We start from the raw sequence: 72,089 nt of genomic DNA on the forward strand, positions 1-72,089 counted from the left end.
CTGGCATGGGGTACGTTGGACCAGCCCACTGCGCTTCCGCTTACAGGGGACGCAACACAGGTACATGACCGAGGTCTTCCCCACTGCCTGAGGTAACATGGTTGCGTCCACTATCCACAACACTACAAGCACCAGCAGTATATGTACACATGGAGAGGTTTGTGCTGTGCATTGTGAGGTCTGTCCAGCACATCACCGCTACACTAGTGTGCATTATTATTGGTGGGTAACTTGCGTCCTTCACACTTGTTTGGTTGCCACATCTCGCAACATTCAGCTATTGTGTGGCTGAGGGGCCATGCCGTTTTTGGAAGGTTTGCTGTCCTGTTGTGCTCTGCCTCGGTGGTAGTAGGGGGGGTGGTCCGGGGGGAGGTTCTGAGGGTGGTGGCAGTGGGTTTTATGGCCTTCTTGGGTGTGGGAGGTGCATGATCAGTAGCTCTATGACATGTGTTGGTCTTCAAATGTGATTCTGGGCTGGGCTTCCTTTCACACTGTAGGTAGTCGTCCTACTTTACACCAGTAAAAGGCAAATCTCACATTCCTACTGCTAAAGTAGCTTATTGCCTGTTTTTGGATCGCACCGCAGATTTGGCTGTGCGTTGAAAATATCGGGAAGTGGTGTTTTCGTGTTATTTTTGCATAGGAATGCCTACTCTGCATATTATTAGCGTTAGTTGTTGCTCTCATCTGTGGCGATTTTGTTTTGCGGAAGCTATTGCTGGAAAACTGGCAATATCAGCTGTTTTCACCAGGTTGAGAATGGAATGATAATTTAAAATCACTGAATAAACTAATAGGTTTAATGAACATTATTATTATAAATTAGCATTTAAAAATCCTTTGAAATTCACTGAAAAAACCATAGGATATTATAGTTAGAAATTAGCATTTAAAAAACCTTGGAAATTCACTGAAAAAAACATAGGTTTCAGGGACGTTATAGTTAGTTGGACATTTCATTCGTACAAAACCAAAGAAATTCGAACGTTATAGTTAGTAGAGCTAACTATAACTCGGGCCCCCACAATGCACTGCTGATGACATCACATATTACATCACTCATGACATGGTCAGTGACATCACTCATGACATCACTGATGACATCTCAAATGACATTACTGATGACATCACTGATGACATCATCCACATGATAATCTGATGCACCTCCTCACACCCTAATATAACCTTTGATACTCCCACTCTTAAATACAGACTACCATTTTCGAAACCATAGACAAGTCAATAGCAGTTACTATATACCCACTGACTAATTCCTAGCTATACACACACATTCATTCATTCACCCATAGTTACTCATACATGCAGTCGCTCATCAATACAGCACTATTATATGTACTCATACACCTATACAAACACTCATACACCGTCACTCATCCATAGAGTTATTGACACACCTAGCTAGTCATGTAAAGAATAAATAACACTGGAATTTACTCACCTATACAGTTATACATTCACCATCTAACCTATTCGAGCAGATATTAACATATATTTACTCTCTTATACAATCACTGACCCAAGCACACATTCATTTATACAGCCACTCTCACAATTACTCACATATAGTCATTTATAAACTCCAACACTAACATATACTGCCTTTCACATATGTAGTTACTCACACATATACCAATGAGACATACATTCACTCACCAACACACTGATACACACACTCACTCGCCTATGCAGCTATTTACACATGCACTATTGAACCCATACACCCAGTAAATTATCCACTCACACATGTAGGCAGAAAGTCACACACCGCCCACCCACCCACCCCCACACACAAACACTGAGGCACCCATACAGATACTCATGCAACTAATGAGTAACCCATATAGACAGTCATGTACCTAATCATCAACCCACGCAGCAGCTTACACAACAACTGAGAGACTGATACAGACATTCACACAGTTTAGTCACTAAACCATGCATTCAGTAAGACACATTTAATCACTAATTTATAGTCAGTCACACACCTATTTAATCCTCCACTCACACACTTATACACCAACTCATTCTTCAATACACCTTGGCATTAACATATATAAAATATATTTAAACTTTACAGAAATACACATTCACTGGATGATGTCATTGGTGATGTCATCAGTGATGTCATTTGAGAAGTCATGAGTGATGTCATCAGTGATGTCACTGACCATGTCATGAGTGATGTAATATGTGACATCACCAGCAGTGCATTGCAGGGGTGCGAGTTATAGTTAGCTCTACTAACTATAACTTTCGAATTTCTCTGGTTTTGTACGAGTGAAATGTCCAACTAACTATAACGTCCTTGAAACCTATGTTTTTTTCAGTGAAAAAAAAAAAAATAATAATATATATATATATGTATGTATATATATATATATATATATATATATATATATATATATATATATATATATATATATATATATATTTATATATATCCACAGCAAAAGTCTTCGAAGTGGAGCCCCCGACCCTTCAGGGCGGCCTCTTGAGGCGGGCACGGAGAGGCCCGTCAAACCATCTCGCAAATGAAACAAGAAAAGAGGCCCAATACTAGGGACTCAGACTTTTATTTGGAATCATGCGGCATTCTTACAGCTTCCCCTTCTCCGACATGTTTCGGCAAGTAAGCCTTGTTCCCGGAAGTCAACCACTAAGTGCGTCAATGCGCGCATTTCAAGGTTTTGACCACGTGACTGTCTATGGGCATACAAGTTCCATCATGCACTCCAAACATTATCACAATGCTGATTATATTTCGAAAGTTCTCATTCCCTTAGCGCAGCAAATGCCGGGCTCACTCCATGTTTGGCGGTGCAATAGATGTTCAAATAATGTAAAGTCACGTAAGTACGTATTACAGCCATGTTTGGTATTTTTCTGATTCCGTACAAAGCCTTAAGTCCCCAGCACGATCAGTGAGGACGTTCTCCCCACCGAATCCCTTCCAGCGCTGCACTGTGATTAGCTCATTAGCGTTACCTTCGTGGGTTTACAGTGTTGCGAGTGGGTCATATATATATATGCAGAGACGTTATTGACTACAAGTTCCCATTGCACCCATGATTGCTATTCAACTCGGCATCTAGGTTCCAATGTTGCTTAGTTCAGTTTCAAGTGTATTTTAGTGGCTCTGCCTCGAGCAGCTCCTGTGACAGCCAAGGAAGCAGCTCTATGGAGATTCATCTCCTGAATGCTTTTTCACGCAACATGCTAGTTTTATGTTTGAAGAGTCACATCTGTTGGGTGTGCACGATCCTATGAATATATGACTGTTTTAGTAGATGTCCCGAATATACCTGTGAATGATACATCCTTGGTGCAATTGTGGAATGCATGTAATACATTCACATTGTAGTGGTCAGATTGCACTATGCAGTCATTATATGATTGTCAATGCATTATGCATGGTTTAATAACCTGACACATTGGGTTTCCAGAGTATTGCCACCGATGTGAATGATTGTGCGCAATTGTGTTTACTAGATCAGGGTATGTATCGCTTTAACAGGGACTGGCATATGTTTTTTATGTCTATGCTAAAGACACAGTATAAATGTTTTTTAAAAATGTGGCACTGATCAGATTGAAAAAGGCTGCTGGGACAGCCAAAACACGTCTCTTGTTAGACGGGTCGGAAGAGACCCTATGGGACAATAAATGCCTAATTTCCATGCATTCTTCGTGTGTGTGCTCTCTTCCACGTGGAGTAAAAAATAATATATATATATATATATATATATATATATATATATATATATATATATATATATATATATATATATAAGTATGTATTTATATATATATATATATATATATATATATATATATATATATCCACCTCATTAAGTTTCGCTTAGAAAACCCAAGCCACTTGCAATGGCGGGCCACGGCGGGAAAGCGACTCCCAATATCCAGAAACAACAGTTACCGCATTTTCAAAAGAACGATGCCATGGCCACAAAACTTCATCTCAGCGTGCTCTTATTTCAACGGTCTTGTCACTCTACGCGTTTCGGAGAACACCTCCTTGTTCACGAGTAAGAGCGTTGTGTAAGACAACTTCATTTAACATAGTCATGTGACACCCAAATAATAAACAGTGAAAACAGATTCTCCGTATACATGGGTTTCTCAGAGCTAGGAAAACAGACGTTTCAAAACATAAATGTGCAACAGTTGCAAGTGCAAACAAGGGGGAGCTTGTCAAGGTGCTCAGATTGTTCGTATAATTTTAAAGCAACAGCATAAAAATGAATGCATCTCTGCCAATGGCCCTGTCTTTTTATAAGGGCGTAAGGAATTTAAACGTTTGCTCGAGCATGTTACATATGAGATATTCTCTCTTAATTATAATTGCAAGACTCAGTGTAAATTATTTTAACATGAGCAATCAAGGAATACGCATTTTAAACATTTTAAACTCAAAATGTCAGTTCTGCCCAAGTGGGCCAGCAATTTTTTAAAGCAAATTCATCAGTAAAAAGTGCACCGAAAGTAAATATTTGAATCAAATCAGTGATAGCAAATCACGCCCCAATGGGCATACACATCAAAATTATCTTGTTTACGGTGCTACAAAAAGTTTCATAAGAATATATGTGCTGGAATAGTCAAAAGACCGTGACTTCCTCACTCAGTAAATTTCTTCTCTTCCTCATTCGCATCCCCACTCAATGCACTTAACAAGAATTAATCAGGTCGTATCCCACTCTCTGTTTGAACCACATTAGAGACCTGTGAAACATAGTCAAAATAAGGTGCAATTATTAAGAGAAATTTTTTGTTGTTGTTTACATTTGCCAAATTTCAAGTTAAAAGGAATGAGCGTTAAAAACAATTAAAAACAATTAATCGTCTGGTCTATTGACAGTGGAGTTCTATGTTGATCAGAATTGCAATACAGAACATAAATCTAATGACTAACCCAAATGAACTGATAACTCTTCATCCCCATTATGCCCTGCTGGTTGCATTGTATGATATTTTATAATCATTCTGGACTCAAGTCGTCTCAGTTCTTGAATTCTATCACCCCCTCTCTCTCTCACGGGGATATTGTCAAGAACACAGAAGGACAATTAAGAATTGTTCTGATTATGGCAGGCTGTGAAATGTCTGGCAATAAGATATTGCTTGTCGTTGTTTTTGATAGCCCTCAGATGTTCCAGTACACATTTTTTTGCCTTGTGTATAGTACACCCTATATAGTATTTGTCACAGGGACATCTGAGGGCATAAACGACATACTCAGTATTGCATGTGTAATGTCTCAAGATTTTAAAGGGTTTCATTTGGTGCGACAATCTGACTTCTTTACAGTTAGTGCTGTATTTACAGGCTTTACACTTCCCACAAGTGTAAAACCCCTGTATTGTGCTTGTTTTTACATTAGTAGTCATCAAAGTTCTACAAACACTATCTTTAAGGGACCGGGATTTGCGATAGGTGATTTGAGGATACTCTTCTATACATTTGACTAGATCTTTGTCAAGTTTCAAGATTTCCCAGTATTTTTTAAGTGCAGTTTTGACCTCAAAAGATCTAGTATGGAAAGTCGTAATAAATCGTACGTTGGTGGTCTGTTCATTGGTTTGTGTTTCCTGTTCAGGTTTATTATTGAATAGCTCATTTCTTTTTCGTTTATCAACTTCATTGCATGCCTCATTGATGCAAGTTTTGCTATAACCTCTTATTTTAAAACGTACACAGATAACCAACTTTTCTTTTTCATACTCATTAGTTGTGCTGCAGTTACGTTTTGCCCTGAGGAGCTCTCCAAGAGGGATACTGTTGATCAAACTTTTTGGATGACAGCTATCAGCGTGTAGCAAACTATTTCCTGCAGTCACTTTTCTAAAGAGTACAGTGGAAAGTTTGTTATTGTCAATTTTGACATTAAGATCCAAAATTTCAATACTTTCAGCATGGATATGACTAGTGAAAGTAAGGTTTAAAGAATTCTCATTGAGTGACTCAACAAACTTACTGGCTTCTTCAATGCTACCTCCCCAGACGCAAAAAATGTCGTCTATATATCTCATCAGCTTTTTACATTGGTGTTAAACTGGTCCAGGCTGCTGACTACTTGCTCCTCCCACCAGCCCAGGTACAAACCTGCAAAGCTGGGGGCAAAGCAAGTACCCATAGCAGTCCCCAGGGTTTGACGATAAATTTGGCCATCAAAGAGAAAGAAATGTTGTGTCAAACAGGTTAAAATCATATCCAATATCATTTCAGTGTGAAATAGCAATGACAGTGACCTGTGTCTTAAAAAATACCTACACGCTTGGATACCTAGATCATGGGGGATGCTGGTGTATAAACTATTGACGTCCAAGCTCATAAGTAACCAGCCTGGCTGCCAATTGATTGTCTCAAGCTTCTGTAGAAAATGTCCTGAATCTTTTAAGTAAGATGGAAGAGATTGTACCAGAGGTTGTAGATAATGGTTGACGTACCTAGAAGTATTCTCCAAACAACTACCCCTGGAGGATACGATTGGTCTTCCGGGGGGATTTGTTTTATTTTATGCAGTTTGGGTAAAAGGTAGAGAGCAGGTATTTTGGGGTGCTTGCATTTGAGAAAATTAAACTCCTCTTGTTCCAATAAACCTCGATCCTTCCACTCATTCAAATTGTCCTGGTGACTTTTATTGGCTGCATCAGATTTGATTTTACTACTTTTTTCATATCTCGTCACATCTTGTACCTGATTCAATCCTTCCCTTAGGTATGCTTCTCTTGATAGTACTGCCACATTACCCCCTTTGTCGGATTTTTTTATCACTATATTGGTGTCATTTTTAAGCGTCAATATTGCATCTTTCTGTGATCTGGTTAGATTATTTTTAGCACAATTTCTCTTCTTAGATAGTTTCACAGACTCTTTGACCACACCTTTTTCAAACATGTCAATAGTTTCATTGGTTATTTGGGGTAAAAACATTGATTTAGGTCTTAAGCCACTATCGTGATTAAGGTCTAGTCTAATGTTCTCATTAATCAGGTTGAGGTTGGGATCTTGATTGGTCTCTGGGTCCCCAGCTAGATCATGCAACATATGGAGCATATTGATGTCTTCAATTTGTATTTTGCTCAACATTTCAGCGTTATTTACAACAGGCTGTTTTACTTTAGTTGCAAACCATTTTTTCAATTTAAGTTTACGAGTGAATTGAAACAGATCTATTCTGCTCTGTGTATAGTCAAAATTCGATGAGGGGCAAAAAGAGAGACCAAAAGCTAATACCTCAATTTCTGTATCACTGAGTTCCTGTGTCGATAAGTTCACCACAGTTTTAATGTCTCTCATTTTTGTTGTTTCTTTTGTCCCCTTGTTCTGGTTCCCACTGGACTTGTGATCTCCTCCCGTAATGAGCCGCTTGATCTTGCGTCTCCTCTGCCTCCTCTTCCACGACCTCTTGACCCGCTGGCATTTACTTTGCTCTGTATTTTCATTCTTCCTTGGGCCATCATGGAGAATTCTTTTAAAATTAGTTATTTTGGTCCCAGTCTATTTGGGCTCTTTGTCATCTCTGTAGTACTTGCTGTGCTTGTTGTAGCTATTTGTGGATCGTCGCTCGAGGATTCACAGACATTCGGAGTTACATCATGCGTGACTTCTTTAGTGTTAGGGATACTGCGTAGGTGGTCATATCTCTTGGTGTGCAAATACAGGGCAAGTGGAGACAAAGGACGATTGTAAGCACTCGGTCCTTTGTTTCATCTCAGCGAGGGCGCTCAAATCGCGCCAAAACGAATCTTTAAAATCAACAATGGCCATGTCGAGAAATGAGAAAAGGAATGAGGCAGCGAGTAAAATGATTGACAGACAGTCGGGTCTGTTGTCCGATGAGCAATCTGTAACTAACGACAAATGTGACAATGTAACTACAAACAAAAAAGGACTTTGGAATAAATTGTGGAAATTGCTCTAGCTCGAACAAAACAAATGGTGGGAAGCCACAATGCTTCGTAAATATGTAGAAGCGGGACATATACCAAGAGGCTTGAGGATTTTCATTACGCCCACCTTCAATGACCCGGATCCTGATTTAGTTGATGAATGGGTGACTAACAGCCATCAATGTTCCACGGTGATGTTACAGTTGTTAATTAAGTACGCAGAAAAAGAATGTGCGAGAATCAAAACTGAAATTGATGAAATCACAACCAAACTTAAATCGATTTGTGAAAAAGAGGAATTCGAGAATGATATGACTAAAATGGAACAAAAGCTTGAAAAAATTGAAAATGAAATTAAAGAGAAAAAACAAAGGAAATACTTGTGGGATCAGGTTGATTATGAAAGAGGGCAAGTATTAACATTTGCTAAGAGATATGACCACCTACGCAGTATCCCTAACACTAAAGAAGTCACGCATGATGTAACTCCGAATGTCTGTGAATCCTCGAGCGACGATCCACAAATAGCTACAACAAGCACAGCAAGTACTACAGAGATGACAAAGAGCCCAACTAGACTGGGACCAAAAGAACTAATTTTAAAAGAATTCTCCATGATGGCCCAAGGAAGAATGGCAATACAGAGCAAAGTAAATGCCAGCGGGTCAAGAGGACGTGGAAGAGGAGGCAGAGGAGACGCAAGATCAAGCGGCTCATTACGGGAGGAGATCACAAGTCCAGTGGGAACCAGAACAAGGGGACAAAAGAAACAACAAAAATGAGAGACATTAAAACTGTGGTGAACTTATCGACACGGGAACTCAGTGATACAGAAATTGAGGTATTAGCTTTTGGTCTCTCTTTTTGCCCCTCATCGAATTTTGACTATACACAGAGCAGAATAGATCTGTTTCAATTCACTCGTAAACTTAAATTGAAAAAATGGTTTGCAACTAAAGTAAAAGAGCCTGTTGTAAATAACGCTGAAATGTTGAGCAAAATACAAATTGAAGACATCAATATGCTCCATATGTTGCATGATCTAGCTGGGGACCCAGAGACCAATCAAGATCCCAACCTCAACCTGATTAATGAGAACATTAGACTAGAACTCAATCACGATAGTGGCTTAAGACCTAAATCAATGTTTTTACCCCAAATATCCAATGAAACTATTGACATGTTTGAAAAAGGTGTGGTCAAAGAGTTTGTGAAACTATCTAAGAAGAGAAATTGTGCTAAAAATAATCTAACCAGATCACAGAAAGATGCAATATTGACGCTTAAAAATGACACCAATATAGTGGTAAAAAAATCTGACAAAGGGGGTAATGTGGTAGTACTATCAAGAGAAGCATACCTAAGGGAAGGATTGAATCAGGTACAAGATGTGACGAGATATGAAAAAAGTAGTAAAATCAAATCTGATGCAGCCAATAAAAGTCACCAGGACAATTTGAATGAGTGGAAGGATCGAGGTTTATTGGAACAAGAGAAGTTTAATTTTCTCAAATGCAAGCACCCCAAAATACCTGCTCTCTACCTTTTACCCAAACTGCATAAAGATAAAACAAATCCCCCCGGAAGACCAATCGTATCCTCCAGGGGTAGTTGTTTGGAGAATACTTCTAGGTACGTCAACCATTATCTACAACCTCTGGTACAATCTCTTCCATCTTACTTAAAAGATTCAGGACATTTTCTACAGAAGCTTGAGACAATCAATTGGCAGCCAGGCTGGTTACTTATGAGCTTGGACGTCAATAGTTTATACACCAGCATCCCCCATGATCTAGGTATCCAAGCGTGTAGGTATTTTTTAAGACACAGATCACTGTCATTGCTGTTTCACACTGAAATGATATTGGATATGATTTTAACCTGTTTGACACAACATTTCTTTCTCTTTGATGGCCAAATTTATCGTCAAACCTTGGGGACTGCTATGGGTACTTGCTTCGCCCCCAGCTTTGCAGGTTTGACCTGGGCTGGTGGGAGGAGCAAGTAGTCAGCAACCTGGACCAGTTTAACACCAATGTAAAAAGCTGGATGAGATATATAGACGACATTTTTTGCGTCTGGGGAGGTAGCATTGAAGAAGCCAGTAAGTTTGTTGAGTCACTCAATGAGAATTCTTTAAACCTTACTTTCACTAGTCATATCCATGCTGAAAGTATTGAATCTTTGGAACTTAATGTCAAAATTGAGAATAACAAACTTTCCACTGTACTCTTTAGAAAAGTGACTGCAGGAAATAGTTTGCTACACGCTGATAGCTGTCATCCGAGAAGTTTGATCAACAGTATCCCTCTTGGAGAGCTCCTCAGGGCAAAACGTAACTGCAGCACAACTAATGAGTATGAAAAAGAAAAGTTGGTCATGTGTGAACGTTTTAACACAAGAGGTTATAGCAAAACTTGCATCAATGAGGCATGCAATGAAGTTGATAAACGAAAAAGAAATGAGCTATTCAATAATAAAACCTGAACAGGAAACACAAACCAATGAACAGACCACCAACGTATGATTTATTACGACTTTCCATACTAGATCTTTTGAGGTCAAAACTGCACTTAAAAAATACTGGGAAATCTTGAAACTTGACAAAGATCTAGTCAAATGTATAGAAGAGTATCCTCAAATCACCTATCACAAATCCAAGTCCCTTAAAGATAGTGTTTGTAGAACTTTGATGACTACTAATGTAAAAACAAGCACAATACAGGGGTTTTACACTTGTGGGAAGTGTAAAGCCTGTAAATACAGCACTAACTGTAAAGAAGTCAGATTGTCGCACCAAATGAAACCCTTTAAAATCTTGAGACATTACACATGCAATACTGAGTATGTCGTTTATGCCCTCAGATGTCCCTGTGACAAATACTATATAGGGAGTACTATACACAAGGCAAAAAAAGGTGTACTGGAACATCTGAGGGCTATCAAAAACAACGACAAGCAATATCCTATTGCCAGACATTTCACAGCCTGCCATAATCAGAACAATTCTAAATTGTCCTTCTGTGTTCTTGACAATATCCCTGTGAGAGAGAGAGGGGGTAATAGAATTCTAGAACTGAGACGACTTGAGTCCAGAATGATTATAAAATATCATACAATGCAACCAGCAGGGCATAATGGGGATGAAGGGTTATCAGTTCATTTGGGTTAGTCATTAGATTTATGTTCTGTATTGCAATTCTGATCAACATGGAACTCCACTGTCAATAGACCAGACGATTAATTGTTTTTAATTGTTTTTAACGCTCATTCCTTTTAACTTGAAATTTGGCAAATGTAAACAACAACAAAAAATTTCTCTTAATAATTGCACCTTATTTTGATTATGTTTCACAGGTCTCTAATGTGGTTCAAACAGAGAGTGGGATACGACCTGATTGATTCTTGTTAAGTGCATTGAGTGGGGATACGAATGAGGAAGAGAAGAAATTTACTGAGTGAGGAAGTCACGGTCTTTTGACTATTCCAGCACATATATTCTTTCGAAACTTTTTGTAGCACCGTATACAAGATAATTTTGATGTGTATGCCCACTGGGGCGTGATTTGCTATCACTGATTTGATTCAAATATTTACTTTCGGTGCACTTTTTACTGATGAATTTGCTTTAAAAAATTGTTGGCCCACTTGGCTAGAACTGACATTTTGAGTTTAAAATGTTTAAAATGCTTATTCCTTGATTGCTCATGTTAAAATAATTTACACTGAGTCTTGCAATTATAATTATGAGAGAATATCTCATATGTGAAATGCTCGAGCAAACGTTTAAATTCCTTACGCCCTTATAAAAAGACAGGGCCATTGGCAGAGATGCATTCATTTTTATGCTGTTGCTTTAAAATTATACGAACAATCTGAGCACCTTGACAAGCTCCCCCTTGTTTGCACTTGCAACTGTTGCACATTTATGTTTTGAAACGTCTGTTTTCCTAGCTCTGAGAAACCCATGTATACGGAGAATCTGTTTTCACTGTTTATTATTTGGGTGTCACATGACTATGTTAAATGAAGTTGTCTTACACAACGCTCTTACTCGTGAACAAGGAGGTGTTCTCCGAAACGCGTAGAGTGACAAGACCGTTGAAATAAAAGCACGCTGAGACGAAGTTTTGTGGCCATGGCATCGTTCTTGTGAAAATGCGGTAACGATTGTTTCTGGATATATATATATATATATATATGTAAATTTCTGGCGGATGCTCTATGCTGTGAATTAAACACGATCTTTCATTGACAGATGGACTCATAGCGGTTATTGTGTCCTGACGAGAGTGCAACAGTACTTTGGTACTTAGTGAAAATGGTGTATTAATCGGGCTGCTTCGGACCCGTAATTGCAGCGACGCAGGAAGTGTCCCGGTTTTCTGAAGAGGTGGAGTTGATATATATATATATATATATATCCCATGCTTGCAGTTTCAAAAGAATCCGTGTCCACGGAAAGCAGAAACCACGCAGATCCAAAGTCAGGCACAAAAGTTGTTAATTTATTTTAAAGCCGAGTCTTCACAAATATCTGACGCGTTTCGGGCATCCGCCCTTGCTCACAGACAATCAGTTAAATACAATGAGCCCATTTTATACATCAAGGCTTTCAATTGGCTGCATTTTTTTCACCATTTTTTTACACCATGTGACATTTAGAAAGTGAAGACACATTACTCAAACTTGAAAAGTCTGTTTTCCAAACAATTCATTTTAGACCACATTAAACATTCTGTGCAATTGAATAACAGGATAAAATCCAAAAACACTCAGGCGCAAATAGTATATATGTTCTAACATGATAATTATGGAAAACATATATGAATACACATCATTATTTGGTATAAAATACATCAAACTTCATAGTTAGCGATACAATAATATCCAATCTTAATTGACCGTGCAAATAACGCAATAAAGTGCAAATATTTTAGATCAAAATTCATTATATATACAAATAATGTGCAAATTACGCAATAATGTAAACACAAAAAATTGTGCAAATAATGCAAGATTGTCAATAATTCAATATATTTTTGGGATAAGTACCAAACCATGGAGATGAAGAAGCAAAAAATGTCTGAACGCATATAATGCAGTTAGCATGCTAAGATAATGATTATATTGTGCTGGAAAAACGCCTGAAAGTTGAGATATACAAAATGTTATAAAGCATTGTATGTGAACTCACCATTGTTAATTGTATGGTCTAAACAGACATATCAAAGAGTCTATGTCTAATAAATGAAGTGAAAAAAACACATTTATATATTCCTAAATCATGTAAATAAACATACTAGGAAAAGTAAAAATGTGAATATAAAGAAAAAATGGGATCAGAAAAGGAAATTCATAATATATATGCGTGGAAGCAGGCAGGGCAATACACTCCATAGGAATCTCACCATATACAATACATAATGCGAAGTTAAAGAAATACATGTAGATCCTCAGTTGTATTAAGCCCATTAGGGAATCTGCTGTCTAGTTTTAAAATAAATTCAGATTCTAATCTTCTAAGCATTTTATCACGGTCACCCCCTCTCTTGGTTTTAGGGACTGAGGCAATTACAAAATAGTTAAGGCATTGCAAATTGTTATTGTGACAAGCCTTGAAATGCCTCGCCACCGGATATGATGCATCATTGTTTACAATGGCACGTAAATGCTGAAGAATCCTAACATGTACTGGTTGCCGGGTGCTCCCGACATATCTAAGATCACAGGTACAAATTAGTACATAGACAGCGAATTCGGTTTTGCAAGTGAAGGATCCACGTATATCAAATGGATCTGGGCTGAATGGTGTGCAATATTGGTTGGTGTTTTTGCCAAATTTGCATGCTCTACATGTGGAGCAGCGCTTGAACCCCGGCCGGGATTTTAACCACTCTTCTTGTTTTCTGAGCTCGGGAAACTCATACTCATATATCACCAAAGGAAATAATTGGCACGCACTCCCAGTCTCTGGAATCAATATCCTCAATATTCTTTATTCAGCTTACAGCATTACAATCCTTAGAGGGACAAACCAACGCGTTTCGCTATCCGCCGATAGCGTGGTCACGGTCAATATGCCTAATTCAAATCCACCAATAAAAACAGTGTGATGCTAAGTCATGTGATCCATGATGTCAATCATCAGGCTTTCCTGTTCACAAAGACTTCTGGTCCTGGTAGTTTTTACATTTCTGCTAACCATGACTATAAATTGGTGTAACATTTGTGTTGACTATTCACTATCATAAACACAATTGTCAGTACACATAATGTATATATGAACACGTTATCGACAGGATCATACCCCAATTCACTCGGCCGCTGATAGTAGCGAGTTGCCACATCGAGAATAATTCTCTATTGGGGCTATGTTTACCAGTTCAGTTATATCAAAATGAACATTGATTTTAAGGGGGGGGATTTTTAACCTGTGAGGTTCAATATATAATATCATCTGGATCCTATACATTTCAATTTTCTTTTTTGATAATTATATGCCCGCCAGTGGGCTGTCATCACTCCTGTAACTAATCAACTGTCTACAAAAAAATAATAATATTTCATTTAGTCATGGTAACCAAAACACAGAGGGGTTAGGTTACTAGGTGATCATACATATCACATGTATTCCATTGTGATTGACATCATAGTGTGGGCCTCTTGATGCTTATTCTCAAAACCAAGAGCATCACCAAAAAACACCCTCCCAAGTTTATATACATCATAAATGAATATATAACTTTTCACTTTGATTTAACCCCCAAGGGGTGTAGGTCCTGAAATTCAGAATCTGACGTGATTCTCGACGTCTCAAATTTTTCTCACGGTCTCCACCTCTGTCATGCATAGGGATCGTCTCCAGGGCATAGAAACAAAGTAATTTCCAGTCACTCCCATGGTGGCTTTCCATATGCTTGGCAACAGCATTACTCCTGTCTTTGTTCACCGTGGCTCTTACATGTTCCAAAATTCATTTTTTTAGCTCACACTTAGTGCTGCCAATGTACTTGAGTGGGCACGGGCATTCGATGACATATACCACGAACTGGCTTTTACAAGTAATAAGATCTTTTATTTGCCACTTCTTGTTTCCATTTTGTAGTGAAACCTCTGTTACATTCTTGGCTATTTGGCAGACTTTGCACGAGTGGCACTTTTTGAAGCCTTTAGTTGTCAGCCATTGTGTTCCTTTCTTTTTCTTGCTGTCCTGATAATGACTGTGCACTAGTTTGTCGCGTAGATTTTTTGCACGACGAAAAGTGATGTTTGGATGTTTACCTACGAGTTCACCTACAACTGGGTCCAATTGTAGGAGCTTCCAATTTTTACGTAGGATATCACTTATTTGTTTCACTTCCTTTGAATGATCCAAAATGAGTCTAATTGGTGTTGGTTGATTTATCTCTGTGTTATCACCTTGATTTTTGGAGTTAATGATGGTCAGTCTCTTTTTTGCATTGGCACGTTTCCAGCATCTTTTGATAATTCCTTTCTTGTATCCTCGGTGTTTGAATCTTATTGCCGAGTCTTTGCTATGTTGTTCCCACTCATGTTGTTCTGAGCAGATGCGGCGTAGCCTTAAAAATTCTCCATATGGGATGTTATCCTTTACTGATGGTTGGTGGAAGCTGTCTGCATGAAGGGTTGAGTTGGTAGATGTTTCTTTTCTGTGTAGTGTGGTTTCAAGTTTGTTGTTGACAACATAGATTTCCGTGTCCAGAAAGACAACTCTGCTGTTACTGATGTTATATGTGAATTTGATATTCGCATCTGTGGAGTTTAAGATTTCAAAGTATTCCTCAAATTCTAGTGCTGTTCCATCCCACACTATCAGCAAGTCGTCAATGTACCTCAACCACTTCATAACTTTCTCCACATGTTTGTCGTTGTTCGGATGCCATGCCATCTGTTGCTCCCACCACCCCATGGTGAGACATGCATATCCCGGGCTAAAAGAGAAACCCATCGCACATCCCTTAATTTGGAGGTAGATTTCATCTCCAAAGAGAAACACGTTTTGATTTAAACACATCTGGATCATGTCGATCAACATCTGGTTGTGATATTTCAATTTGATATCTCTTTCTTTTAAGAAGTGTGCACATGCAGTTAGGCCAATGTCGTTATCAATGTTCGTATAGAGGGATGTCACATTCATCGTGATTAGCATATACGAAGCTTGCCAGGGTAGTTCCTGCAGGTGTTTCAAGAGATCTGTTGTGTCCTGGATATAAGAGTTGAGATTGAGTACAAAGGGCATCAGGAAGTGGTCGATATAACTGGCTACGGGTTCCAATAGTGATCCTTTGGCTGAAACTATCGGTCGACCCGGTGGCTTCTGAGGGTTCTTATGCACCTTAGGTAGGAAATATATTGTCGCAGTGGTTGGATGTTCCGTGATTAGAAATCTTTTCTCATCCTCATCAATTAGATTTTGTTCTTGCCATTGGAGGATTTTTTTGTCCAAATTCTCTTTGAAGATTTTCGTTGGATTTCTATCTAATTTTGTGTAATATTCCCTGTTGTTCAATTGGTGGTGTGCTTCCATTACGTAGTCTTCAATGTTCTGAACGACAATATTTCCACCCTTATCGGCCATTTTTATGATGATCGTTTTATCCTCCATCAATGTTTTTAGGGCAATTCGTTCTTCTTTCTTCAAGTTATCCTTATACTTGGCTCCTTTGATGTTGTAGATTTCCTGGACCACCGCTTCATGAAAAATGTCGATTTTGTTGCCTGGTGGTAATTGTGGGTAGAACCGTGATGAAGGTTTTTTCCCACTGAGGCCAGCGCCCAATTGTGGGCATGCTAAGGATTCGTCCATCATATTTGATTCCTCCATCACATCCAAATTGACTAGAGTCAAGAGTGCCGGCATATCTGTGGTTTTCAAGAGTGATTCGTTGGTATTCAATTCTCTTCTTTTTTGATTTTGTTTCTCAGAGAATTTAGACATCTCTTGGTTTTCCTTGAAAACTTTAGCCAATTTGATCTTTCTTACATATTTATACAGGTCAATTCTGGTCTGTGCAAGGTCCATTGATTGTATGGGGCAGAAATTAATGCCATGTTTTAGCAGGGATACAGTGTCATTTGTTAGGACGTGGTTTGATAAGTTCATTATCTCCAACTCTTCCTTATCAGCCGTTACATCCATCCAGTCTATTTCGAGGTCTTCTGTCTCATGCTCCTGGTTTTTGTTCCTGTTTCCTCGGAAACACTTTTTTCTTTTGCCTCTCCTTGTTGTTTTCTTGTTTCCGATGTTGGTGTCCGCTGCACCCATTTTCTTCCTCTGCCTCCTCCTCTTGCACCCTGAAATTGATGTTGGTTCTGTTCCCAGAACCTCTGTTGTAAGACCAGTCTCATATCCCCTAAAAAATTCCTTGTTGACTGTTCCTCACTTGAGTCGATGTCCACATCACTTGGTCCCGTCGATGTTAAAGATGTTAGACTTGCAGAGCTTTGTGCTCCCATATCGCCTAGGCGCTGATTTTTGAAGATATCAAATTTTCTGGCATATGTGAAGATGCGTCCCTGTGCATAGTCCTCTTTATCTCTCTGGAATTTCGACTGTTTCCTAGATTTGATTACTTCCTCATGTTTGTCAACATATTTCTCCAGGTCCTCCTTAAGTTTGACCATTTCAGCGTTCATTTCCATTGTGGACAATTCTTGTTCCAAGATCGATAGCTCTTCCTTAAGTTTTGTGAGCGATATTTCAATATGTTTTACCAAGATTGCTATCAAACCTAGAGATGAGTTTAGTAGAAAATCTCCCCATTCTTGTAATAACTCATTGCTGGCATCTTGTTGACTAGGCATGAGGGAAATGCGGAGTCCCCTCGGGACCCTTCGCACCTCTAGGTACTTGTTCAATGTCGTCACTTCCCACCACTTATTGATTTCCTTCTTGCTCAACTTTTCCCATAATTTGAGCTTACTACGAACGTCTGTCTTTTTTGGTTCTGAGTTTCGTTCTTTCAAATTGGTGTCCCTTGGTGATGCCTCCTGGTCAAAGAAAGAAGCCAGGTGCTCATTGCGTTTAGCATCACGTTTATCCATTTAAACAAATCCCTCGAGGAAATCGAAGCTGTTGGTGGTTTTATAGCTGTTCCACCGTATGTAATTTGTCTTTCGCAAACAACGGTGGTAAATTAGTTTGAGGATTGTCAGAGTTGTCCGTCAGATAAGAAATACTGCTATTGCGTTAGGTTTCCCCGCTACACTCATTCACTGAATTATATTGCGGTACTGTTACCAATGCAGTCTTCTTTCATTGAGACGGGGATAAACCAGTTATGTGGACTATTGTTAGTCCCAGAGTAAATTGTGAGTTCGTAAAAAACTGTTAGCCACATACAGCACAGAGGCTTACCTCCACCCTCCGATGTTGGTTCGCCGTCCTTCGCTGTCGCGGTTTCTTCAGTTTCCGCTCGACTTTCACACAGAGTTTCCCAACTGGCGGTCACCGGGTCCGGCAAATGTTCATATAACCACAACTTGGCTCCGTGTTGTCGACCCTTGGCGCTTCTATTTTCCGGTGCGGAACCTCGGCAGAGCCACGCCGATACAAATTCAACATATATCTCCAAAGGAAATAATTGGCACGCACTCCCAGTCTCTGGAATCAATATCCTCAATATTCTTTATTCAGCTTACAGCATTACAATCCTTAGAGGGACAAACCAACGCGTTTCGCTATCCGCCGATAGCTTGGTCACGGTCAATATGCCTAATTCAAATCCACCAATAAAAACAGTGTGATGCTAAGTCATGTGATCCATGATGTCAATCATCAGGCTTTCCTGTTCACAAAGACTTCTGGTCCTGGTAGTTTTTACATTTCTGCTAACCATGACTATAAATTGGTGTAACATTCGTGTTGACTATTCACTGTCATAAACACAATTGTCAGTACACATAATGTATATATGAACACGTTATCGACAGGATCATACCCCAATTCACTCGGCCATAATTATCAAAAAAGAAAATTGAAATGTATAGGATCCAGATGATATTATATATTGAACCTCACAGGTTAAAAATCCCCCCCCTTAAAATCAATGTTCATTTTGATATAACTGAACTGGTAAACATAGCCCCAATAGAGAATTATTCTCGATGTGGCAACTCGCTACTATCAGCGGCCGAGTGAATTGGGGTATGATCCTGTCGATAACGTGTTCATATATACATTATGTGTACTGACAATTGTGTTTATATATATATATACATATATATATACATATATATATTCACTGAAAAAAACATAGGTTTCAGGGGCGTTATAGTTAGCTGGACTTTTCACTCGTACAAAACTATTGAAATTCCCCTGTTATAGTTAGTTCAGCTAACTATAACTCGCGCGCCCGCAATGCACTGCTGATGACGTCACATATTACATCACTCATGACATGGTCAGTGACATCACTCATGACATCACTGATGACATCTCAAATGACATCACTGATGACATCATCCAGTGAATGTGTGTTTTTCTGAAAATTACATATGTTTTATATATGTATATCTCAAGGTCGATGAAAGAATAAATGGGTATATAAGTGTCTAAATGGATGATTTGTTTTTGAAAAATTGATTGTATAACTGACTGGTTAAGTGTATCTTAGTGAATACATGGCTTAGTGAGTAATGTTTAAATGTGAAAATATCTGTATCAGTCTCTCACTTTGTGTATAAGTGGCTGCATGGGTTGGTGAGTAGCTACATGAGTGTCTATATAGGTTATTAGTTAGTTTTTTGAGTATCAGTATGAGTGTCTGAGTGTCTGTATGGTTCGGTGGGGGGTATTACGTAGTGCATAGGTGCATGAATGAGTGACTCACTGTTTGTATGTGTTGAAGACAGCATGTGTGCAGGACTGTATGGGTGGATGAGTGTGTGCATGGGTGTGTTAGTGAGTAATAGACTGTCTCAATAGTGTCTTTATGAGTAACTACATATGTTTTAAACTAGTGTATGTGACTATTGGTGTATATAAGTGAGTATATGTGAGAGTGAGAGATTGAAAGAGTTCCTGTATGAATAAGTATGTATTTCTATAAGTGATTGTTTAAAAGACTAAGTATGTGTAAGTTTCTGTAGAAGTAAGTGTGGTGGTGTGTGTATAACTGTATATGCAAGTAAATGGATGTTTGATTCTTTATTAGCATGAGTGACTATGTGTGTGAGTAACTCTATGGATGAGTGGCATTGTGTAACAGGATGTATAGGTGTGTGAGTACATATGATGAGTGAGTACATGCATGAGTGACTGTATAGGACTGTTGGTGAATGAGTGGATGTGTATGTGGATCTTAGAATTACTGAATAGGTTGTTGTAACTGGTATTGGTATGTCCATTGTTTTGAACATTGTAGTTTCTATTTTTAAATGTGTGTATCAAAGGTTATATTAGGGGAAGAGGAGGTCTGCCACTCTATCACAAGGATGATGTCATCAGTGATGTCATGAGTGATGTCACTGACCATGTCATGAGTGATGTAATATGTGACGTCATCAGCAGTGCATTGCGGGCGCGCGAGTTATAGTTAGCTGAACTAAGTATAACGGGGGAATTTCAATGGTTTTGTACGAGTGAAAAGTCCAGCTAACTATAACGCCCCTGAAACCTTTGTTTTTTTCAGTGAATTTCTAAGGTTTTCTAAATGCTAATTCCTAACTATAACGTGCCTGAAACCTATGTTTTTTTCAGTGAATTTCAAAGGTTTTTTAAATGCTAATTTCTAACTATGCCTACAGAGATAGGACATGTGAAGAAAGAAGAAAAAACGCACAGAAAGAAAAAAAAGAAATGCAGAAAGAAGCAACAGAAGTCCTCAAAGAAGAAGAAAAGTGCAGGAAGAAGGATAACGTGCAGAAAGAACAAACAGAAGAGCAGAAAGAAGCCTTGTTGCAAAATCATCCTGTACCCTCAACTTTTTCAGACGGATACTGGTGGTAACTGAGTCTGACTAACCAGTCCTAGAGCCAGTGCTATGTTAAAAGACACTCAGAATACAGTGAAAACACCTACATACACTACGGAACACTATGCGTTGGGGTCCCCCTGTGATCAGCATGACCTCCTCTGTAAGCCCCTAGTATATAATAGGGCAGGGGATTAAAACTACCTCTTAAAACGCGCCACAGGGCGTGTTTGTACACGTCACCTCAGGCCCCGTCCTCTCACTTCCCCACTGTGTAAACACGCCCTGTGGCCGTTTTAAATTGGGAGATTAAGTCCCCTTGAATCCTGAGGGTCCCTAGGGTCCAACTAGACCACTAGGTACCTCCAGTAAGCGCCACAGAGCTGCGTTGCAGAGAGTTGTAAAAAGGGGCATGGCCTAGACCACCTCTCTGCAACGCAGCGGAATGGTGCTTACTGGAAGCACCTGGTGGGCTAGTTGGCCCCCAGGGTCCCTCAGGATTGAAGGGGAATTATTTCCCCAACTTAAAATGCGCCACAGGGCTTGTTTGCACACTTTAAATCAGGCCCCGTCCCCTCCCTTCACCACTGTGTAAACACGCCCTGTGGCCGTTTTTAGTTGGGAGATTAAGTTCATTTGAATCCTGAGGGTCCCTAGGGTCCAACTAGCCCACTAGGTACCTCCAGTATGCGCCACAGAGCTGCGTTGCAGAGAGGTGTAAAAAGTGGCACGGCCTGGACCACCTCTCTGCAACGCAGCTCAGTGGCGCTTACTGGAAGCGCCTGGTGGGCTAGTTAGCCCCCAGGGGCCTCAGGATTGAAGGGGAATTATTTCCCCAACTTAAAACGCGCCACAGGGCTTGTTTGCACATGTTAACTCAGGCCCCGTCCCCTCCCTTCACCACTGTGTAAACACGCCCTGTGGCCGTTTTTAGTTGGGAGATTAAGTTCATTTGAATCCTGAGGGTCCCTAGGGTCCAACTAGCCCACTAGGTACCTCCAGTATGCACCACAGAGCTGCGTTGCAGAGAGGTGTAAAAAGTGGCACGGCCTGGACCACCTCTCTGCAACGCAGCTCATTGGCGCTTACTGGAAGCACCTGGTGGGCTAGTTAGCCCCCAGGGGCCCTCAGGAGTGAAGGGGAATTATTTCCCCAACTTAAAACGCGCTATAGGGCGTGTTTGCACACGTCACCTCAGGCCCCGTCCCCTTCCTTCCCCACTGTGTAAACATGCCCTGTGGCCGTTTTTTAAGTTGGGAGATTAAGTCCCCTTGAATCCTGAGGAACCCTAGGGGCAAAATAGCCCACTAGGTACGTCCAGTAAGCGCCATTGCAGAGAGGTGTAAAAAGGGGCACGGCCTGCACCACCTCTCTGCAACGCAGAGCAGTGGCACTTACTGGAAGCACCTGGTGGGCTAGTTGGCCCCCAGGGTCCCTCAGGATTGAAAGGAAATTATTTCCCCAACTTAAAACGCGCCACAGGGCGTGTTTGCACACGTCACCTCAGGCCCCGTCCCCTCCCTTCACCACTGTGTAAACGCGCCCTGTGGCTGTTCTAAGTTGAGAGATTAAGTCCCCTTGAATCCTAAGGGTCCCTAGGGTCAAACTAGCCCACTAGGTACCTCCAGTATGCGCCACAGAGCTGCGTTGCAGAGAGGTGTAAAAAGTGGCACGGCCTGGACCACCTCTCTGCAACGCAGCTCAGTGGCGCTTACTGGAAGCACCTGGTGGGCTAGTTGGCCCCCAGGGTCCCTCAGGATTGAAAGGGAATTATTTCCCCAACTTAAAACGCGCCACAGGGCGTGTTTGCACACGTCACCTCAGGCCCCGTCCCCTCCCTTCACCACTGTGTAAACGCGCCCTGTGGCCATTCTAAGTTGAGAGATTAAGTCTCCTTGAATGCTAAGGGTCCCTAGGGTCAAACTAGCCCACTAGGTACCTCCAGTAAGCGCCACAGAGCTGCGTTGCATAGAGGTGTAAATAGGGGCGTGGCCTCAGAACACCTGTCTGCAATGCAGCTCCCTGGCGCACACTGGAGATACCTGTTGGGCTAGTTGGCCCTCAGGGACCCTCAGTATTGAAGGGGAATTAATTCCCCAACTTACAACTGCCCAGGGGGTGCATTTGCAGAGTGCTGCAAGGAGGGGGCGTGGCCTCAGCGCGATGCCAGTCTTTTATTTATTTTATTTTTTTAAGAAGGAGGACTGTGTGGCCCCCCTTCTTTTTCTAATTTACTGGCCCTGGGGACCCCACCCCCCAGGGCCTGCACCCTAATTGTTTTTGTTGAAAAAAATAAATTTGGCCCTCCCAAGGCCTTAATCGGCACCGGGGACCCCAACCCCCGTGTCATGGCCTTTTTAAAAAAAAAAAATCTTTAGGAGGGGGCTGCGTTGCCCCCCTCCTCAGGCCACCTATGGCTCCGGGGACCCCATCCCCCGGGGCCGACCTTTTTTTTAATTATTTTAAAAATATATATATTTATAGAAACACCTAGGACATGCTGGACAAACCGTATGTACCTATCACCATGACGATTTGCGTGATATTCATTTAAAGGCGACTATGCATAGAATTAATCCACATGGAATGTATTTACACCGCTAGTGAAGCTCTGACGTGTCTGACGCCCTACCGTGCCTAGTCCCGGCGCCCCCGCTGGTGGGTACTCTCCAAGTTGACACCCTTGTCTTTTATTTATACAATCATGGGTAGCTATTGACAGGCACATTTAATATACACGCACACCAAGCCATTCAAATGGGATTCAACAAAAATTCGACCAAACTATGCAAGAAACCCCCCTCACAGTTAATAAAAAACACATCCACCGCCGGATGTGTAATACTTTTTATTTTTCTCTCTGGAAAGGAGACGAACCTCACTTGAGAGTCATAGCGTGCTCCTGGCTGAGCCCAATGCTGTGTTACACCCACCAGTGCCCACCGATTGCTTCACACCTCTGTGTTGTATTCCAAAAGCTAGTGCATATGCTATGACACTCTCTAGCCCATGTGCACTGTAACACCACCCCGTGAATATGTCATGCCACACTTGCCTTCGCACGGGTTATATTGCCCCATCTAACGTGCCTTCCTCGATGTGTATGTTATAACGCACAGCGCTATGCCATACATATTACAATCTGGGATCCATATCTTTGTCACAGTGCATATGCAACGTTACACTCCCCAGCACATATTTTATATTACAACTTTAGAGACTAGTTATGTTACACAGCACTGCCCTGTGCATATTACACTCCAAGGCGCATATCGCATAGCACGCGCTAGTGCCTGTGCTATCTCGCGCTCTCCAATGAATCTGTCATTGCGCACAATGTATTGCATATTATATTTCACGCCCCGGTTCATCTTATATCACACTTTTTGGTGCATAGTTTATACCATATACTACATCTAGTTTTCATTTTCAATCGTGCTCTCAGGACTATGTTCTATATAACACTGCGTCCACCTACCCTTTTCACGGGCATTACATTTTGCGATGGGGGTGGAGGGTCAGGGGGTGTTTCTGCCAAGTGAACCCGGAGTCACAGTCACAAACGTCCTCTTCTTCCTGAATAAAAGTGAGATTATGCTGCATACTTGTTCATATTTTAAGTAGTTCGCACAGACACACATTTTAAAAACAATAAAGTTCCTAATACCCACCTTCTCTGAACAGTTAGGTTGCTGCCCCAACCACCTCCTCCCTATCCTCTGTTGTCTGAATCCATGGACTAGCCTCCTCCCTCCTGCCATGCATGGTCTGATGTGCTGCCACTGCCCTCCATTTAGCATGATGTACCAGTCCACTACTCCTGCCCTCCATTGCCCAATTCTATGGACCATCATTGACCTCCTGCTTAGCCTCTGTGCTTAGCTTGCTGCCCCTATTCTCCTTCTCCCTGCCCTCCGATGTCTTTGTGCATGCCCCTGCTCCATCCTTTTTGCCCACTATGTTCCATGGACCTGCCACTCCTATCTACTCTGAGTGTTCTGTTGAGCTGCCACTCCCCTCCCACCTGCCTAGCATTGTCAGATGACTGTAACCTGTCCCTGCCACCTCCACCCTGCATGTCCACATGCCATGCCCCTATCCCCTTCCTCCTGTCCTCCATGGTCCATTTTACTGCCACACCCTTCTGCCCTCCCTGATCTGTTGTGCTGCAACTGCTCCTCCTGCCTGCCCCGCTCGGTCTGTTGTGAGGCCCCTTCCCCTGAACTCTCTTGTCTGTGCCCAGGTCCTGACCCTCCCTTCTATCCTCCATGGTCCTTTGTGCATGCCTCTGCACCCTCCTTCTTGCCCATCATAGCCATTGTGCTGCCACTAACCCTCCTGCTTGCCATGCATGGTCTTCTGTGCTGCCATGGCCCCTCCCTCCTTCCCTGTGTGGTCAGCTAGCTGACCATGACCCCCTCCCACCTTCCCTCCATGGTCTGTGTGCATGCCACCATAGTCTCATTGTTGCTCTCCATGGTGTGTCTTGTTTCTAGTGCCCATCTTGCTGCTCCTGCCCTGCCACCTTGCCCCCAGCCCTCTGTTTCCATGTGCAGACCCCCTATTCCCTCCCTCCTGGCTTGTCTGTTCCATTGTAATGCCCCTGATCCGTCCCTCCTGCTCTTTATGGTCTGTTATGCTGCAGCTTTCTCTCCTGTCTGTCCATTATGGTCAACTAGCTACCATTGCCTCTTTCCCATCTGTTCTCTGTTGTCCATGTGCATGGTCCTGTCCCCTCCCTATTGCTTTCTATGGATTGTTGTGCTGCACTCCCGTCCCGCATGCGCTGTGTGGTGTATTGTGCTGCTGCAAACCCTGATGCCTGCCCTGTAGGGTCAGTTTGGTGCACCTCTCCATGTCCCTCCTGTCCTCTGTTATCCGAGTCCATGTCCCTACCCCAATTCCTCCTGCCTACCATGATTCAATGTACCATACTTGCGAACATTTTGAACTTGGTAAGAGGGAGATTTTGAAAAAAAACTGGAGTATTGATTTTCCCCTTTGAGTTACATTGAAAAAGAGGAGATTATAGACAGGAGACAGATCAAATAAAGCCCATTTGAGCTTAAAAACATTGGACGTTTCCTGGCTGAAACGGGTCTGTTGGCATGTATGGTTGTACTACCACTGCCTCTTCCTTCTGCCCACAATAGTCTATTATATTGCCACAGCCTCTATTGCCAGTCCTGTATTGTTGGTTTGTGGCCCCTGCCCCCCTTTCCACTGCCCTCCATAGTCTGTTGTGCTGCCACTGCCATTCCTGCCTGCCCAGTGTGGTCAAATTGTTGCCTCTGCACTCTCCTACCTGCCTTCAATTTTCAGAGTCCTTGCCCCTGGCCTCTGCCTCTCAACAGTATCCCAATGAACAACTAGATTTCTAACATTCTATATTTATTACAAAAGTGTGGAACGCCTGACGTCATCTTGATGTAATCAAAACTGTAATACCTAGAGTATTTCCTTTAGAAATTACATATATGAGAGGGTCTTATTTGCATCAAAATTATGGTTAGTGCTCTAAAAAACTAAAATGAGGACATATTTTCTGAGTTTTCAAATAGAGACAAAGAACTTTTAAATTATTTGTAATCTTTATGTTTTTTTATCCAGTTGACCACTTGATTAAATGTTGCACCTTGGCGAGAGGATGTGGTGTTACTTCCAGAGCTGCAGACTTTGCAACTGGGGAACCAGGTTGGAGTTTCTGCTTCAGCTCAACATTCTGTGATTGTGGTCAAATCACTTAATCTCCCCATGTCTACAACCAAAATGAATTTGATCTTGTGTGATGTAACCAATGCTCATGTAAAGCATTTCAATACCTGACAAGTCTGCACTATATAAAACTGCAAATACACAAAAAATAAGTGTTTTGCACACTTCTGTCATTGGGCTACATGTGGGCTACATCTGGGTGATATTTGTGCTGCATTTAGGCTCTTTTGTGTCTGGTGGCCATCTTGGGAAATTTATTTGTTATGAAGTTTCCTAATTTCCTCATTTACTGCAGCCTCCTCAGTAGGAAATGCTTTCAGTTTTTTACTTTGATTCCATCAAGAAGGTATTCAGATATGTCACACATTTGCCATAAATTCTGAATGTTAGCACTCTAGTTGCTCATTAGATCACTGTAGTAAAGCTACTGCTCACGGAAGTCTGCTGCTGGTATTAAAAGTGCATGTTTCAGTCTGCATATCAGAATTTTGTAATTAAATAGAAGAGGATTTGAGAAGTCACTCAAAATGTGCCCTAATTTTTCTTTCTTCAGCACTAATCATAATTTCTATGGCAAAATGAACCCCCTCATTGTGTTCCTTTTTAAATTAAATGTTTTAAGTGTTACCAGTTTATTCCAATCAAGATGGTTTCAGGTGTGCCATACTTTTGTCATAAGTAAGACAGTAAGCACTCTAGTTGTTCTTAAGAACACTCTGGGACATTCTGTCATTAGGCTATACTTGGGCTACCTCTGGGTGATATTTGGGCTACATTTGGGCTCTTTTGTCTCTGGTGGCCATCTTGGGAGATTTATTTGTTATGAAGTTTCCTAATTTCCTCATTTACTGCAGTCTCCTCAGTGGGAATACTTTCAGTTTTTTATTTTGGTTCCATCAAGAAGGCATTCAGATGTGTCACAGATTTGCCATAAATTCTGAATGTTAGCAGTCTAGTTGCTCATTAGATCACTGTAGTAAAACTACTGCTCACCAGAGAAGTCTGCTGCTGGTATTCAAAGTGCATGTTTCAGGCTGCATGTCAGAATTTGTTTATGAAATAGAAGAGGATTTGAGACGTCAAAATGTGCCCTAATTTTTCTTTCTGCAGAACTAATCATAATTTCTATGGAAAAATGAACCCCCTCATTTTGTTCCTTTGTAAATTAAATGTTTTAAGTGTTACCACTTTATTCCAATCAAGATGGCTTCAGGTGTGCCATACTTTTGTCATAAGTAAGACTGTTAGCGCTCTAGTTGTTCGTTAGAACACTCTGGGACATTCTGTCATTGGGCTATACTTGGACTTCATCTGGCTGATATTTGGGCTACATTTGGGCTCTTTTGTCTCTGGTGGCCATCTTGGGAGATTTATTTGTTATGAAGTTTCCTAATTTCCTCATTTACTGCAGTCTCCTCAGTGGGAAATACTTTCAGTTTTTTACTTGGTTCCATCAAGAAGGCATTCAGATGTGTCACACATTTGCCATAAATTCTGAATGTTAGCACTCTAGTTGCTCATTAGATCACTGTAGTAAAGCTACTGCTCACCAGGGAAGTCTGCTGCTGGTATTCAAAGTGCATGTTTCAGTCTGCATGTCAGAATTTGTTTAAGAAATAGAAGAGGATTTGAGAAGTCAAAATGTGCCCTAATTTTTCTTTCTGCAGCACTAATCATAATTTTTATGGCAAAATGAATCCCCTCATTGTGTTCCCTTGTAAATTAAATGTTTTAAGTGTTACCACTTTATTCCATTCAAGTTGGCTTCAGGTGTGCCATACTTTTGTCATAAGTAAGACTGTTAGCGCTCTAGTTGTTCGTTAGAACACTCTGGGACAATCTGTCATTGGGCTATACTTGGGCTACATCTGGGTGATATTTGGGCTACATTTGGGCTCTTTTGTCTCTGGTGGCCATTTTGGGAGACTTATTTGTTATGATGTTTCCTAATTTCCTCATTTACTACAGTCTCCTCAGTAGGAAATACTTTCAGTTTTTTACTTTGATTCCATCAAGAAGGCACTCAGATGTGTCACAAATTTGCCATAAATTCAGAATGTTAGCCCTCTAGTTGCTTATTAGATCACTGTAGTAAAGCTACTGCTCACCACGGAAGTCTGCTGCTGGTATTGAAAGTGCATGTTTCAGTCTGCATGTCAGAATTTTTTAATGAAATAGAAGAGGATTTGAGAAGTCACTCAAAATGTGCCCTAATTTTTCTTTTTGCAGCACTAATCATACTTTCTATGGCAAAATGAACCCTCTCATTTTGTTCCTTTTTAAATTAAATGTTTTAAGAATTACCACTTTATTCCAACCAAGATGGCTTCAGGTGTGCCATACGTTTGTCATAAGTAGGACTGTTAGCTCTAGTTGTTCTTTAGAACACTCTGGGAAGCTGCAGTAGAACACAAAGGAATCAACTGACAGTCTCTGCCCTTGTTGGATGTACATGTTTTACTGAGAATGTCAGACTTCATTCTCACATGACTGAGAGAGATAATGTGAATTTACAGAAAATATGCTCTTAGTTTAGCTTATAGATCACCTTCCAAACCTCTGTGGGAAAAGCATGAGAAAATAGTTTTCTCTCAAACATGATTCATGATATCCCAGCAGAAGGCTTTTTCACATGGTAAAATCACCTTAGAACACACCACAATTCCTAAAATGAGTATGGTACCATCAACAAATGATTTATAATGTAACTAAAGTCTTAAAACCTTCTATTAACTGCAATGCTTTTTAATGAGGTGCTATCATGTATATTGGTTCCAAGATGGTTGCCAACACTTCTTGGATGAAGTGCTGACAGCCAATCAGATCTCACGATGAGATGTGGGGTTAGGCTCCGCCCAGATATATATGTGATTTTACTTTTGATTTTCTCAGGAACTACTGAACGGATTTACACCATTTAAGCAAAAGGCACATGCCTGACCTGAGGACTACCTCTTTGCCAAATTTCAAGTAACTCTGTTCAGCCGTTCGGGCTGTACCTTCGACTAAAGGTCCTATGGGAAAATGCATGGGGAAAATGCGTTTTGGGACTCCCCTTTTTTCTCAGCCCCCGCTTGACGAATCACCCCGCGACTTTCAGGGTAGGAGCATAGTGGAGCGCCCCATTAGTTTTGAAAATTTCACGAAGATAAGTCAACCGGCACCAAAGTTATTCAAAATAGAATTTTCAGATTTCCTATGGGAACTCGGTCCTAACTATAACTATCTACTGGTGACCGCCAGTAGATAATATGCATACATATATAAACATATATATAATCTGCATATCTATATAAATACAAATATAAATGCATGCATACATATACATATATGCATACATATGCATGTTATGTACATGAAAGTTTGAAAAACACTAATACAAGCAAAGCTAAAAAGCCACCTAATTACAAACAGAATTGTTTTAACTTAACAAGGGTGAGACCTATTGCATTTTCAATGCTTGTTTACTTTGGTTCCATCAAGAAGGCATTCAGATGTGTCACACATTTGCCATAAATTCTGAATGTTAGCACTCTAGTTGCTCATTAGATCGCTGTAGTAAAGCTACTGCTCACCAGGGAAGTCTGCTGCTGGTATTCAAAGTGCATGTTTCAGTCTGCATGTCAGAATTTTTTAATGAAATAGAAGAGGATTTGAGAAGTCAAAATGTGCCCTAATTTTTCTTTCTGCAGCACTAATCATAATTTCTATGGCAAAATGAACCCCCTCATTTTGTTGCTTTGCAAATTAAATATTTTAAGTGTTACCACTTTATTCCAATCAAGATGGCTTCAGGTGTGCCATACTTTTGTCATAAGTAAGACTGTTAGCGCTCTAGTTATTCTTTAGAACACTCTGGGACATCTGTCATTGGGCTATACTTGGGCTACATCTGGGTGATATTTGTGCTACATTTGGGCTCTTTTGCCTCTGGTGGCCATCTTGGGAGACTTATTTGTTATGAAGTTTCCTAATTTCCTCATTTACTACAGTCTCCTCAGTAGGAAATACTTTCAGTTTTTTACTTTGATTCCATCAAGAAGGCATCAGATGTGTCACACATTTGCCATAAATTCAGAATGTTAGCACTCTAGTTGCTCATTAGATCACTGTAGTAAAGCTACTGCTCACCAGGGAAGTCTGCTGCTGGTATTGAAAGTGCATGTTTCAGTCTGCATGTCAGAATTTTTTTAATGAAATCGAAGAGGATTTGAGAAGTCTCTCTAAATGTGCCCTAATTTTTCTTTCTGCAGCACTAATCATACTTTCCATGGCAAAATGAACCCCCTCATTTTGTTCCTTTTTAAATTAAATGTTTTAAGAATTACCACTTTTGTCCAATCAAGATGGCTTCAGGTGTGCCCTACGTTTGTCATAAGTAGGACTGTTAGTGCTCTAGTTGTTCTTTAGAACACTCTGGGAAGCTGCAATAGAACACAAAGGAATCAACTGACAGTCTCTGCCCTTGTTGGATGTACATGTTTACTGAGAATGTCAGACTTCATTCTCACATGACTGAGAAAGATAATGTGAATTTACAGAAAATATGCTCTTAGTTTAGCTTATAGATCACCTTCCAAACCTCTGTGGGAAAAGCATGAGAAAATAGTTTTCTCTCAAACATGATTCATGATATCCCAGCAGAAGGCTTTTTCACATGGTAAAATCACCTTAGAACACACCACAATTCCTAAAATGAGTATGGTACCATCAACAAATGATTTATAATGTAACTAAAGTCGTAAAACCTTCTATTAACTGCAATGCTTTTTAATGAGGTGCTATCATGTATATTGGTTCCAAGATGGCTGCCAACACTTCTTGGATGAAGTGCTGACAGCCAATCAGATCTCACGATGAGATGTGTGGTTAGGCTCCGCCCAGATAGACACGAGTGTGAACTAAGGGCTACCTCTTTGCCAAATTTTGTGTAATTTCGTTCAGCAGTTCGGGTTGCAGCTGCGATTAACGGTTCCTATGGAAAATTGCATAGGGAAAACATGTTTTGGGACCCCCCTTTTTTCTTGGCCCCCGCTTGATGAATCACTCCGAGACTTTCAGGATAGGAGCGGACCGGAGCGGCACCAGTTTTGAAAATTTCGCAAAGATTCGTCAACCGGCGCCAAAGTTATTCCAAATAGAATGTTGCAGATTTCCTATCGATAATAGGTCCTAACTATAACTCCTTACTGGTGACCGCCAGTAGGTAATATAAATATATATATTTTTTGTTTCAAAAAGTTCCAAAAAACAAAGATGCACTTGAACAGGAAAAACTCATCCGAGTTCATTAATTGCAAAGCAATACCTGGCATTTGTCCTCAGGGTAAATTCATTTGCCTTACATGTTTCAGGCTGCCTGGCCCTTGCTCACAGGCTTTGAAAAGAAAGACTTTGCACCATCAGTCCGAGGCCAGTTCCCCATGATTTATTTTCTTTCCGTGGGGCCTCTCAGGTGAGTCCAATTACCAGCATGCATGCTGGGATTCGCAGTGCCTTGGACTGAAATATATCTATATATTTTCACTGAAAAAAACATAGGTTTCAGGGGCGTTATAGTTAGCTGGACATTTCCCTCGTACAAAACCCTAGAAATTCTCCTGTTATAGTTAGTTCAGATAACTATAACTCACGCCCCTGCAATGCACTGCTGATGATGTCACATATTACATCACTCATGACATGGTCAGTGACATCACTGATGACATCACACATGACATCTCAAATGACATCACTGATGACGTCATCCATGTGATAAATTAGTGCATCTTCTCACACCCTAATATATCCTTTGATACACTGACTCAGAATTTCAGACGGCCATTTTGAAAACCATAGATACTCCAATACCAATAACTACATACCCACTCATTAACTCTTAGGTCTAAATACACCTCCACTCACTCACCTGTACAGTCACTCATACTTACAGTCACTCCGTACAAGACTATCATATGCATTTATACACCTATATAGACACTCACACACCGCCAATCATCCATTGAGGTACTGACACACCTAGTCAGTCGTGAAAATAATTAAACACAGTCCAATTTACTCACCTATACAGTTAAACACACTCAAGTTCACTTACTCATAAAAATACTAACAAATTGTGACGCTCTTATACAATTACTAATACAAGCACACACCCCTCCATACAGCCACTCCCGCAATCACACACTCTCACATATAGATAGTTATATACTCTTACACACATATACACTGCGTTTCACATATGTAGTTACTGATACATGTACAACTGAGATATACATTCAATCACTGACACACCCATACATACACTCACCCAACCATACAGTCCATCACAGTTGCACTCTTAAAACCATGCACCCATAGAATTGCCCACTCACGCATCTATGCACAGAGTCACACACGCCCTACCCACACAAACACTCAGGCACCCATACAGATACTCAGACAACCAATCAATAACCCATATAGACACTCATATAGCTATTCACAAAACCATGCAGCCACTTATACACCAGCACACAGACACATACAGACATTCACACAGTTTAGTCACTAGTCTGCAGTAAGATACATTTAATGACTCACTTATAGAGTCAGTCATGCACCTACTAAATCATCCATCCACACACTTCTACACCCACACATTCTTCCATAGGTTTTTCATGATATATATATTAAACATATTTAAAATTTACAGAAAACATACTCACTGGACGATGTCATCAGTGATGTCATCAGTGATGTCATTTGAGATGTCATCAGTGATGTCACTGACCATGTCATGAGTGATGTAATATGTGATGTCATCAGCAGTGCATTGCGGGGGCGCGAGGTATAGTTAGCTGAACTAACTATAACAGGGAAATTTATAGGGTTTTGTACGAGGGAAATATCCAGCTAACTATAACGCCTCTGAAACCTATGGATTTTTCAGTGAATTTCTAAGGTTTTTTAAATGCCAATTCCTAACTATACCGCCCCTGAAACCTTTGGTTTTTTCAGTGAATTTCAAAGGTTTTTTAAATGCCAATTCCTAACTATAATGTGCATGAAACCTATGTTTTTTTCAGTGAATTTCAAAGGTTTTTTAAACGCTAATTCCTATCTATAACTTATCTCTAAAGATATCATGTTTAATGATTTTCATGGGATTTCTATATTTTTCAAATTCAGTGTGTCAATTTCATTAAATATGTTTTTTTGAAATTCTTTTTTAACACTATTTTTTTAACCTATTTTTTCATTTAAATCTTTTCAAACAAAATAATATTTGTTTTTATTGAGTTTTTCAAACATATTTTTTCATATTTTTAAAGATAGTTTTTTAACTATATGTTCAAAACTTTATTTTATATATTTTTTCCCATGTTTTTGGATCCGTGCACCCTATGCGCACCGTTCTCGATTCCTACGCGATAGCATCCGCGCATGGTATGCGTTGGGTACGTGTTTAGTGCGCGATCGCAATGCGACCGGTACACGATTCCCAGCCTATACGTGACACGTTCGATGTACGTAACGCAACGTTTCCGCGTTTCCGCGATGCGTCTTAACTAGTCTTAAAAGTAATATATTTTTACATCTAATCCTATATTTTTTTTTAATTCAATTTTGCGGATGCACGCTGGGTGTGTGATGCGTAAGCGCAGGGTGCGCGGATCCCATGTGACCTGCAAAAAAAGAGATTTGATTGGTTCATTATACTTCCTGTTCTAACTATTGAAAGACCCCACCCAATTCAATCATTCTTCTTTCACCTTCTTTGGAGGAGCATCTCATTGCAGACAAGAAGATTTTTGGGACTAAGATAACACTTAGCTCTAACTTTTTTGTCCTAACAATGGCTTCAGGGCAGCAGGCATCACCTGCATCTCCTCATACATCTGAGGATGAATTTTTGGAGGAGGCACCACCCACACCACGTTTTTCTTCAGTGGTGTGGAAATTTTTTACTTTTCCCGAGGGGCAGAATAAGACCAATGCCACCTTGGTCACATGCAAGATTTGCAAAAGAGTGCTGTCTCGAGGGGATCCTAACAAGAAAGACTCGTGCGGCACGGCTAGTATGAAGATGCACCTAAGGACCCTTCATCCGAACAATTTTGCACGAGAAGAGTGCAAACGGATGAGAAACACTCCTGCTCCTGCGCCTTCCACCTCATCGCAGCCGAGCACTTCCAGAGTGCATCCATCAGCCAAAAACTTGGACATCCGCCCACAATTTCAATATTTAAAAGTGCTCTGCACTAAGTGCAATGCGACTTTGTGCTACGGTGAACAGTCGATTGAAATTTTCAGGGTAGGAGCGGAGCTGGCCAAAAGTTTGGAAAATTTCGCGAAGATTCGTCAACCGGCGCCAGACTTATTGGTAATAGAATGTTGCAGATTTTCTATGGAAAATAGGTCCTAACTATAACTATCTACTGGCGAATAATATATATATATATATATATATATATATATATATGGAAAAACAAACCGCCCTGAAGCTTTGAGAGGGCACACAACGATGTTCTGCCCATTCGGACTGTTGGCCTCTCAGTAGTTCACCAACTTGCTTCCCAAGAGTTAACTGCCATGCTCGACGCGTTTCGAGGCCAATACGCCTCTTCCTCATGGGCTCCTTTCATGAAAAACAAAGACAGCTCACCTCTGCATTCAAACATCTTTTAATTGGATTTGTTGAATTGACTGTTCGCCTGACTTTGTTTTCCCTTCCTACTAAGGACTGCCGGACTTCCCGGGGACTGCCACCTCCCCGGGGCTTTATTCAATATGTGCGGGGGGCATGCAGCCCCCCTGCAGCCCCAGGGACCACCACCTCCCCGGGGTTTCTAGGTACATTTGCAGAGTGGTGGAGAAAGGGGGCCTGGCCTGTGTCCACCTCTCAGCAATCCCACTGTGTGGGGCTTACTGGAGGTAAGAGATAGGCTAGTTGGCCCCTTAGGACCCCCAGCAGCAAAGGGGACTTCAATCCCCATCCAAGGGTGCATCAGAGAGCGTGTTTACAGAGTGGTGGGAAAAGGGGGCATGGCCTGTTATAAGAACTTAGCAATCCTGTTGTGTGGGACTTTCTGTAGGTAAAGGAGGGGTAGTTGGCCCCAAGGTTGTCCTTGGGGGCCAACTACCCCTCTAGTTACCTCCAGTAAGTCCCACACAGTGGGATTGCAAAGACTTCTTTGGGGGCCACACCCCCCTTTCTCCACCACTCTGCAAATGCGTCTCCTAGCAGACTACAGGATGGGGGATGAAGTCCACTTTACTCCTGAGGGACTTTTGGGGCCAAGAAGTCCTCCTGGTACCTCCTGTAAGTCCTATGCAGCGGAATTCCTGAGTGCTGGTCGGAGGCCCAGCACCCTTTCTCCACCACTCTGCAAAAGCATCTACTAGTTGAAGAAGTGTTTGCAATGCAATAGGTTTCGTATTTGCAAGAGTTAGAGCTATTGGCGTTTTAAATGTAAACGTTTTTTACTAATGTTTTTTGGAGTGGAGTGGATGTACGTTGTGTGTAGTGGAATTATGTAGTAAGTTGTGCAGTGAAATTATGTGGATAGAAAGTATGTGGTATTTAGTGTGTAGGAATTATGTAGAGTGGGATTATGTGTTAGGGAGAGTAATTATGTGGTATGGTAGTCTTTGTTGTGGAGTGGTAACCTCAGGTTTAGTCTTCCTCATTTCCATAGAAGTTCAATTTTGAACTCAGTGTGACAAAAAGGAATCACTGAGGAGCACTTGTGGACTTAGTCAGAGGTTCTGAGCAGGGCCACTTGAATTATGCGACTGTTTGGCTGCACCGGCTTTCGCAGAGTTATACATTTTCCGTATTAGCCACATAATCCATCATCTGCTCCCTAATCTGCAGATTTGAACAAAAAAAGCCTTGTTTCTAGCTCAAACATTACCAAAAATGCAGCGACAAGTGTCACAGCGTGATGGAAGGCCCTTTGCAAACCTAGAACTTATTGCTAAATGTGGGTGTTAAATTGGTACTAATGGTGTGCAAGACACCCTTGCTTCCTTCTGCACCTCTCTTGCCTCTTTCTGCATTTCTGTTGCTTCTTTCTGCACATTTCTTTCTTCTTCTACACTTCTCTTGCCTCTTTCTGCCAATCTCTTCTACTTTCTGCACCTCTCTTGACTCTTTATGCACCTCGGTTGCCTCTTTCTGTACCTCACTTTCTTCTTTCTGTACCCCCTTGCCTCTTTCTGCACCCTTCTTCCCTCTTTCTGCACCCTTCTTGTCTCTTTCAGCACCTCTGGTGCTTCTTTCTGCACCTCTCTTCCTTCTTTCTGTACCCCTCTTGCCTCTTTGTGCATCTCTCCTACCTCTTTCTGCAGCCCTCTTGCCTCTTTCTCCACCTCTGACGGTTCTTTCTCCACTGCTCCTGTTTCTTTCTGCACCTCTTTTGCAAATTCCTGTATCCCTCTTGGCTCTTTCTGCACCCCTGTTCCCTCTTTCTGCACATTTCCTGCTTGTTTCTGCACCTCTCTTGCCTCTTTCTTCACCACTGTTGCTTCTTTCTGCACTTCTCTTGCCTCTTTCCTCACCCCTCTTGCCTCTTTCAGCACCTCTGTTGCTTCTTTCTGCACTTCTCTTGCTTCCTTCTGCACCCCTCTTGCCTCTTTTTGTACCCCTCTTGCTTCTTTGTGAATCTCTCCTTCCTCTTTCTGTACCTCTCTTGCCTTTTTCTGTAGGTCTCTTGCCTCTTTCTGTACCCCTCTTGCCTCTTTCTGCACCTCTGTTGGTTCTTTCTGCAGCGCTCTTGCTTCTTTCTGCACCTCTTTAAAACATTTCTGTATCCCTCTTGCCTCTTTCTGGACCCCGTTCCCTCTTTCTGCACCTTTCCTGCCTGTTTCTGCACCTCTCTTGCCTCTTTATGCACCTCTGTTGCTTCTTTCAGCAATTCTCTTGCCTCATTCTGCACTTCTCTTGCCTCTTTCTATACCTTTTTTGCCTCTTTCTGTACTCCTCTTGCCTCTTTGTGCATCTCTCCTACCTCTTTCTTCAGCCCTCTTGCCTCTTTCTCCACCTATGACGGTTCTTTCTCCACTGCTCTTGCTTCTTTCTGTACCTTTTTTGCAAATTTCTGTATCCCTCTTGCCTCTTTCTACACCCCTGTTCCCTCTTTCTGCACATTTCCTGCTTGTTTCTGCACCTATCTTGCCGCTTTCTATACCTCTGTTGCTTCTTTCTGCACTTCTCTTGCCTCTTTCTTCACCCCTCTTGCCTCTTTCAGCACCGCTGTTGTTTTTTCTGCACTTCTCTTGCTTCCTTCTGCACCCCTCCTGCCTCTTTCTGTATCCCTCTTGCCTCTTTCTACACCCCTGTTCCCTCTTTCTGCACATTTCCTGCTTGTTTCTGCACCTATCTTGCCTCTTTCTGCACCTCTGTTGCTTCTTTCTGCACTTTTCTTGCCTCTTTCTTTACCCCTCTTGCCTCTTTCAGCACCTCTGTTGTTTTTTCTGCACTTCTCTTGTTTCCTTCTGCACCCCTCTTGCCTCTTTTTCTACCCCTCTTGCTTCTTTGTGAACCGCTCCTTCCTCTTTCCGCACCTCTCTTGCCTTTTTCTGCAGTTCTCTTGCCTCTTTCTGTACCCCTCTTGCCTCTTTCTGCACCTCTGTTGGTTCTTTCTGCAGCGCTCTTGCTTCTTTCTACACCTCTTTTGTAAATTTCTGTATCCCTCTTGCCTCTTTCTGTACCCCATTCCCTCTTTTTGTACCTTTCCTGCCTGTTTCTGCACCTCTCTTGCATCTTTATGCACCTCTGTTGCTTTTTTCAGCAATTCTCTTGCCTCATTCTGCACTTCTCTTGCTTGTTTCTGCACCTCTCTTGTGTCTTGTTGCACCTCTCTTGCCTCTTTCTGCACCCCACTTGCCACTTTCTGATTTTCTCTTCTCTCTTTCTGAACCTCACTCTCTTCTTTCTGCACCTCTGTTGCCTCTTTCTGCACCTCGCTTGCCTCTTTCTGCACCTCACTTGCTTCTTTCTGCATCTATCTTGCCTCTTTCTGTACCTTTATTGCCTCTTTCTGCAAATCTGTTGCTTCTTTCTGCACTCCTCTTGCCTCTTTCTGCACCCTTCTTGTCTCTTTCAGCATCTCTGTTGCTTCTTTTTGCACTTTTCTTCCTTCTTTCTGTAAACCTCTTGCCTCTTTGTGAAGCTCTCCTACCTCTTTCTGTACCCCCTTGCCTCTTTCTGCACCCTTCTTCCCTCTTTCTGCACCCTTCTTGTCTCTTTTAGCACCTCTGGTGCTTCTTTCTGCACCTCTCTTCCTTCTTTCTGTACCCCTCTTGCCTCTTTGTGCATCTCTCCTACCTCTTTCTGCAGCCCTCTTGCCTCTTTCTCCACCTCTGACGGTTCTTTCTCCACTGCTCCTGTTTCTTTCTGCACCTCTTGCAAATTCCTGTATCCCTCTTGGCTCTTTCTGCACCCCTGTTCCCTCTTTCTGCACATTTCCTGCTTGTTTCTGCACCTCTCTTGCCTCTTTCTTCACCTCTGTTGCTTCTTTCTGCACTTCTCTTGCCTCTTTCCTCATCCCTCTTGCCTCTTTCAGTACCTCTGTTGCTTCTTGCTGCACTTTTCTTGCTTCCTTCTGCACCCCTCTTGCCTCTTTTTGTACCCCTCTTGCTTCTTTGTGAACCTCTCCTTCCTCTTTCTGTACCTCTCTTGCCTTTTTCTGTAGGTCTCTTGCCTCTTTCTGTACCCCTCTTGCTTCTTTCTGCACCTCTGTTGGTTCTTTCTGCAGCGCTCTTGCTTCTTTCTGCACCTCTTTAAAACATTTCTGTATCCCTCTTGCCTCTTTCTGGACCCCGTTCCCTCTTTCTGCACCTTTTCTGCCTGTTTCTGCACCTCTCTTGCCGCCTCTTTATGCACCTCTGTTGCTTCTTTCAGCAATTCTCTTGCCTCATTTTGCATTTCTCTTGCCTCTTTCTATACCTCTATTGCCTCTTTCTGTACTCCTCTTGCCTCTTTGTGCATCTCTCCTACCTCTTTCTTCAGCCCTCTTGCCTCTTTCTACACCTATGATGGTTCTTTCTCCACTGCTCTTGCTTCTTTCTGTACCTTTTTTGCAAATTTCTGTATCCCTCTTGCCTCTTTCTACACCCCTGTTCCCTCTTTCTGCACATTACCTGCTTGTTTCTGCACCTATCTTGCCTCTTTCTGTACCTCTGTTGCTTCTTTCTGCACTTCTCTTGCCTCTTTCTTCACCCCTCTTGCCTCTTTCAGCACCGCTGTTGTTTTTTCTGCACTTCTCTTACTTCCTTCTGCACCCCTCCTGCCTCTTTCTGTATCCCTCTTGCCTCTTTCTATACCCCTGTTCCCTCTTTCTGCACATTTCCTGCTTGTTTCTGCACCTATCTTGCCTCTTTCTGCACCTCTGTTGCTTCTTTCTGCACTTTCCTTGCCTCTTTCTTTACCCCTCTTGCCTCTTTCAGCACCTCTGTTGTTTTTTCTGCACTTCTCTTGTTTCCTTCTGCACCCCTCTTGCCTCTTTTTCTACCCCTCTTGCTTCTTTGTGAACCGCTCCTTCCTCTTTCCGCACCTCTCTTGCCTTTTTCTGCAGTTCTCTTGCCTCTTTCTGTACCCCTCTTGCCTCTTTCTGCACCTCTGTTGGTTCTTTCTGCAGCGCTCTTGCTTCTTTCTACACCTCTTTTGCAAATTTCTGTATCCCTCTTGCCTCTTTCTGTACCCCATTCCCTCTTTTTGTACCTTTCCTGCCTGTTTCTGCACCTCTCTTGCATCTTTATGCACCTCTGTTGCTTCTTTCAGCAATTCTCTTGCCTCATTCTGCACTTCTCTTGCTTGTTTCTGCACCTCTCTTGTGTCTTGTTGCACCTCTCTTGCCTCTTTCTGCACCCCACTTGCCACTTTCTGATTTTCTCTTCTCTCTTTCTGAACCTCACTCTCTTCTTTCTGCACCTCTGTTGCCTCTTTCTGCACCTCTCTTGCCTCTTTCTGCACCTCACTTGCTTCTTTCTGCATCTATCTTGCCTCTTTCTGTACCTCTATTGCCTCTTTCTGCAAATCTGTTGCTTCTTTCTGCACTCCTCTTGCCTCTTTCTGCACCCTTCTTGTCTCTTTCAGCATCTCTGTTGCTTCTTTTTGCACTTTTCTTCCTTCTTTCTGTAAACCTCTTGCCTCTTTGTGAAGTTCTCCTACCTCTTTCTGTACCCCCTTGCCTCTTTCTGCACCCTTCTTCCCTCTTTCTGCACCCTTCTTGTCTCTTTTAGCACCTCTGGTGCTTCTTTCTGCACCTCTCTTCCTTCTTTCTGTACCCCTCTTGCCTCTTTGTGCATCTCTCCTACCTCTTTCTGCAGCCCTCTTGCCTCTTTCTCCACCTCTGACGGTTCTTTCTCCACTGCTCCTGTTTCTTTCTGCACCTCTTGCAAATTCCTTTATCCCTCTTGGCTCTTTCTGCACCCCTGTTCCCTCTTTCTGCACATTTCCTGCTTGTTTCTGCACCTCTCTTGCCTCTTTCTTCACCTCTGTTGCTTCTTTCTGCACTTCTCTTGCCTCTTTCCTCATCCCTCTTGCCTCTTTCAGTACCTCTGTTGCTTCTTTCTGCACTTTTCTTGCTTCCTTCTGCACCCCTCTTGCCTCTTTTTGTACCCCTCTTGCTTCTTTGTGAACCTCTCCTTCCTCTTTCTGTACCTCTCTTGCCTTTTTCTGTAGGTCTCTTGCCTCTTTCTGTACCCCTCTTGCTTCTTTCTGCACCTCTGTTGGTTCTTTCTGCAGCGCTCTTGCTTCTTTCTGCACCTCTTTAAAACATTTCTGTATCCCTCTTGCCTCTTTCTGGACCCCGTTCCCTCTTTCTGCACCTTTTCTGCCTGTTTCTGCACCTCTCTTGCCGCCTCTTTATGCACCTCTGTTGCTTCTTTCAGCAATTTTCTTGCCTCATTTTGCATTTCTCTTGCCTCTTTCTATACCTCTATTGCCTCTTTCTGTACTCCTCTTGCCTCTTTGTGCATCTCTCCTACCTCTTTCTTCAGCCCTCTTGCCTCTTTCTACACCTATGATGGTTCTTTCTCCACTGCTCTTGCTTCTTTCTGTACCTTTTTTGCAAATTTCTGTATCCCTCTTGCCTCTTTCTACACCCCTGTTCCCTCTTTCTGCACATTACCTGCTTGTTTCTGCACCTATCTTGCCTCTTTCTGTACCTCTGTTGCTTCTTTCTGCACTTCTCTTGCCTCTTTCTTCACCCCTCTTGCCTCTTTCAGCACCGCTGTTGTTTTTTCTGCACTTCTCTTGCTTCCTTCTGCACCCCTCCTGCCTCTTTCTGTATCCCTCTTGCCTCTTTCTACACCCCTGTATCCTCTTTCTGCACATTCCCTGCTTGTTTCTGCACCTATCTTGCCTCTTTCTGCACCTCTGTTGCTTCTTTCTGCACTTCTCTTGCCTCTTTCTTCACCCCTCTTGCCTCTTTCAGCACCTCTGTTGTTTTTTCTGCACTTCTCTTGCTTCCTTCTGCACCCCTCTTGCCTCTTTTTCTACCCCTCTTGCTTCTTTGTGAACCGCTCCTTCCTCTTTCCGCACCTCTCTTGCCTTTTTCTGCAGTTCTCTTGCCTCTTTCTGTACCCCTCTTGCCTCTTTCTGTACCTCTGTTGGTTCTTTCTGCAGCGCTCTTGCTTCTTTCTACACCTCTTTTGCAAATTTCTGTGTCCCTCTTGCCTCTTTCTGTACCCCATTCCCTCTTTTTGTACTTTTCCTGCCTGTTTCTGCACCTCTCTTGCATCTTTATGCACCTCTGTTGCTTCTTTCAGCAATTCGCTTGCCTCATTCTGCACTTCTCTTGCTTGTTTCTGCACCTCTCTTGTGTCTTGTTGCACCTCTCTTGCCTCTTTCTGCACCCCACTTGCCACTTTCTGATTTTCTCTTCACTCTTTCTGAACCTCACTCTCTTCTTTCTGCACCCCTCTTGCCTCTTTCTGCACCTCTCTTGCCTCTTTCTGCACCTCACTTGCTTCTTTCGGCATCTATCTTGCCTCTTTCTGTACCTCTATTGCCTCTTTCTGCAAATCTGTTGCTTCTTTCTGCACTCCTCTTGACTCTTTCTGCACCCTTCTTGTCTCTTTCAGCATCTCTGTTGCTTCTTTTTGCACTTTTCTGCCTTCTTTCTGTAAACCTCTTGCCTCTTTGTGAAGCTCTCCTACCTCTTTCTGTACCCCCTTGCCTCTTTCTGCACCCTTCTTCCCTCTTTCTGCACCCTTCTTGTCTCTTTCAGCACCTCTGGTGCTTTTTTCTGCACCTCTCTTCCTTCTTTCTGTACCCCTCTTGCCTCTTTGTGCATCTCTCCTACCTCTTTCTGCAGCCCTCTTGCCTCTTTCTCCACCTCTGACGGTTCTTTCTCCACTGCTCCTGTTTCTTTCTGCACCTCTTTTGCAAATTCCTGTATCCCTCTTGGCTCTTTCTGCACCCCTGTTCCCTCTTTCTGCACATTTCCTGCTTGTTTCTGCACCTCTCTTGCCTCTTTCTTCACCTCTGTTGCTTCTTTCTGCACTTCTCTTGCCTCTTTCCTCATCCCTCTTGCCTCTTTCAGCACCTCTGTTGCTTCTTTCTGCACTTCTATTGCTTCCTTCTGCACCCCTCTTGCCTCTTTTTGTACCCCTCTTGCTTCTTTGTGAACCTCTCCTTCCTCTTTCTGTACCTCTCTTGCCTTTTTCTGTAGGTGTCTTGCCTCTTTCTGTACCCCTCTTGCCTCTTTCTGCACCTCTGTTGGTTCTTTCTGCAGCGCTCTTGCTTCTTTCTGCACCTCTTTAAAAAAAATTCTGTATCCCTCTTGCCTCTTTCTGGACCCCGTTCCCTCTTTCTGCACCTTTCCTGCCTGTTTCTGCACCTCTCTTGCCTCTTTCAGCACCGCTGTTGTTTTTTCTGCACTTCTCTTGCTTCCTTCTGCACCCCTCCTGCCTCTTTCTGTATCCCTCTTGCCTCTTTCTACACCCCTGTTCCCTCTTTCTGCACATTTCCTGCTTGTTTCTGCACCTATCTTGCCTCTTTCTGCACCTCTGTTGCTTCTTTCTGCACTTCTCTTGCCTCTTTCTTCACCCCTCTTGCCTCTTTCAGCACCTCTGTTGTTTTTTCTGCACTTCTCTTGTTTCCTTCTGCACCCCTCTTGCCTCTTTTTCTACCCCTCTTGCTTCTTTGTGAACCGCTCCTTCCTCTTTCCGCACCTCTCTTGCCTTTTTCTGCAGTTCTCTTGCCTCTTTCTGTACCCCTCTTGCCTCTTTCTGCACCTCTGTTGGTTCTTTCTGCAGCGCTCTTGCTTCTTTCTACACCTCTTTTGCAAATTTCTGTATCCCTCTTGCCTCTTTCTGTACCCCATTCCCTCTTTTTGTACCTTTCCTGCCTGTTTCTGCACCTCTCTTGCATCTTTATGCACCTCTGTTGCTTCTTTCAGCAATTCTCTTGCCTCATTCTGCACTTCTCTTGCTTGTTTCTGCACCTCTCTTGTGTCTTGTTGCACCTCTCTTGCCTCTTTCTGCACCCCACTTGCCACTTTCTGATTTTCTCTTCTCTCTTTCTGAACCTCACTCTCTTCTTTCTGCACCTCTGTTGCCTCTTTCTGCACCTCTCTTGCCTCTTTCTGCACCTCACTTGCTTCTTTCTGCATCTATCTTGCCTCTTTCTGTACCTCTATTGCCTCTTTCTGCAAATCTGTTGCTTCTTTCTGCACTCCTCTTGCCTCTTTCTGCACCCTTCTTGTCTCTTTCAGCATCTCTGTTGCTTCTTTTTGCACTTTTCTTCCTTCTTTCTGTAAACCTCTTGCCTCTTTGTGAAGCTCTCCTACCTCTTTCTGTACCCCCTTGCCTCTTTCTGCATCCTTCTTCCCTCTTTCTGCACCCTTCTTGCCTCTTTCAGCACCTCTGGTGCTTCTTTCTGCACCTCTCTTCCTTCTTTCTGTACCCCTCTTGCCTCTTTGTGCATCTCTCCTACCTCTTTCTGCAGCCCTCTTGCCTCTTTCTCCACCTCTGACGGTTCTTTCTCCACTGCTCCTGTTTCTTTCTGCACCTCTTGCAAATTCCTGTATCCCTCTTGGCTCTTTCTGCACCCCTGTTCCCTCTTTCTGCACATTTCCTGCTCATTTCTGCACCTCTCTTGCCTCTTTCTTCACCTCTGTTGCTTCTTTCTGCACTTCTCTTGCCTCTTTCCTCATCCCTCTTGCCTCTTTCAGTACCTCTGTTGCTTCTTTCTGCACTTTTCTTGCTTCCTTCTGCACCCCTCTTGCCTCTTTTTGTACCCCTCTTGCTTCTTTGTGAACCTATCCTTCCTCTTTCTGTACCTCTCTTGCCTTTTTCTGTAGGTCTCTTGCCTCTTTCTGTACCCCATTCCCTCTTTTTGTACCTTTCCTGCCTGTTTCTGCACCTCTCTTGCATCTTTATGCACCTCTGTTGCTTCTTTCAGCAATTCTCTTGCCTCATTCTGCACTTCTCTTTCTTGTTTCTGCACCTCTCTTGTGTCTTGTTGCACCTCTCTTGCCTCTTTCTGCACCCCACTTGCCACTTTCTGATTTTCTCTTCTCTCTTTCTGAACCTCACTCTCTTCTTTCTGCACCTCTGTTGCCTCTTTCTGCACCTCTCTTGCCTCTTTCTGCACCTCACTTGCTTCTTTCTGCATCTATCTTGCCTCTTTCTGTACCTCTATTGCCTCTTTCTGCAAATCTGTTGCTTCTTTCTGCACTCCTCTTGCCTCTTTCTGCACCCTTCTTGTCTCTTTCAGCATCTCTGTTGCTTCTTTTTGCACTTTTCTTCCTTCTTTCTGTAAACCTCTTGCCTCTTTGTGAAGCTCTCCTACCTCTTTCTGTACCCCCATGCCTCTTTCTGCACCCTTCTTCCCTCTTTCTGCACCCTTCTTGTCTCTTTCAGCACCTCTGGTGCTTCTTTCTGCACCTCTCTTCCTTCTTTCTGTACCCCTCTTGCCTCTTTGTGCATCTCTCCTACCTCTTTCTGCAGCCCTCTTGCCTCTTTCTCCACCTCTGACGGTTCTTTCTCCACTGCTCCTGTTTCTTTCTGCACCTCTTGCAAATTCCTGTATCCCTCTTGGCTCTTTCTGCACCCCTGTTCCCTCTTTCTGCACATTTCCTGCTCATTTCTGCACCTCTCTTGCCTCTTTCTTCACCTCTGTTGCTTCTTTCTGCACTTCTCTTGCCTCTTTCCTCATCCCTCTTGCCTCTTTCAGTACCTCTGTTGCTTCTTTCTGCACTTTTCTTGCTTCCTTCTGCACCCCTCTTGCCTCTTTTTGTACCCCTCTTGCTTCTTTGTGAACCTCTCCTTCCTCTTTCTGTACCTCTCTTGCCTTTTTCTGTAGGTCTCTTGCCTCTTTCTGTACCCCTCTTGCTTCTTTCTGTACCTCTGTTGGTTCTTTCTGCAACGCTCTTGCTTCTTTCTGCACCTCTTTAAAACATTTCTGTATCCCTCTTGCCTCTTTCTGGACCCCGTTCCCTCTTTCTGCACCTTTCCTGCCTGTTTCTGCACCTCTCTTGCCTCTTTATGCACCTCTGTTGCTTCTTTCAGCAATTATCTTGCCTCATTATGCACTTCTCTTGCCTCTTTCTATACCTCTATTGCCTCTTTCTGTACTCCTCTTGCCTCTTTGTGCATCTCTCCTACCACTTTCTTCAGCCCTCTTGCCTCTTTCTCCACCTATGATGGTTCTTTCTCCACTGCTCTTGCTTCTTTCTGTACCTTTTTTGCAAATTTCTGTATCCCTCTTGCCTCTTTCTACACCCCTGTTCCCTCTTTCTGCACATTTCCTGCTTGTTTCTGCACCTATCTTGCCTCTTTCTGTACCTCTGTTGCTTCTTTCTGCACTTCTCTTGCCTCTTTCTTCACCCCTCTTGCCTCTTTCAGCACCGCTGTTGTTTTTTTCTGCACTTCTCTTGCTTCCTTCTGCACCCCTCCTGCCTCTTTCTATATCCCTCTTGCCTCTTTCTACACCCCTGTTCCCTCTTTCTGCACATTCCCTGCTTGTTTCTGCACCTATCTTGCCTCTTTCTGCACCTCTGTTGCTTCTTTCTGTACTTCTCTTGCCTCTTTCTTCACCCCTCTTGCCTCTTTCAGCACCTCTGTTGTTTTTTCTGCACTTCTCTTGCTTCCTTCTGCACCGCTCTTGCCTCTTTTTCTACCCCTCTTGCTTCTTTGTGAACCGCTCCTTCCTCTTTCCGCACCTCGCTTGCCTTTTTCTGCAGTTCTCTTGCCTCTTTCTGTACCCCTCTTGCCTCTTTCTGCACCTCTGTTGGTTCTTTCTGCAGCGCTCTTGCTTCTTTCTACACCTCTTTTGCAAATTTCTGTATCCCTCTTGCCTCTTTCTGTACCCCATTCCCTCTTTTTGTACCTTTCCTGCCTGTTTCTGCACCTCTCTTGCATTTTTATGCACCTCTGTTGCTTCTTTCAGCAATTCGCTTGCCTCATTCTGCACTTCTCTTGCTTGTTTCTGCACCTCTCTTGTGTCTTGTTGCACCTCTCTTGCCTCTTTCTGCACCCCACTTGCCACTTTCTGATTTTCTCTTCTCTCTTTCTGAACCTCACTCTCTTCTTTCTGCACCCCTCTTGCCTCTTTCTGTACCTCTCTTGCCTCTTTCTGCACCTCATTTGCTTCTTTCTGCATCTATCTTGCCTCTTTCTGTACCTCTATTGCCTCTTTCTGCAAATCTGTTGCTTCTTTCTGCACTCCTCTTGCCTCTTTCTGCACCCTTCTTATCTCTTTCAGCATCTCTGTTGCTTCTTTTTGTACTTTTCTTCCTTCTTTCTGTAAACCTCTTGCCTCTTTGTGAAGCTCTCCTACCTCTTTCTGTACCCCCTTGCCTCTTTCTGCACCCTTCTTCCCTCTTTCTGCACCCTTCTTGTCTCTTTCAGCACCTCTGGTGCTTCTTTCTGCACCTCTCTTCCTTCTTTCTGTACCCCTCTTGCCTCTTTGTGCATATCTCCTACCTCTTTCTGCAGCCCTCTTGCCTCTTTCTCCACCTCTGACGGTTCTTTCTCCACTGCTCCTGTTTCTTTCTGCACCTCTTGCAAATTCCTGTATCCCTCTTGGCTCTTTCTGCACCCCTGTTCCCTCTTTCTGCACATTTCCTGCTTGTTTCTGCACCTCTCTTGCCTCTTTCTTCACCTCTGTTGCTTCTTTCTGCACTTCTCTTGCCTCTTTCCTCATCCCTCTTACCTCTTTCAGTACCTCTGTTGCTTCTTTCTGCACTTTTCTTGCTTCCTTCTGCACCCCTCTTGCCTCTTTTTGTACCCCTCTTGCTTCTTTGTGAACCTCTCCTTCCTCTTTCTGTACCTCTCTTGCCTTTTTCTGTAGGTCTCTTGCCTCTTTCTGTACCCCTCTTGCTTCTTTCTGCACCTCTGTTGGTTCTTTCTGCAGCGCTCTTGCTTCTTTCTGCACCTCTTTAAAACATTTCTGTATCCCTCTTGCCTCTTTCTGGATCCCGTTCCCTCTTTCTGCACCTTTTCTGCCTGTTTCTGCACCTCTCTTGCCGCCTCTTTATGCACCTCTGTTGCTTCTTCCAGCAATTCTCTTGCCTCATTCTGCACTTCTCTTGCCTCTTTCTATACCTCTATTGCCTCTTTCTGTACTCCTCTTGCCTCTTTGTGCATCTCTCCTACCTCTTTCTTCAGCCCTCTTGCCTCTTTCTCCACCTATGATGGTTCTTTCTCCACTGCTCTTGCTTCTTTCTGTACCTTTTTTGCAAATTTCTGTATCCCTCTTGCCTCTTTCTACACCCCTGTTCCCTCTTTCTGCACATTTCCTGCTTGTTTCTGCACCTATCTTGCCTCTTTCTGTACCTCTGTTGCTTCTTTCTGCACTTCTCTTGCCTCTTTCTTCACCCCTCTTGCCTCTTTCAGCACCGCTGTTGTTTTTTCTGCACTTCTCTTGCTTCGTTCTGCACCCCTCCTGCCTCTTTCTGTATCCCTCTTGCCTCTTTCTACACCCCTGTTCCCTCTTTCTGCACATTCCCTGCTTGTTTCTGCACCTATCTTGCCTCATTCTGCACCTCTGTTGCTTCTTTCTGCACTTCTCTTGCCTCTTTCTTCACCGCTCTTGCCTCTTTCAGCACCTCTGTTGTTTTTTCTGCACTTCTCTTGCTTCCTTCTGCACCCCTCTTGCCTCTTTTTCTACCCCTCTTGCTTCTTTGTGAACCGCTCCTTCCTCTTTCCGCACCTCTCTTGCCTTTTTCTGCAGTTCTCTTGCCTCTTTCTGTACCCCTCTTGCCTCTTTCTGCACCTCTGTTGGTTCTTTCTGCAGCGCTCTTGCTTCTTTCTACACCTCTTTTGCAAATTTCTGTATCCCTCTTGCCTCTTTCTGTACCCCATTCCCTCTTTTTGTACCTTTCCTGCCTGTTTCTGCACCTCTCTTGCATCTTTATGCACCTCTGTTGCTTCTTTCAGCAATTCGCTTGCCTCATTCTGTACTTCTCTTGCTTGTTTCTGCACCTCTCTTGTGTCTTGTTGCACCTCTCTTGCCTCTTTCTGCACCCCACTTGCCACTTTCTGATTTTCTCTTCACTCTTTCTGAACCTCACTCTCTTCTTTCTGCACCCCTCTTGCCTCTTTCTGCACCTCTCTTGCCTCTTTCTGCACCTCACTTGCTTCTTTCTGCATCTATCTTGCCTCTTTCTGTACCTCTATTGCCTCTTTCTGCAAATCTGTTGCTTCTTTCTGCACTCCTCTTGCCTCTTTCTGCACCCTTCTTGTCTCTTTCAGCATCTCTGTTGCTTCTTTTTGCACTTTTCTTCCTTCTTTCTGTAAACCTCTTGCCTCTTTGTGAAGCTCTCCTACCTCTTTCTGTACCCCCTTGCCTCTTTCTGCACCCTTCTTCCCTCTTTCTGCACCCTTCTTGTCTCTTTCAGCACCTCTGGTGCTTTTTTCTGTACCTCTCTTCCTTCTTTCTGTACCCCTCTTGCCTCTTTGTGCATCTCTCCTACCTCTTTCTGCAGCCCTCTTGCCTCTTTCTCCACCTCTGACGGTTCTTTCTCCACTGCTCCTGTTTCTTTCTGCACCTCTTTTGCAAATTCCTGTATCCCTCTTGGCTCTTTCTGCACCCCTGTTCCCTCTTTCTGCACATTTCCTGCTTGTTTCTGCACCTCTCTTGCCTCTTTCTTCACCTCTGTTGCTTCTTTCTGCACTTCTCTTGCCTCTTTCCTCATCCCTCTTGCCTCTTTCAGCACCTCTGTTGCTTCTTTCTGCACTTCTATTGCTTCCTTCTGCACCCCTCTTGCCTCTTTTTGTACCCCTCTTGCTTCTTTGTGAACCTCTCCTTCCTCTTTCTGTACCTCTCTTGCCTTTTTCTGTAGGTGTCTTGCCTCTTTCTGTACCCCTCTTGCCTCTTTCTGCACCTCTGTTGGTTCTTTCTGCAGCGCTCTTGCTTCTTTCTGCACCTCTTTAAAAATTTTCTGTATCCCTCTTGCCTCTTTCTGGACCCCGTTCCCTCTTTCTGCACCTTTCCTGCCTGTTTCTGCACCTCTCTTGCCTCTTTATGCACCTCAGTTGCTTCTTTCAGCAATTCTCTTGCCTCATTCTGCACTTCTCTTGCCTCTTCCTATACCTCTCTTGCCTCTTTCTGTACCCCTCTTGCCTCTTTGTGCACCTCTCCTACCTCTTTCTTCAGCCCTCTTGCCTCTTTCTCCACCTATGACGGTTCTTTCTCCACTGCTCTTGCTTTTTTCTGTACCTTTTTTGCAAATTTCTGTATCCCTCTTGCCTCTTTCTACACCCCTGTTCCCTCTTTCTGCAAATTTCCTGCTTGTTTCTGCACCTATCTTGCCTCTTTCTGTACCTCTGTTGCTTCTTTCTGCACTTCTCTTGCCTCTTTCTTCACCCCTCTTGCCTCTTTCAGCACCTCTGTTGTTTTATCTGCACTTCTCTTGCTTCCTTCTGCACCCCTCCTGCCTCTTTCTGTATCCCTCTTGCCTCTTTCTACACCCTTCTTGTCTCTTTCAGCATCTCTGTTGCTTCTTTTTGCACTTTTCTTCCTTCTTTCTGTAAACCTCTTGCCTCTTTGTGAAGCTCTCCTACCTCTTTCTGCACCCCCTTGCCTCTTTCTGCACCCTTCTTCCCTCTTTCTGCACCCTTCTTGTCTCTTTCAGCACCTCTGGTGCTTTTTTCTGTACCTCTCTTCCTTCTTTCTGTACCCCTCTTGCCTCTTTGTGCATCTCTCCTACCTCTTTCTGCAGCCCTCTTGCCTCTTTCTCCACCTCTGACGGTTCTTTCTCCACTGCTCCTGTTTCTTTCTGCACCTCTTTTGCAAATTCCTGTATCCCTCTTGGCTCTTTCTGCACCCCTGTTCCCTCTTTCTGCACATTTCCTGCTTGTTTCTGCACCTCTCTTGCCTCTTTCTTCACCTCTGTTGCTTCTTTCTGCACTTCTCTTGCCTCTTTCCTCATCCCTCTTGCCTCTTTCAGCACCTCTGTTGCTTCTTTCTGCACTTCTATTGCTTCCTTCTGCACCCCTCTTGCCTCTTTTTGTACCCCTCTTGCTTCTTTGTGAACCTCTCCTTCCTCTTTCTGTACCTCTCTTGCCTTTTTCTGTAGGTGTCTTGCCTCTTTCTGTACCCCTCTTGCCTCTTTCTGCACCTCTGTTGGTTCTTTCTGCAGCGCTCTTGCTTCTTTCTGCACCTCTTTAAAAATTTTCTGTATCCCTCTTGCCTCTTTCTGGACCCCGTTCCCTCTTTCTGCACCTTTCCTGCCTGTTTCTGCACCTCTCTTGCCTCTTTATGCACCTCTGTTGCTTCTTTCAGCAATTCTCTTGCCTCATTCTGCACTTCTCTTGCCTCTTTCTATACCTCTCTTGCCTCTTTCTGTACCCCTCTTGCCTCTTTGTGCACCTCTCCTACCTCTTTCTTCAGCCCTCTTGCCTCTTTCTCCACCTATGACGGTTCTTTCTCCACTGCTTTTGCTTTTTTCTGTACCTTTTTTGCAAATTTCTGTATCCCTCTTGCCTCTTTCTACACCCCTGTTCCCTCTTTCTGCAAATTTCCTGCTTGTTTCTGCACCTATCTTGCCTCTTTCTGTACCTCTGTTGCTTCTTTCTGCACTTCTCTTGCCTCTTTCTTCACCCCTCTTGCCTCTTTCAGCACCTCTGCTGTTTTTGCTGCACTTCTCTTGCTTCCTTCTGCACCCCTCTTGCCTCCTTTTGTACCCCTCTTGCTTCTTTGTGAACCGCTCCTTCCTCTTTCCGCACCTCTCTTGCCTTTTTCTGCAGTTCTCTTGCCTCTTTCTGTACCCCTCTTGCCTCTTTCTGCACCTCTGTTGCTTCTTTCTGCACTTCTCTTGCCTCTTTCTTCACCCCTCTTGCCTCTTTCAGCACCTCTGTTGTTTTTTCTGCACTTCTCTTGCTTCCTTCTGCACCCCTCTTGCCTCTTTTTCTACCCCTCTTGCTTCTTTGTGAACCGCTCCTTCCTCTTTCCGCACCTCTCTTGCCTTTTTCTGAAGTTCTCTTGCCTCTTTCTGTACCCCTCTTGCCTCTTTCTGTACCTCTGTTGGTTCTTTCTGCAGCGCTCTTGCTTCTTTCTACACCTCTTTTGCAAATTTCTGTGTCCCTCTTGCCTCTTTCTGTACCCCATTCCCTCTTTTTGTACTTTTCCTGCCTGTTTCTGCACCTCTCTTGCATCTTTATGCACCTCTGTTGCTTCTTTCAGCAATTCGCTTGCCTCATTCTGCACTTCTCTTGCTTGTTTCTGCACCTCTCTTGTGTCTTGTTGCACCTCTCTTGCCTCTTTCTGCACCCCACTTGCCACTTTCTGATTTTCTCTTCACTCTTTCTGAACCTCACTCTCTTCTTTCTGCACCCCTCTTGCCTCTTTCTGCACCTCTCTTGCCTCTTTCTGCACCTCACTTGCTTCTTTCGGCATCTATCTTGCCTCTTTCTGTACCTCTATTGCCTCTTTCTGCAAATCTGTTGCTTCTTTCTGCACTCCTCTTGCCTCTTTCTGCACCCTTCTTGTCTCTTTCAGCATCTCTGTTGCTTCTTTTTGTACTTTTCTGCCTTCTTTCTGTAAACCTCTTGCCTCTTTGTGAAGCTCTCCTACCTCTTTCTGTACCCCCTTGCCTCTTTCTGCACCCTTCTTCCCTCTTTCTGCACCCTTCTTGTCTCTTTCAGCACCTCTGGTGCTTTTTTCTGCACCTCTCTTCCTTCTTTCTGTACCCCTCTTGCCTCTTTGTGCATCTCTCCTACCTCTTTCTGCAGCCCTCTTGCCTCTTTCTCCACCTCTGACGGTTCTTTCTCCACTGCTCCTGTTTCTTTCTGCACCTCTTTTGCAAATTCCTGTATCCCTCTTGGCTCTTTCTGCACCCCTGTTCCCTCTTTCTGCGCATTTCCTGCTTGTTTCTGCACCTCTCTTGCCTCTTTCTTCACCTCTGTTGCTTCTTTCTGCACTTCTCTTGCCTCTTTCCTCATCCCTCTTGCCTCTTTCAGCACCTCTGTTGCTTCTTTCTGCACTTCTATTGCTTCCTTCTGCACCCCTCTTGCCTCTTTTTGTACCCCTCTTGCTTCTTTGTGAACCTCTCCTTCCTCTTTCTGTACCTCTCTTGCCTTTTTCTGTAGGTGTCTTGCCTCTTTCTGTACCCCTCTTGCCTCTTTCTGCACCTCTGTTGGTTCTTTCTGCAGCGCTCTTGCTTCTTTCTGCACCTCTTTAAAAAAAATTCTGTATCCCTCTTGCCTCTTTCTGGACCCCGTTCCCTCTTTCTGCACCTTTCCTGCCTGTTTCTGCACCTCTCTTGCCTCTTTCAGCACCGCTGTTGTTTTTTCTGCACTTCTCTTGCTTCCTTCTGCACCCCTCCTGCCTCTTTCTGTATCCCTCTTGCCTCTTTCTACACCCCTGTTCCCTCTTTCTGCACATTTCCTGCTTGTTTCTGCACCTATCTTGCCTCTTTCTGCACCTCTGTTGCTTCTTTCTGCACTTCTCTTGCCTCTTTCTTCACCCCTCTTGCCTCTTTCAGCACCTCTGTTGTTTTTTCTGCACTTCTCTTGTTTCCTTCTGCACCCCTCTTGCCTCTTTTTCTACCCCTCTTGCTTCTTTGTGAACCGCTCCTTCCTCTTTCCGCACCTCTCTTGCCTTTTTCTGCAGTTCTCTTGCCTCTTTCTGTACCCCTCTTGCCTCTTTCTGCACCTCTGTTGGTTCTTTCTGCAGCACTCTTGCTTCTTTCTACACCTCTTTTGCAAATTTCTGTATCCCTCTTGCCTCTTTCTGTACCCCATTCCCTCTTTTTGTACCTTTCCTGCCTGTTTCTGCACCTCTCTTGCATCTTTATGCACCTCTGTTGCTTCTTTCAGCAATTCTCTTGCCTCATTCTGCACTTCTCTTGCTTGTTTCTGCACCTCTCTTGTGTCTTGTTGCACCTCTCTTGCCTCTTTCTGCACCCCACTTGCCACTTTCTGATTTTCTCTTCTCTCTTTCTGAACCTCACTCTCTTCTTTCTGCACCTCTGTTGCCTCTTTCTGCACCTCTCTTGCCTCTTTCTGCACCTCACTTGCTTCTTTCTGCATCTATCTTGCCTCTTTCTGTACCTCTATTGCCTCTTTCTGCAAATCTGTTGCTTCTTTCTGGACTCCTCTTGCCTCTTTCTGTACCCTTCTTGTCTCTTTCAGCATCTCTGTTGCTTCTTTTTGCACTTTTCTTCCTTCTTTCTGTAAACCTCTTGCCTCTTTGTGAAGCTCTCCTACCTCTTTCTGTACCCCCTTGCCTCTTTCTGCATCCTTCTTCCCTCTTTCTGCACCCTTCTTGTCTCTTTCAGCACCTCTGGTGCTTCTTTCTGCACCTCTCTTCCTTCTTTCTGTACCCCTCTTGCCTCTTTGTGCATCTCTCCTACCTCTTTCTGCAGCCCTCTTGCCTCTTTCTCCACCTCTGACGGTTCTTTCTCCACTGCTCCTGTTTCTTTCTGCACCTCTTGCAAATTCCTGTATCCCTCTTGGCTCTTTCTGCACCCCTGTTCCCTCTTTCTGCACATTTCCTGCTCATTTCTGCACCTCTCTTGCCTCTTTCTTCACCTCTGTTGCTTCTTTCTGCACTTCTCTTGCCTCTTTCCTCATCCCTCTTGCCTCTTTCAGTACCTCTGTTGCTTCTTTCTGCACTTTTCTTGCTTCCTTCTGCACCCCTCTTGCCTCTTTTTGTACCCCTCTTGCTTCTTTGTGAACCTATCCTTCCTCTTTCTGTACCTCTCTTGCCTTTTTCTGTAGGTCTCTTGCCTCTTTCTGTACCCCATTCCCTCTTTTTGTACCTTTCCTGCCTGTTTTTGCACCTCTCTTGCATCTTTATGCACCTCTGTTGCTTCTTTCAGCAATTCTCTTGCCTCATTCTGCACTTCTCTTGCTTGTTTCTGCACCTCTCTTGTGTCTTGTTGCACCTCTCTTGCCTCTTTCTGCACCCCACTTGCCACTTTCTGATTTTCTCTTCTCTCTTTCTGAACCTCACTCTCTTCTTTCTGCACCTCTGTTGCCTCTTTCTGCACCTCTCTTGCCTCTTTCTGCACCTCACTTGCTTCTTTCTGCATCTATCTTGCCTCTTTCTGTACCTCTATTGCGTCTTTCTGCAAATCTGTTGCTTCTTTCTGCACTCCTCTTGCCCCTTTCTGCACCCTTCTTGTCTCTTTCAGCATCTCTGTTGCTTCTTTTTGCACTTTTCTTCCTTCTTTCTGTAAACCTCTTGCCTCTTTGTGAAGCTCTCCTACCTCTTTCTGTACCCCCATGCCTCTTTCTGCACCCTTCTTCCCTCTTTCTGCACCCTTCTTGTCTCTTTCAGCACCTCTGGTGCTTCTTTCTGCACCTCTCTTCCTTCTTTCTGTACCCCTCTTGCCTCTTTGTGCATCTCTCCTACCTCTTTCTGCAGCCCTCTTGCCTCTTTCTCCACCTCTGACGGTTCTTTCTCCACTGCTCCTGTTTCTTTCTGCACCTCTTGCAAATTCCTGTATCCCTCTTGGCTCTTTCTTCACCCCTGTTCCCTCTTTCTGCACATTTCCTGCTCATTTCTGCACCTCTCTTGCCTCTTTCTTCACCTCTGTTGCTTCTTTCTGCACTTCTCTTGCCTCTTTCCTCATCCCTCTTGCCTCTTTCAGTACCTCTGTTGCTTCTTTCTGCACTTTTCTTGCTTCCTTCTGCACCCCTCTTGCCTCTTTTTGTACCCCTCTTGCTTCTTTGTGAACCTCTCCTTCCTCTTTCTGTACCTCTCTTGCCTTTTTCTGTAGGTCTCTTGCCTCTTTCTGTACCCCTCTTGCTTCTTTCTGCACCTCTGTTGGTTCTTTCTGCAACGCTCTTGCTTCTTTCTGCACCTCTTTAAAACATTTCTGTATCCCTCTTGCCTCTTTCTGGACCCCGTTCCCTCTTTCTGCACCTTTCCTGCCTGTTTCTGCACCTCTCTTGCCTCTTTATGCACCTCTGTTGCTTCTTTCAGCAATTATCTTGCCTCATTCTGCACTTCTCTTGCCTCTTTCTATACCTCTATTGCCTCTTTCTGTACTCCTCATGCCTCTTTGTGCATCTCTCCTACCACTTTCTTCAGCCCTCTTGCCTCTTTCTCCACCTATGATGGTTCTTTCTCCACTGCTCTTGCTTCTTTCTGTACCTTTTTTGCAAATTTCTGTATCCCTCTTGCCTCTTTCTACACCCCTGTTCCCTCTTTCTGCACATTTCCTGCTTGTTTCTGCACCTATCTTGCCTCTTTCTGTACCTCTGTTGCTTCTTTCTGCACTTCTCTTGCCTCTTTCTTCACCCCTCTTGCCTCTTTCAGCACCGCTGTTGTTTTTTCTGCACTTCTCTTGCTTCCTTTTGCACCCCTCCTGCCTCTTTCTATATCCCTCTTGCCTCTTTCTACACCCCTGTTCCCTCTTTCTGCACATTCCCTGCTTGTTTCTGCACCTATCTTGCCTCTTTCTGCACCTCTGTTGCTTCTTTCTGTACTTCTCTTGCCTCTTTCTTCACCCCTCTTGCCTCTTTCAGCACCTCTGTAGTTTTTTCTGCACTTCTCTTGCTTCCTTCTGCACCGCTCTTGCCTCTTTTTCTACCCCTCTTGCTTCTTTGTGAACCGCTCCTTCCTCTTTCCGCACCTCTCTTGCCTTTTTCTGCAGTTCTCTTGCCACTTTCTGTACCCCTCTTGCCTCTTTCTGCACCTCTGTTGGTTCTTACTGCAGCGCTCTTGCTTCTTTCTACACCTCTTTTGCAAATTTCTGTATCCCTCTTGCCTCTTTCTGTACCCCATTCCCTCTTTTTGTACCTTTCCTGCCTGTTTCTGCACCTCTCTTGCATCTTTATGCACCTCTGTTGCTTCTTTCAGCAATTCTCTTGCCTCATTCTGCACTTCTCTTGCTTGTTTCTGCACCTCTCTTGTGTCTTGTTGCACCTCTCTTGCCTCTTTCTGCACCCCACTTGCCACTTTCTGATTTTCTCTTCTCTCTTTCTGAACCTCACTCTCTTCTTTCTGCACCTCTGTTGCCTCTTTCTGCACCTCTCTTGCCTCTTTCTGCACCTCACTTGCTTCTTTCTGCATCTATCTTGCCTCTTTCTGTACCTTTATTGCCTCTTTCTGCAAATCTGTTGCTTCTTTCTGCACTCCTCTTGCCTCTTTCTGCACCCTTCTTGTCTCTTTCAGCATCTCTGTTGCTTCTTTTTGCACTTTTCTTCCTTCTTTCTGTAAACCTCTTGCCTCTTTGTGAAGCTCTCCTACCTCTTTCTGTACCCCCTTGCCTCTTTCTGCACCCTTCTTCCCTCTTTCTGCACCCTTCTTGTCTCTTTCAGCACCTCTGGTGCTTTTTTCTGTACCTCTCTTCCTTCTTTCTGTACCCCTCTTGCCTCTTTGTGCATCTCTCCTACCTCTTTCTGCAGCCCTCTTGCCTCTTTCTCCACCTCTGACGGTTCTTTCTCCACTGCTCCTGTTTCTTTCTGCACCTCTTTTGCAAATTCCTGTATCCCTCTTGGCTCTTTCTGCACCCCTGTTCCCTCTTTCTGCACATTTCCTGCTTGTTTCTGCACCTCTCTTGCCTCTTTCTTCACCTCTGTTGCTTCTTTCTGCACTTCTCTTGCCTCTTTCCTCATCCCTCTTGCCTCTTTCAGCACCTCTGTTGCTTCTTTCTGCACTTCTATTGCTTCCTTCTGCACCCCTCTTGCCTCTTTTTGTACCCCTCTTGCTTCTTTGTGAACCTCTCCTTCCTCTTTCTGTACCTCTCTTGCCTTTTTCTGTAGGTGTCTTGCCTCTTTCTGTACCCCTCTTGCCTCTTTCTGCACCTCTGTTGGTTCTTTCTGCAGCGCTCTTGCTTCTTTCTGCACCTCTTTAAAAATTTTCTGTATCCCTCTTGCCTCTTTCTGGACCCCGTTCCCTCTTTCTGCACCTTTCCTGCCTGTTTCTGCACCTCTCTTGCCTCTTTATGCACCTCAGTTGCTTCTTTCAGCAATTCTCTTGCCTCATTCTGCACTTCTCTTGCCTCTTCCTATACCTCTCTTGCCTCTTTCTGTACCCCTCTTGCCTCTTTGTGCACCTCTCCTACCTCTTTCTTCAGCCCTCTTGCCTCTTTCTCCACCTATGACGGTTCTTTCTCCACTGCTCTTGCTTTTTTCTGTACCTTTTTTGCAAATTTCTGTATCCCTCTTGCCTCTTTCTACACCCCTGTTCCCTCTTTCTGCAAATTTCCTGCTTGTTTCTGCACCTATCTTGCCTCTTTCTGTACCTCTGTTGCTTCTTTCTGCACTTCTCTTGCCTCTTTCTTCACCCCTCTTGCCTCTTTCAGCACCTCTGTTGTTTTATCTGCACTTCTCTTGCTTCCTTCTGCACCCCTCCTGCCTCTTTCTGTATCCCTCTTGCCTCTTTCTACACCCTTCTTGTCTCTTTCAGCATCTCTGTTGCTTCTTTTTGCACTTTTCTTCCTTCTTTCTGTAAACCTCTTGCCTCTTTGTGAAGCTCTCCTACCTCTTTCTGCACCCCCTTGCCTCTTTCTGCACCCTTCTTCCCTCTTTCTGCACCCTTCTTGTCTCTTTCAGCACCTCTGGTGCTTTTTTCTGTACCTCTCTTCCTTCTTTCTGTACCCCTCTTGCCTCTTTGTGCATCTCTCCTACCTCTTTCTGCAGCCCTCTTGCCTCTTTCTCCACCTCTGACGGTTCTTTCTCCACTGCTCCTGTTTCTTTCTGCACCTCTTTTGCAAATTCCTGTATCCCTCTTGGCTCTTTCTGCACCCCTGTTCCCTCTTTCTGCACATTTCCTGCTTGTTTCTGCACCTCTCTTGCCTCTTTCTTCACCTCTGTTGCTTCTTTCTGCACTTCTCTTGCCTCTTTCCTCATCCCTCTTGCCTCTTTCAGCACCTCTGTTGCTTCTTTCTGCACTTCTATTGCTTCCTTCTGCACCCCTCTTGCCTCTTTTTGTACCCCTCTTGCTTCTTTGTGAACCTCTCCTTCCTCTTTCTGTACCTCTCTTGCCTTTTTCTGTAGGTGTCTTGCCTCTTTCTGTACCCCTCTTGCCTCTTTCTGCACCTCTGTTGGTTCTTTCTGCAGCGCTCTTGCTTCTTTCTGCACCTCTTTAAAAATTTTCTGTATCCCTCTTGCCTCTTTCTGGACCCCGTTCCCTCTTTCTGCACCTTTCCTGCCTGTTTCTGCACCTCTCTTGCCTCTTTATGCACCTCTGTTGCTTCTTTCAGCAATTCTCTTGCCTCATTCTGCACTTCTCTTGCCTCTTTCTATACCTCTCTTGCCTCTTTCTGTACCCCTCTTGCCTCTTTGTGCACCTCTCCTACCTCTTTCTTCAGCCCTCTTGCCTCTTTCTCCACCTATGACGGTTCTTTCTCCACTGCTTTTGCTTTTTTCTGTACCTTTTTTGCAAATTTCTGTATCCCTCTTGCCTCTTTCTACACCCCTGTTCCCTCTTTCTGCAAATTTCCTGCTTGTTTCTGCACCTATCTTGCCTCTTTCTGTACCTCTGTTGCTTCTTTCTGCACTTCTCTTGCCTCTTTCTTCACCCCTCTTGCCTCTTTCAGCACCTCTGCTGTTTTTGCTGCACTTCTCTTGCTTCCTTCTGCACCCCTCTTGCCTCCTTTTGTACCCCTCTTGCTTCTTTGTGAACCGCTCCTTCCTCTTTCCGCACCTCTCTTGCCTTTTTCTGCAGTTCTCTTGCCTCTTTCTGTACCCCTCTTGCCTCTTTCTGCACCTCTGTTGCTTCTTTCTGCACTTCTCTTGCCTCTTTCTTCACCCCTCTTGCCTCTTTCAGCACCTCTGTTGTTTTTTCTGCACTTCTCTTGCTTCCTTCTGCACCCCTCTTGCCTCTTTTTCTACCCCTCTTGCTTCTTTGTGAACCGCTCCTTCCTCTTTCCGCACCTCTCTTGCCTTTTTCTGAAGTTCTCTTGCCTCTTTCTGTACCCCTCTTGCCTCTTTCTGTACCTCTGTTGGTTCTTTCTGCAGCGCTCTTGCTTCTTTCTACACCTCTTTTGCAAATTTCTGTGTCCCTCTTGCCTCTTTCTGTACCCCATTCCCTCTTTTTGTACTTTTCCTGCCTGTTTCTGCACCTCTCTTGCATCTTTATGCACCTCTGTTGCTTCTTTCAGCAATTCGCTTGCCTCATTCTGCACTTCTCTTGCTTGTTTCTGCACCTCTCTTGTGTCTTGTTGCACCTCTCTTGCCTCTTTCTGCACCCCACTTGCCACTTTCTGATTTTCTCTTCACTCTTTCTGAACCTCACTCTCTTCTTTCTGCACCCCTCTTGCCTCTTTCTGCACCTCTCTTGCCTCTTTCTGCACCTCACTTGCTTCTTTCGGCATCTATCTTGCCTCTTTCTGTACCTCTATTGCCTCTTTCTGCAAATCTGTTGCTTCTTTCTGCACTCCTCTTGCCTCTTTCTGCACCCTTCTTGTCTCTTTCAGCATCTCTGTTGCTTCTTTTTGTACTTTTCTGCCTTCTTTCTGTAAACCTCTTGCCTCTTTGTGAAGCTCTCCTACCTCTTTCTGTACCCCCTTGCCTCTTTCTGCACCCTTCTTCCCTCTTTCTGCACCCTTCTTGTCTCTTTCAGCACCTCTGGTGCTTTTTTCTGCACCTCTCTTCCTTCTTTCTGTACCCCTCTTGCCTCTTTGTGCATCTCTCCTACCTCTTTCTGCAGCCCTCTTGCCTCTTTCTCCACCTCTGACGGTTCTTTCTCCACTGCTCCTGTTTCTTTCTGCACCTCTTTTGCAAATTCCTGTATCCCTCTTGGCTCTTTCTGCACCCCTGTTCCCTCTTTCTGCGCATTTCCTGCTTGTTTCTGCACCTCTCTTGCCTCTTTCTTCACCTCTGTTGCTTCTTTCTGCACTTCTCTTGCCTCTTTCCTCATCCCTCTTGCCTCTTTCAGCACCTCTGTTGCTTCTTTCTGCACTTCTATTGCTTCCTTCTGCACCCCTCTTGCCTCTTTTTGTACCCCTCTTGCTTCTTTGTGAACCTCTCCTTCCTCTTTCTGTACCTCTCTTGCCTTTTTCTGTAGGTGTCTTGCCTCTTTCTGTACCCCTCTTGCCTCTTTCTGCACCTCTGTTGGTTCTTTCTGCAGCGCTCTTGCTTCTTTCTGCACCTCTTTAAAAAAAATTCTGTATCCCTCTTGCCTCTTTCTGGACCCCGTTCCCTCTTTCTGCACCTTTCCTGCCTGTTTCTGCACCTCTCTTGCCTCTTTCAGCACCGCTGTTGTTTTTTCTGCACTTCTCTTGCTTCCTTCTGCACCCCTCCTGCCTCTTTCTGTATCCCTCTTGCCTCTTTCTACACCCCTGTTCCCTCTTTCTGCACATTTCCTGCTTGTTTCTGCACCTATCTTGCCTCTTTCTGCACCTCTGTTGCTTCTTTCTGCACTTCTCTTGCCTCTTTCTTCACCCCTCTTGCCTCTTTCAGCACCTCTGTTGTTTTTTCTGCACTTCTCTTGTTTCCTTCTGCACCCCTCTTGCCTCTTTTTCTACCCCTCTTGCTTCTTTGTGAACCGCTCCTTCCTCTTTCCGCACCTCTCTTGCCTTTTTCTGCAGTTCTCTTGCCTCTTTCTGTACCCCTCTTGCCTCTTTCTGCACCTCTGTTGGTTCTTTCTGCAGCACTCTTGCTTCTTTCTACACCTCTTTTGCAAATTTCTGTATCCCTCTTGCCTCTTTCTGTACCCCATTCCCTCTTTTTGTACCTTTCCTGCCTGTTTCTGCACCTCTCTTGCATCTTTATGCACCTCTGTTGCTTCTTTCAGCAATTCTCTTGCCTCATTCTGCACTTCTCTTGCTTGTTTCTGCACCTCTCTTGTGTCTTGTTGCACCTCTCTTGCCTCTTTCTGCACCCCACTTGCCACTTTCTGATTTTCTCTTCTCTCTTTCTGAACCTCACTCTCTTCTTTCTGCACCTCTGTTGCCTCTTTCTGCACCTCTCTTGCCTCTTTCTGCACCTCACTTGCTTCTTTCTGCATCTATCTTGCCTCTTTCTGTACCTCTATTGCCTCTTTCTGCAAATCTGTTGCTTCTTTCTGCACTCCTCTTGCCTCTTTCTGTACCCTTCTTGTCTCTTTCAGCATCTCTGTTGCTTCTTTTTGCACTTTTCTTCCTTCTTTCTGTAAACCTCTTGCCTCTTTGTGAAGCTCTCCTACCTCTTTCTGTACCCCCTTGCCTCTTTCTGCATCCTTCTTCCCTCTTTCTGCACCCTTCTTGTCTCTTTCAGCACCTCTGGTGCTTCTTTCTGCACCTCTCTTCCTTCTTTCTGTACCCCTCTTGCCTCTTTGTGCATCTCTCCTACCTCTTTTTGCAGCCCTCTTGCCTCTTTCTCCACCTCTGACGGTTCTTTCTCCACTGCTCCTGTTTCTTTCTGCACCTCTTGCAAATTCCTGTATCCCTCTTGGCTCTTTCTGCACCCCTGTTCCCTCTTTCTGCACATTTCCTGCTCATTTCTGCACCTCTCTTGCCTCTTTCTTCACCTCTGTTGCTTCTTTCTGCACTTCTCTTGCCTCTTTCCTCATCCCTCTTGCCTCTTTCAGTACCTCTGTTGCTTCTTTCTGCACTTTTCTTGCTTCCTTCTGCACCCCTCTTGCCTCTTTTTGTACCCCTCTTGCTTCTTTGTGAACCTATCCTTCCTCTTTCTGTACCTCTCTTGCCTTTTTCTGTAGGTCTCTTGCCTCTTTCTGTACCCCATTCCCTCTTTTTGTACCTTTCCTGCCTGTTTTTGCACCTCTCTTGCATCTTTATGCACCTCTGTTGCTTCTTTCAGCAATTCTCTTGCCTCATTCTGCACTTCTCTTGCTTGTTTCTGCACCTCTCTTGTGTCTTGTTGCACCTCTCTTGCCTCTTTCTGCACCCCACTTGCCACTTTCTGATTTTCTCTTCTCTCTTTCTGAACCTCACTCTCTTCTTTCTGCACCTCTGTTGCCTCTTTCTGCACCTCTCTTGCCTCTTTCTGCACCTCACTTGCTTCTTTCTGCATCTATCTTGCCTCTTTCTGTACCTCTATTGCGTCTTTCTGCAAATCTGTTGCTTCTTTCTGCACTCCTCTTGCCCCTTTCTGCACCCTTCTTGTCTCTTTCAGCATCTCTGTTGCTTCTTTTTGCACTTTTCTTCCTTCTTTCTGTAAACCTCTTGCCTCTTTGTGAAGCTCTCCTACCTCTTTCTGTACCCCCATGCCTCTTTCTGCACCCTTCTTCCCTCTTTCTGCACCCTTCTTGTCTCTTTCAGCACCTCTGGTGCTTCTTTCTGCACCTCTCTTCCTTCTTTCTGTACCCCTCTTGCCTCTTTGTGCATCTCTCCTACCTCTTTCTGCAGCCCTCTTGCCTCTTTCTCCACCTCTGACGGTTCTTTCTCCACTGCTCCTGTTTCTTTCTGCACCTCTTGCAAATTCCTGTATCCCTCTTGGCTCTTTCTTCACCCCTGTTCCCTCTTTCTGCACATTTCCTGCTCATTTCTGCACCTCTCTTGCCTCTTTCTTCACCTCTGTTGCTTCTTTCTGCACTTCTCTTGCCTCTTTCCTCATCCCTCTTGCCTCTTTCAGTACCTCTGTTGCTTCTTTCTGCACTTTTCTTGCTTCCTTCTGCACCCCTCTTGCCTCTTTTTGTACCCCTCTTGCTTCTTTGTGAACCTCTCCTTCCTCTTTCTGTACCTCTCTTGCCTTTTTCTGTAGGTCTCTTGCCTCTTTCTGTACCCCTCTTGCTTCTTTCTGCACCTCTGTTGGTTCTTTCTGCAACGCTCTTGCTTCTTTCTGCACCTCTTTAAAACATTTCTGTATCCCTCTTGCCTCTTTCTGGACCCCGTTCCCTCTTTCTGCACCTTTCCTGCCTGTTTCTGCACCTCTCTTGCCTCTTTATGCACCTCTGTTGCTTCTTTCAGCAATTATCTTGCCTCATTCTGCACTTCTCTTGCCTCTTTCTATACCTCTATTGCCTCTTTCTGTACTCCTCATGCCTCTTTGTGCATCTCTCCTACCACTTTCTTCAGCCCTCTTGCCTCTTTCTCCACCTATGATGGTTCTTTCTCCACTGCTCTTGCTTCTTTCTGTACCTTTTTTGCAAATTTCTGTATCCCTCTTGCCTCTTTCTACACCCCTGTTCCCTCTTTCTGCACATTTCCTGCTTGTTTCTGCACCTATCTTGCCTCTTTCTGTACCTCTGTTGCTTCTTTCTGCACTTCTCTTGCCTCTTTCTTCACCCCTCTTGCCTCTTTCAGCACCGCTGTTGTTTTTTCTGCACTTCTCTTGCTTCCTTTTGCACCCCTCCTGCCTCTTTCTATATCCCTCTTGCCTCTTTCTACACCCCTGTTCCCTCTTTCTGCACATTCCCTGCTTGTTTCTGCACCTATCTTGCCTCTTTCTGCACCTCTGTTGCTTCTTTCTGTACTTCTCTTGCCTCTTTCTTCACCCCTCTTGCCTCTTTCAGCACCTCTGTAGTTTTTTCTGCACTTCTCTTGCTTCCTTCTGCACCGCTCTTGCCTCTTTTTCTACCCCTCTTGCTTCTTTGTGAACCGCTCCTTCCTCTTTCCGCACCTCTCTTGCCTTTTTCTGCAGTTCTCTTGCCACTTTCTGTACCCCTCTTGCCTCTTTCTGCACCTCTGTTGGTTCTTACTGCAGCGCTCTTGCTTCTTTCTACACCTCTTTTGCAAATTTCTGTATCCCTCTTGCCTCTTTCTGTACCCCATTCCCTCTTTTTGTACCTTTCCTGCCTGTTTCTGCACCTCTCTTGCATCTTTATGCACCTCTGTTGCTTCTTTCAGCAATTCTCTTGCCTCATTCTGCACTTCTCTTGCTTGTTTCTGCACCTCTCTTGTGTCTTGTTGCACCTCTCTTGCCTCTTTCTGCACCCCACTTGCCACTTTCTGATTTTCTCTTCTCTCTTTCTGAACCTCACTCTCTTCTTTCTGCACCTCTGTTGCCTCTTTCTGCACCTCTCTTGCCTCTTTCTGCACCTCACTTGCTTCTTTCTGCATCTATCTTGCCTCTTTCTGTACCTTTATTGCCTCTTTCTGCAAATCTGTTGCTTCTTTCTGCACTCCTCTTGCCTCTTTCTGCACCCTTCTTGTCTCTTTCAGCATCTCTGTTGCTTCTTTTTGCACTTTTCTTCCTTCTTTCTGTAAACCTCTTGCCTCTTTGTGAAGCTCTCCTACCTCTTTCTGTACCCCCTTGCCTCTTTCTGCACCCTTCTTCCCTCTTTCTGCACCCTTCTTGTCTCTTTTAGCACCTCTGGTGCTTCTTTCTGCACCTCTCTTCCTTCTTTCTGTACCCCTCTTGCCTCTTTGTGCATCTCTCCTACCTCTTTCTGCAGCCCTCTTGCCTCTTTCTCCACCTCTGACGGTTCTTTCTCCACTGCTCCTGTTTCTTTCTGCACCTCTTGCAAATTCCTGTATCCCTCTTGGCTCTTTCTGCACCCCTGTTCCCTCTTTCTGCACATTTCCTGCTTGTTTCTGCACCTCTCTTGCCTCTTTCTTCACCTCTGTTGCTTCTTTCTGCACTTCTCTTGCCTCTTTCCTCATCCCTCTTACCTCTTTCAGTACCTCTGTTGCTTCTTTCTGCACTTTTCTTGCTTCCTTCTGCACCCCTCTTGCCTCTTTTTGTACCCCTCTTGCTTCTTTGTGAACCTCTCCTTCCTCTTTCTGTACCTCTCTAGCCTTTTTCTGTAGGTCTCTTGCCTCTTTCTGTACCCCTCTTGCTTCTTTCTGCACCTCTGTTGGTTCTTTCTGCAGCACTCTTGCTTCTTTCTGCACCTCTTTAAAAAATTTCTGTATCCCTCTTGCCTTTTTCTGGACCCCGTTCCCTCTTTCTGCACCTTTTCTGCCTGTTTCTGCACCTCTCTTGCCGCCTCTTTATGCACCTCTGTTGCTTCTTTCAGCAATTCTCTTGCCTCATTCTGCACTTCTCTTGCCTCTTTCTATACCTCTATTGCCTCTTTCTGTACTCCTCTTGCCTCTTTGTGCATCTCTCCTACCTCTTTCTTCAGCCCTCTTGCCTCTTTCTCCACCTATGATGGTTCTTTCTCCACTGCTCTTGCTTCTTTCTGTACCTTTTTTGCAAATTTCTGTATCCCTCTTGCCTCTTTCTGTACCCCATTCCCTCTTTTTGTACCTTTCCTGCCTGTTTCTGCACCTCTCTTGCATCTTTATGCACCTCTGTTGCTTCTTTCAGCAATTCGCTTGCCTCATTCTGTACTTCTCTTGCTTGTTTCTGCACCTCTCTTGTGTCTTGTTGCACCTCTCTTGCCTCTTTCTGCACCCCACTTGCCACTTTCTGATTTTCTCTTCACTCTTTCTGAACCTCACTCTCTTCTTTCTGCACCCCTCTTGCCTCTTTCTGCACCTCTCTTGCCTCTTTCTGCACCTCACTTGCTTCTTTCTGCATCTATCTTGCCTCTTTCTGTACCTCTATTGCCTCTTTCTTCAAATCTGTTGCTTCTTTCTGCACTCCTCTTGCCTCTTTCTGCACCCTTCTTGTCTCTTTCAGCATCTCTGTTGCTTCTTTTTGCACTTTTCTTCCTTCTTTCTGTAAACCTCTTGCCTCTTTGTGAAGCTCTCCTACCTCTTTCTGTACCCCCTTGCCTCTTTCTGCACCCTTCTTCCCTCTTTCTGCACCCTTCTTGTCTCTTTCAGCACCTCTGGTGCTTTTTTCTGTACCTCTCTTCCTTCTTTCTGTACCCCTCTTGCCTCTTTGTGCATCTCTCCTACCTCTTTCTGCAGCCCTCTTGCCTCTTTCTCCACCTCTGACGGTTCTTTCTCCACTGCTCCTGTTTCTTTCTGCACCTCTTTTGCAAATTCCTGTATCCCTCTTGGCTCTTTCGGCACCCCTGTTCCCTCTTTCTGCACATTTCCTGCTTGTTTCTGCACCTCTCTTGCCTCTTTCTTCACCTCTGTTGCTTCTTTCTGCACTTCTCTTGCCTCTTTCCTCATCCCTCTTGCCTCTTTCAGCACCTCTGTTGCTTCTTTCTGCACTTCTATTGCTTCCTTCTGCACCCCTCTTGCCTCTTTTTGTACCCCTCTTGCTTCTTTGTGAACCTCTCCTTCCTCTTTCTGTACCTCTCTTGCCTTTTTCTGTAGGTGTCTTGCCTCTTTCTGTACCCCTCTTGCCTCTTTCTGCACCTCTGTTGGTTCTTTCTGCAGCGCTCTTGCTTCTTTCTGCACCTCTTTAAAAATTTTATGTATCCCTCTTGCCTCTTTCTGGACCCCGTTCCCTCTTTCTGCACCTTTCCTGCCTGTTTCTGCACCTCTCTTGCCTCTTTATGCACCTCTGTTGCTTCTTTCAGCAATTCTCTTGCCTCATTCTGCACTTCTCTTGCCTCTTTCTATACCTCTCTTGCCTCTTTCTGTACCCCTCTTGCCTCTTTGTGCACCTCTCCTACCTCTTTCTTCAGCCCTCTTGCCTCTTTCTCCACCTATGACGGTTCTTTCTCCACTGCTCTTGCTTTTTTCTGTACCTTTTTTGCAAATTTCTGTATCCCTCTTGCCTCTTTCTACACCCCTGTTCCCTCTTTCTGCAAATTTCCTGCTTGTTTCTGCACCTATCTTGCCTCTTTCTGTACCTCTGTTGCTTCTTTCTGCACTTCTCTTGCCTCTTTCTTCACCCCTCTTGCCTCTTTCAGCACCTCTGTTGTTTTATCTGCACTTCTCTTGCTTCCTTCTGCACCCCTCCCGCCTCTTTCTGTATCCCTCTTGCCTCTTTCTACACCCCTGTTCCCTCTTTCTGCGCATTTCCTGCTTGTTTCTGCACCTATCTTGCCTCTTTTTGCACCTCTGTTGCTTCTTTCTGCACTTCTCTTGCCTCTTTCTTCACCCCTCTTGCCTCTTTCAGCACCTCTGCTGTTTTTGCTGCACTTCTCTTGCTTCCTTCTGCACCCCTCTTGCCTCCTTTTGTACCCCTCTTGCTTCTTTGTGAACCGCTCCTTCCTCTTTCCGCACCTCTCTTGCCTTTTTCTGCAGTTCTCTTGCCTCTTTCTGTACCCCTCTTGCCTCTTTCTGCACCTCTGTTGGTTCTTTCTGCAGCGCTCTTACTTCTTTCTACACCTCTTTTGCAAATTTCTGTATCCCTCTTGCCTCTTTCTGTACCCCATTCCCTCTTGTTGTACCTTTCCTGCCTGTTTCTGCACCTCTCTTGCATCTTTATGCACCTCTGTTGCTTCTTTCAGCAATTCCCTTGCCTCATTCTGCACTTCTCTTGCTTGTTTCTGCACCTCTCTTGTGTCTTGTTGCACCTCTCTTGCCTCTTTTTGCACCCCACTTGCCACTTTCTGATTTTCTCTTCTCTCTTTCTGAACCTCGCTCTCTTCTTTCTGCACCTCTCTTGCCTCTTTCTGCACCTCTCTTGCCGCTTTCTGCACCTCACTTGCTTTTTTCTGCATCTATCTTGCCTCTTTCTGTACCTCTATTGCCTCTTTCTGCAAATCTGTTGCTTCTTTCTGCACTCCTCTTGCCTCTTTCTGCACCCTTCTTGTCTCTTTCAGCATCTCTGTTGCTTCTTTTTGCACTTTTCTTCCTTCTTTCTGTATACCTCTTGCCTCTTTCTGAAACTCTCCTACCTCTTTCTGCACCCCTCTTGCCTCTTTCTGCCCCCTCTTTTCTCAGTTGGTTCTTTCTACACTGCTCTTGCTTCTTTCTGCACCTCTTTTGCAAATTTCTGTATCCCTCTTGCCTCCTTCTGCACCCCTGTTCCCTCTTTCTGTACCTTTCCTGCCTGTTTCTGCACCTCTCTTTCCTGTTTATGCATCTCTGTTGCTTCTTTCTGCACTTCTCTTGCTTCCTCATGCACCCCTCTTGCCTCTTTCTGTACCCCTCTTGCCTCTTTGTGCACCTCTCCTTCCTCTTTCTGCACCTCTCTTGCCTTTTACTGCAGTTCTCTTCCCTTTTTCTGTACATCTTTTGCTTCTTCCTGCACCCCTTTTGACTCTTTCTGCACCTCTGTTGGTTCTTTCTGCACTGCTCTTGCTTCTTTCTACACCTCTTTTGAAAATTTCTGTATCCCTCTTGCTTCTTTCTTCACCTCGTTCCCTCTTTCTGCACCTTTCCTGCCTGTTCCTGCACCTCCCTTGCCTCGTCTGGACCTCTGTTGCTTCTTTCTGCACTTCGCTTGCTTGCTTCTGCACCCCTCTTGACTCTTTCTGCCCCCTCTTTTCTCTTTCTGCACCTCTCTTGCTTGGTTCTGCAGTTCTTTGCCTCTTTCTGCACCTCTTTTGCTTCTTTCTGCACTTTTCTTGCTTCTTTCTGCACCTTTCTTGACTCTTTCTGCACCTTTGTTGGTTCTTTCTGCACTGCTCTTGCTTCTTTCTGCACCTCTTTTGCAAATTTCCTTATTCCTCTTTCTGCACCCCTGTTCCCTCTTTCTGCACATTTACTGCCTGTTTCTGCACCTCTGCTGCCTCTTTATGCACCTCATTTGCTTATATCTGTACCCCTCTTGCCTCTTTCTGCACCCCTCTCCCCTCTTTCTGCATCTCTCTTGCCTCTTTTTGCACCCCGGTTCCCTCTTTCTGCACCTTTCCTGCCTGTTTCTGCACCTCTCCTGCCTCTTTCTTTACCTCTGTTGCTTCTATATGCACTTCTCTTGACTCTTTCTGCACCCTTCGTGCCTCTTTCAGCACCTCTGTTGCTTCTTTTTGTACTTCTATTCCTTCTTTCTGTACCCCTCCTGCCTCTTTCTTCACCCCTCTTGCCTCTTTGTGCACCTCTCCTGCCTATTTCTGCACCCCTCTTGCCTCTTTTTGCACCTCTGTTGGTTCTTTCTGCACTGCTCTTGCTTCTTTCTGCACCTCTTTTGCAAATTTCTGCATCCCTCTTGCCTCTTTTTGCACCACTCTTGCCTCTGACTGCACCTCTCTTGCTTCTTTCTACACTTTTCTTGCTTCTTTCTGCACTGCTCTTGCCTCTTTCTGCACCTCATTTGCCTCTTTGTGCACCTCTCCTGACTCTTTCTGCACCTCTTCTGCCTTTTTCTTCAGTTTTCTTGCATCTTCCTGCACCTCTTTTGCTTCTTTCTGCACTTTTCTTACCTCTTTCTGTATCCCTCTTGGCTCTTTCTGACCCTCAGTTGGTTCTTTCTGCACTGCTCTTTTTGTATCTCTGTTGCAAATTTCTGCATCCCTCTGAACTCTTTTTGCACCACTCTTGCCTCTGACTGCACACCTGTTCCCTCTTCTGCACCCCTTTTGCCTGTTTCTGCAACTCTCTTGCCTCTTCCTGCAGTTCTCTTACCTCCTCATGTACCTCACCTGCCTTTTCTGCACTTCTCTTGCCTCTTTCTGCACCCTTCATCCTTTTTCTGCACATCTCTTGCCTCTTTGTGCATGTCTCTTGCCTCATTCTGCACATCTCTTGGTTCTTTCTGCAATGTTCTTGCCTCTTTCTGCACCCCACTTGCCTCTTTCTGCACCTCTATTGCTTCTTTCTCGACTTCTCTCTCTTCTTTCTGCACCCCTCTTGCCTCTTTCTGCACCTCTGTTGCTCCTTTCTGCACTTCTATTGCCTCTTTCTGTACCTCTCTTGCTTCTTTCTGCACACCTGTTGTCTCTTTCTGCACACCTGTTGTCTCTTTCTGTACTCGTCTCCCCTCTTTCTGCACCTATATTGCTTCTTTCTGCACCTCTCTTGCTTCTTTCTGCACCCTTCTTCAATTTTTTGCATCCCTCTTGCCTCTTTCTGCTGCTCTCTTGCCATTGTCTGCACCTCTCTTGCCTTTTTCTGCGTCTCACTTGCTTCTTTCCACACCTCTGTTGCTTTTTTCTGCACTTATCTTCCTTCTTTCTACACCCCTCCTGTCTCTTTCAGTACCCCTCTTGCCTCTTTGTGCACCTGTCCTGACTCTTTCTGTACCTCTTTTGCCTTTTTCTGCACTTCTACTGCCTCTTTCTGTATCCCTGTTGCCTCTTTCTGCACCACTGTGTAGGAGAGTAGGATCTGCTTCACATGGGTACCCCCACATTTTGCTGGTGTTTCACTGTTTTTCGACCTTAGTCTGGCTGTGGCCCTGCTAATCAGGACCCCAGCCTAGCTGCTTCCTCTCTAAAATGGTTTCCATGTACATTAGGTACATTTCTAATTGGATTCTGGAGTGCCTTATAAGCCCCTAGTATATGGTATACTATGTACCTAGGGTATGGGTACCTTAGAGGCCTACCAGGGGCTGAAGCATGTATTATACCACCCCTGGGAAGCACTCCAAAATGACACCACAGGTTTGCTACTGCAGCCTGGGTAAGGTGGTGCCTGCACCCCTTACTGTGGTATAGGCTACCTATATCACTACCATTGCACACACATATAAAACCTAAAAGTCACACCTATGGCAGGCCTTAACAATCCTGAAGGCAGAGTGTGAAAAGTTGGCCTGGCATATGCTGGTCACTAGTTAAAGTGGCCACCTTGCACCAGTCCAATTCGACTCTTATGGTAGATAGGTTTAAGACAACCTTTTAAAGAAAGCTATCCTAGTGGTAGCTGTGGAGAGCAGCCTTCAGGCTAAGTCTCAGAGGAATGTAAAGCAGCTTGTTTTACCTTATAATCTCTTGAATTACCAAATGAAAGAACACCACACAGGTATATATATAAAATATATATGTATTTATTTCTAGACACACTCTACTAATTTCTTTATGAGATTAGAAGTCAGGAACATATGCACAAATCAATGTTTCAAAACAAATTAAGCACTTATATGGCTTGGGCCCTAGGGGTGTACCAGACCATATACTAAAAAAGAGGTTTAGGAAGGCCGACTTGCAAGGGGACAAGGCCTAGGGCCTTTAGAATCACTGGGGCCTCACTAATCCACCCAAGGCAGGTAAGTAAAGGACCCACGGGAGACGTGTGCAGTGTGAGAACACAGCCGCGTGTTCCCTATCGATTTCAATGGAGCAAGTCGCGGTTGGATTTTTAAAGTTTTAGGGTACTTCGGGAGAGTCTACAAGCAAGCCACTTACAAGGTAAGTACTTCGAGGGCCAACACCCACAGGAGCACCGGAGTGCACGAGTTACCTCACCCAGGGAAGCCGGGTGCATAGGTGTCTTTTGGTGTCGGGTTGCGGCGTCGTTTTCAATGGAAGCCAAAGAAGATTTGCTGCTTGTGAAGACTGGAGAAGTAACCGATGGAATCCAAGGCTGGATTCAGAAGAAGGAAGACCTGA

The sequence above is a fragment of the Triturus cristatus genome, chromosome 3_1 (assembly GCF_964204655.1).
Source record: "Triturus cristatus chromosome 3_1, aTriCri1.1, whole genome shotgun sequence".
In the NCBI taxonomy this organism is placed as follows: domain Eukaryota; kingdom Metazoa; phylum Chordata; class Amphibia; order Caudata; family Salamandridae; genus Triturus; species Triturus cristatus.